The sequence below is a fragment of the Dendrobates tinctorius genome, unplaced genomic scaffold, assembly GCF_039654945.1.
Source record: "Dendrobates tinctorius isolate UK_male_01 unplaced genomic scaffold, ASM3965494v1 ptg000388l, whole genome shotgun sequence".
NCBI classification, from domain to species: Eukaryota; Metazoa; Chordata; class Amphibia; order Anura; family Dendrobatidae; genus Dendrobates; species Dendrobates tinctorius.
This window is the reverse complement of record NW_027362054.1, coordinates 2517343-2589431: the sequence shown is the minus strand read 5'-3', so window position 1 is coordinate 2589431 and position 72089 is coordinate 2517343.

Sequence of the window (72089 nt, the reverse complement as noted above, 5' to 3'; positions counted from 1 at the left end):
GATCATCAACAGTCAATGACATATCGTACAGTCCCAGCAAGTACACAACATGGTGCAAATGACAGTCTCGCCATTCCACTGGCTCGCTGGGAATTAGAATATCTGCTACTTCAAGGCTTCCAGGGCCAACTATTCCAACCAGTAGCACCCCGCTTTGGGTGGACACCTACAGATAGGTGGTGTTGGCAAGCTTAGGAAACTGACAGTCCATTGAGGTAAAAAGATTGTCCCAACTTGGGTTCTCCAAGCATCTCCATGAGTTCAGTGTATTCCTCCAGTTGGAGCCAATGTGCCTTGGCTGCTGTCCTCTATAGTCTCTTTGTAGAAGTAGTGATGTCCTTTTTATACCCATAGCTGTCCTTCAGGCCATTATATAGGTTTGGGAGGAGGTCATCTCTCATTGTTGGAGTGTTCACTTGACATGCACTTTTTTTCCTTCAATATTTGCAGAACAAAAAGCTGCATGGACTGATACAATAGGTAGTCAGCAGGCATTCACCAAATTAACAAGCATTGATTGTACAATTAACCTGCACATTTTTCCCTCAAAGATAGCAGAACAATAAGCTGTAGGGGATGATACAATAGATAATCAGCAGCCATTCAACAAATCAACAAACATCAATTCAACCTACAAGAGTCAACGTTCAGGCTCATATGAACAGTAGCTCATGTCCCTGGGCCTACTGAATAATACATCTGGCATAATTAAGAATAAACGTGGTGTCATCACCGGCTCTTTTTTACATTTTTTTGTGTATGTGTGCTGTCCGTTTACTTAATGTATATCTCATGGACCCATTATAATCAATGTGCCTTTTACATGTCCTTTTTTCATGCCCAAAAACCCCTCAGCAAGACATGTGCTACTTTGAGACATGATGCGGACCAAAGCAGTCCATTTAAGTGAATTGGTCCATGAAAAAAATGGATAATACTCTGATGCCATCCATGTGTTTTCTGAATGTTGTCTGTTTTTTTACTGTGTAGTGTATAGAAGAAACTTTGATTTTTTGGGGGGCTGATGAAAGGAATGCCATATTAACTATAAAAACTGACAAATGAAGAGTCATCAGAAGAAAACCTTAAGAGCATTGTCACCAAAAAATTCCTGTGGATGGATGAGGTTTAAATAGAACTGTTTTAGCCACAATGATCAACGGTATGTGTGAAGAAAAAAAGGGCACATAATTTCAGGAAAAGAACAAATTGCCAGCCATTGAGCATGGGAGTGGATAAATCATGCTGTGGGGTTTTGTTTCAGCCAATGTCATGGGGAATATTTCACGGGAAAAGGGAAGAATGGATTCAATGAAATTTCAACAAATTCTTGGAGCAAACATAACACCATCTGTAAAAAAGCTGAAGTTGAAAAGATGGGTTCTACAAATGGATAATAATCCTAAACACATGTCATAATCCACAATACACTACCTCTTCAAGCTGAAGGTTTTACAATGGCCCTCACAGTCCCCTGATCTGAACATCATTGAAAAATCTGTGGCTAGACCTCAAAATAGCATTGTATGCAAGACGACCCAGGAATCTCACGAAACTGCAAGAATTTTCCAAGCAAGAATGGATGAAAATCCTTCAAACATGAATTGAAAGACTCTTGGTGGGCTAGAAAAAGTGTTTAAAAGCAGTGATAATAGGAAAAGGGGGTGCTACTAGGTACTAACCATGCAGAGCGCCCAATTAAGAGACCACCAAATCAAAACCCTGTCATGGGCAGCCCATTCTCCAGACCTGAACCACATTGAAAACCTCTGGAATGTAATCAAGACGATGATGGCTAGTCACAAGCCATCAAACAAAGAAGAACTGCTTACATTTTTGCACACCAGAAGCAGTGTGAAAGACTGGTGGGCAAGCATGCCAAGACGCATGAAAGCTGTGATTAAAAGTCATGGTTATTCCACAAAATATTGATTTCTGAACTCTTCCTGAGTTAAAACATTAGTATTGTTGTTTCTAAATTATTATGAACTTGTTTTCTTTGCTTTATTTGAGGTCTGAAAGCACTGTTTTTTTAAATTTTGACAATTTCTCCTTTTCAGAAGAAAAAGAACAACATACATTGATTGCTTGGAAATTCGGATACATGTTGTCAAAAGAACAATTTATATTTTACTCAAAAATATACCTATAAAGAGAAAAATCAGACAAACTGAACATTTGAAAGTGGTCTCTTAATTTTTTCCAGAGCTGTATATATCCATATATACTGTATATATTAGAAAAAAAAAGTTTTTTGGCATAGCCAGCTCACCACATTGAAGAAACCAGGAATATGTCCTGCTTGTGGTTACAGTTCGCATGGAAGACAGATTGGGATAAATCCAAATGGCTTTTGTTTCTCCAGCGATCAGTCCAATGGTAGAGTAAAATATAACTTTTATTTATCCATTAAAAGTTCCAGGCTTCTTCAATCACAATTTTGCATACAGTCAGTCCCTTTTGGAACTTTTTAATGGATAAATAAAAGTAATATTTTACTCTACCATTGGACTGATCGCTGGAGAAGCAAAAGCCTTTTCATATATATATATATATACTGTATATATATATATATATATATATATATATATATATATATACTTAAAATACTAAGGAAATGTGTCATCTTTAACTTTAGGCCTTTTAGAGATCATTTCATCTTCAGCTTGCTTACAGTAACTGTTCACAATAACAGTAATTTTGGCTACGGGTGTCCAAGCTTTTACATGCCACTGTATATCTATCTATCTATCTATCTATCTATCTATCTATCTATCTATCTATCCATATTGTATACTTATGTAGTTACACAGGTGAAATATGGAGCACATCACATTACTTTTTCTAGAATTAACGTTAGTTTTGTTGAATAGACAACATAAATTTAACATTTGCATTTAAATGAGTATTCCTATCGCAGACATTTAATGTACATAGGATATGCCATAAATATATTGTAGATGTGGGTCCCATCAACCTGTGTCAAGAATTAGATGAGATCCTGGGTCATAATACTGTCAGTGCACAGGTGGTTGACTTTTCAGATCATTTGTATGGATAATCTTACAACCTATCCACTGACAGCAGCGTACTACGGGGCCCAGTCATTGAAATAGATGTAGGTCCCTATGACGGGGCCCTCATATAGCACACAATCATCATAAACATGCAAGAAGTGAATAACCGTTTAAATGATTGATATCTCATAATAATAACAATAATAATTATAAAATGGATTTGATAAATATTCGAATAAGTTATATGTACATATATATTATGTAGTGCCATGGTAGCACCGTACGCAGTGAAGAGGCAGTGACCCACAAAATTCAAACACAAAAGTCTCTTTAATGTGTTTCCTCACAGCATTAAAGTCCAATCCACACAAGTGCATATAACTTCAGTGGATATAATTAGTATCCATTTCTCCATTTGCAGCATATCTATTATATGGCATCCTTCGTTTTACAGACACTAAACACACCAGTCTTCCTCTGACTAGTCCCGTGGGTGTCTATGTGCCGTATCCAAGACTCTATTCACACAGCATTACATGTTACAGGCACTACACAAGCTTGTCCTCCTCTGACTAGTTCCCGTGGGTGTCTGTGTGCCATATCCAAGACTCTATTCACACAGCATTACATGTTGCAGGCACTACACAAGCTAGTCCTCCTCTAACTAGTTCCCGTGGGTATCCTGCACCGCTGTATCCCAGTCTCTGTTCACACAGCATTTCATGTTGCAGACTCTACATATGCCAGTGTTCCTCTGACTAATTCCCGTGGGTGTCCTGCACCACTGCATCACAGTCTCCTTACTCATACAGCCATATACAGTCCAGGATATCCTCCATATCACAGCCGGGCACAATATCCACCTGTTTTTCAATCGTTACACACACCAGTCCTCTTTCGGGCACAGGAAATCCATCTCTGGTTCACCTCCAGGCACAGGACTGTCCACATCCGAGACCATGCAAAACACAAGCCGCGGAGACACCATCACATGTTTCTCAACGCAAGCAATGACTAGCCAGGTCTTTCCCCAGGAAGGAACAACCACGGGAAGGGCAGTCTCCAATGAAGGAAACCACCTATGCCATTGGAGACTGCCCTTCCCGTGGTTGTTCCTTCCCGGGGAAAGACCTGGCTAGTCATTGCTTGCATTGAGAAACATGTGATGGTGTCTCCGCGGCTTGTGTTTTGCATATTTTTACATATTTTCCATAAGGGATGGGGGCTTTGCTCTAGAATCACTGCGTTGAGAAACATGTGATGGTGTCTCTGCAGTGTTGGATGTTGATCTCCATATCTCCATGAGTTCATTCATCCTCATTTTTCACAGTCTTCTACTAGGCATTGCGCCTACTGGCCAGTTTCCTACTCCACACTGATGAGGGGCAATACCCCGAAACAGCTGTCTGTGGATGGATATCATGTTTTGGCATAGGTGGTTTCCGTCATTGGAGACTGCCCTTCCCGTGGTTGTTCCTTCCTGGGGAAAGACCTGGCTAGTCATTGCTTGCGTTGAGAAACATGTGATGGTGTCTCCGTGGCCTCTGTTTTGCATATTTTTACATATTTCCCATAAGGGATGGGGGCTTTGCTCTAGAATCACTGCGTTGAGAAACATGTGATGGTGTCTCTGCAGTGTTGGATGTTGATCTCCATGAGTTCTTTCATCCTCATTTTTCACAGTCTTCTACTAGGCATTGCTCCTACTTGCCAGTTTCCTACTCCACACTGATGAGGGGCAATACCCCGAAACAGCTGTCTGTGGATGGATACCATGTTTTGGCATAGGTGGTTTCCTTCTTTGGAGACTGCCCTTCCCGTGGTTGTTCCTTCCCAGGGAAAAGACCTGGCTAGTCATTGCTTGCATTGAGAAACATGTGATGGTGTCTCCGCGGCTTGTGTTTTGCATATTTTTACATATTTCCCATAAGGGATGGAAGCTTTGCTCTAGAATCACTGCGTTGAGAAACATGTGATGTGTCTCCGCAGTGTTGGATGTTAATCTCCATGAGTTCATTCATCCTCATTTTTCACAGTCTTCTACAAGGCATTGCTCCTACTGGCTAGTTTCCTACTCCACACTGATGAGGGGCAATACCCCTAAACAGCTGTCTGTGGATGAATACCGTGTTTTGGCATAGGTGGTTTCCTTCATTGGAGACTGCCCTTCCCGTGGTTGTTCCTTCTCGGGGAAAGACCTGGCTAGTCATTGCTTGCGTTGAGAAACATGTGATGATGTCTCCGTGGCTTGTGTTTAGCATATTTTTACATATTTCCCATAAGGGATGGGGGCTTTGCTCTAGAATCACTGCGTTGAGAAACATGTCATGGTGTCTCCGCAGTGTTGGATGTTGATCTCCATGAGTTCATTCATCCTCATTTTTCACATCCGAGACCAGTCACCATGGACGACTTGCATCTCTGTGTACACTGCAGGTGCCAGGCTAGTCAGCTGCTCTGGCTGCTGGCTCTGCTAGCCTGCGTTGCTTCACACACACAGCCAGCGCTCTGCAGGCCTCTGCTGTGCACATCAGCACACACCAGACACTGATTCTGCACCTGACACACCCATACCCCTCACTACAAGGATTTTAACTCAGAACCTGTGGCCTTCAGCCACATGGAAAACCCGGACTGGAAATTAAACGGACTGAACCACTGTCATACTGCAGTCATTTTCAAAACACCCATTCCAGAGTAGGTTTCTCTCTACGTCTGTCTTGGACAATAGCATGTCCAAGACTACACAAGTTTTCTTTATTATTAAACTGCATTACAGTCAGCACTATGCCCATGGCTGCCATGCACACCTATGGACTTCATATGTCTCCATGCGCAAAATAGGGAGAATATATAGTGACCCCTACCTGTGACATCAGTCACTGCTTCACCATTGCAATCCCAGCTACGCCTGTGGCCCCAATGCATTTCCCATAGGCTCAAGACGCCTCCATTCGTATCCTGGGGAGAACATACAGCGCCCCCTAGCTGTAGCAGGGTTCACTGCCTCACTATATATATATATATATATATATACACATAGTATATATACAGGTGCATCACACAAAATTAGAATATCATCAAAAAGTTAATTTATTTCAGTTCTTCAATACAAAAAGTGGAACTCATATATTATATAGAGTCATTACAAACAGAGTCATCTATTCCAAGTGTTTATTTCTGTTACTGTTGATGATTATGGCTTAGAGCCAATGAAAACCCAAAAGTCATTATCTCAGTAAATTAGAATACTTTAAAACACCAGCTGGAAAAAATGATTTTAAAATCCGAAATCTTTGACATCAATTACTGCGTCAATGTGGCGTGGCATGGAGGCGATCAGCCTGTGCACTGCTGAGGTGTTATGGAAACCCAGGTTGCTTAGATAGCAGCATTCAGGTCGTCTGCATTGTTGGATCTGGTGACTCTCATGTTCCTCTTGACAATACCCCATAGAATCTGCGAGTTTGCTGGCCAATGAAGCACAGTGATTCTGTTGTTTTTGTACCAGGTATTGGTACTTTTTGCAGCGTGGACAGGTGCCAAGTCCTTCCAGAGGGAAGCATGAAGTGCTCTAAAATTTTCTGGTAGATGGCTGCGCTGATTTTGGTCTTGATAAAACACAGTGGAACTACACCAGCAGATGACATAGCTCCTCAAACCATCACCGAAACTTCATACTAGGCCTCAAGCAGCTTGGATTGTGTGCTTCGCCACTCTTCCTCCAGATTCTGGGACCTTAATTTACAATGTCTAGTGTGAAGTTTCCACAATCAATGATGGTTTTGGGAGCCAATGCATCCGCTGGTGTAGGTCCATTGTGTTTTATCAAGACCAAAGTCAGCGCAGCCATCTACCAGGAAATTTTAGAGCACTTCATGCTTCCCTGTGCCGACAAGCTTTTTGGAGATGGAAATTTAATTCTCCTGCAGGACTTGGCTCCTGCCCACACTGCCAAAAGTACCAATTCCTGGTTTACAAATAACAGTATCACTGTACTTGATTGGCCAGCAAACTCCTCTGACCTTAACCCCATAGAGAATCTATGGGGTATTGTCAAGAGGAAGAGGTGAGACACCAGACCCAACAATGCAGATGAGCTAAAGGTTGCTATCATAGCAACCTGAGCTTCCATAACACCTCAGCAGTGCCACACACTGATCACTTCCATGCCACACCACATTGTTGCAGTAATTGATGCCAAAGGAGCCCCAACCAAGTATTGAGTGCATTTACTGAACATACATTTCTGTAGGACAACATTTCGGATTTTAAAATCATTTTTCAGCAGGTGTTATAAAGTATTCTAATTTACTGAGATAATGACTTTTGAGTTTTCATTGGCTGTAAGCCATAATCAGCAACATTAACAGAAATAAACAATTTAAATAGATCACTCTGCAATGTCTCTATATAATATACTAGCTGAAGAGCCCGGCGTTGCCTGGGCATAGTAACCAACTGTGGTTAGTTATAGCAAATTATAATGATTATATTGCACATAAAAACATTTCACATCATATATTCAACACTACAGATTTGCAACACAAATTAACTAAACGATTACCCAAGTATTGATAGTATTTTATTTTTAACTCATTCAAGATTTTTGGTTTTTCCTTTCAGTGCAAACATGAACAGATTTTTGGCAGTTCCAACTCTTGAACAGACCACATAAAGTTGACCATGAGAAAAGCATGGAAATTGCAAATCGATCCCTACTACTTTCAAGGACTGTCCCTGAGCATTGTTAATGGACATTGCAAATAGCAGTTGAACTGGAAATTGGAGGCGTTTAAAATCAAAAAACAAATCAGATGGAATGAGTGGAATTCTTGGAATGAAAATGTCCTCTCCTTTGGCACATCCTGTTTCTGAGCTGTGTACCTAATCCTCTCCTGTGTGATACTTTCTGCTGAGCTGTGTACCTAATCCTCTTCTGTGTGATACTTTCTGCTGAGCTGTGTATCTAATCCTATCATGTGTTACTGACTGCTCAGCCGTGTATCTAATCCTATCCTGTGTGATACTGACTGCTGAGCAGTGTATCTAATCCTATCCTGTGTGATACATCTGCTGAGCCATGTATCTAACCCTATCCTGTGTGATACTGACTGCTGAATCGTGTACATAATCCTATCATGTGTGTTACTGACTGCTCAGCCGTGTATCTAATCCTATCCTGTGTGATACTGACTGCTGAGCTGTGTATCTAATCCTATCCTGTGTGATACTGACTGCGGAGCATTGTATCTAATCCTATTCTGTGTGATACTGTCTGCTGAGCCGTGTATCTAATACTATTTTGTGTGATACTGTGTGCTGAGCTGTGTATCTAATCCGATCCTGTGTGATAGTGTCTGCTGAGCCATGTATCTATTCCTATCCTGTGTGATACTGACTGCTGAGCCGTGTATCTTATCCTATCCTGTATGATACCGACTGCTGAGCCATGTATCTAATCCTATCCTTTGTGATACTGACTGCTGAGCCATGTGTCTAGTCCTCTCCTGTGTGATACTGACTGCTGAGCTGTGTATCTAATCCTATCCTGTGTGATACTGACTATGGAGCTGTGTATCTAATCCTATCCCGTGTGATACTGACTGCTGAGCAGTGTATCTAATCCTATCATGTGTGTTACTGATTGCTCAGCCGTGTATCTAATCCTATCCTGTGTGATACTGACTGCTGAGCCATGTATCTAATCCTATCCTGTGTGATACTGACTGCTGAGCCATGTATCTAATCCTATTCTGTGTGATACTATCTACTGAGCCGAGTATCTAATACTATTCTGTGTGATACTGTGTGCTGAGCTGTGTATCTAATCCTATCCTGTGCGATACTGACTTCTGAGCTGTGTATCTAATCCTATCCTGTGTGATACTGACTGCTGAGCTGTGTATCTAATCCTATCCTGTGTGATACTGACTGCTGAGCCGTGTATCTAATCCTATCCTGTGTGATACTGGGCTCCCCCTGCAATCTGTGTCAGAGGATGGTCTGTGTTGGCAGGGTAATAAATTGTGTTATTTCCAGCTTTACAGAAGGATGATAACACCATAGAAATGATAAGAATAGTAGGCCAAATTGTTTGGTGAATTGGAACGCGCAGGGTTAAAATTTCGCCTCACAACATAGCCTATGACACTCTCGGGGTCCAGATGTGTGACTGTGCAAAATTTTGTGGCTGTAGCTGCAACGGTGCAGATGCCAATCCCGGTCATACACACATACATATATACAAACATACACACACACACACACACACACACACATTGAGCTTTATATATTAGATGAGTTTCACCTTTTGTATTGAAGAACTGAAATAAATTAACTTTTTGATGATATTCTAATTTTGCGAGATGCAACTGTATATGAATATATGTTTTGTTTAGAACCAACTATATAAAAGGCAATGTTGAGGTGTCTACCTACATTATTTATTGAAGAGGCTATCCACTTTATATTAGACAATGTATTGGGGACTTGATTTTGTGAATCATTATTACAGCTCTCTTGTCCACAAAATAGCTTCTGATGGAGGAGCATGTTAGACCAAACCTGTCCATCTTCTTCCTAAAATTGGAAAACTGCACCAGCGCTTTTACAAAAATTGTTTACTCCAGCACTGGGAATAAATTGGCATACACAGTTGTGGCCAAAAGTATTGACACCCCTGCAATTCTGTCAGATAATACCCAGTTTCTTCCTGAAAATGATTGCAAATACAAATTCTTTGGTATTATTATCTTCATTTAATTTGTCTTAAATGAAAAAACACAAAAGAGAATGAAGCAAAAAGCAAAACATTGATCATTTCACACAAAACTCCAAAAATGGGCCAGACAAAAGTATTGGCGCCCTCAGCCTAATACTTGGTTGCACAACCTTTAGCCAAAATAACTGCGACCAACCGCTTCCAGTAACCATCAATGAGTTTCTTACAATGCTCTGCTGGAATTTTAGACCATTCTTCTTTGGCAAACTGCTCCAGGTCCCTGATATTTGAAGGGTGCCTTCTCCAAACTGCCATTTTTAGATCTCTCCACAGGTGTTCTATGGGATTCAGGTCTTGACTCATTTCTGGCCACCTTAGAAGTCTCCAGTGCTTTCTCTCAAACCATTTTCTAGTTCTTTTTGAAGTGTGTTTTGGGTCATTGTCCTGCTGGAAGACCCATGACCTCTGAGGGAGACCCAGCTTTCTCACACTGGGCCCTACATTATGCTGCAAAATTTGTTGGTAGCCTTCAGACTTCATAATGCCATGCACACGGTCAAGCAGTCCAGTGCCAGAGGCAGAAAAGCAACCTCAAAACATCAGGGAACCTCCGCCATGTTTGACTGTAGGGACCGTGTTCTTTTCTTTGAATGCCTCTTTTTTTTTCTCCTGTAAACTCTATGTTGATGCCTTTGCCCAAAAAGCTCTACGTTTGTCTCATCTGACCAGAGAACATTCTTCCAAAACGTTTTAGACTTTTTCAGGTAAGTTTTGGCAAACTCCAGCCTGGCTTTTTTATGTCTCGGGGTAAGAAGTGGGGTCTTCCTGGGTCTCCTACCATACAGTACCTTTTCATTCAGACGCCGACGGATAGTACGGGTTGACACTGTTGTACCCTCGGACTGCAGGGCAGCTTGAACTTGTTTGGATGTTAGTCGAGATTCTTTATCCAACATCCGCACAATCTTGCATTGAAATCTCTTGTCAATTATTCTTTTCCGTCCACATCTAGGGAGGTTAGCCACAGTGCCATGGGCTTTAAACTTCTTGATGACACTGCGCACGGTAGACATAGGAACATTCAGGTCTTTGGAGATGGACTTGTAGCCTTGAGATTGCTCATGCTTCCTCACAATTTGGTTTCTCAAGTCCTCAGACAGTTCTTTGGTCTTCTTTCTTTTCTCCATGCTCAATGTGGTACACACAAGGACACAGGACAGAGGTTGAGTCAACTTTAATCCATGTCAACTGGCTGCAAGTGTGATTTAGTTATTGCCAACACCTGTTAGGTGCCACAGGTAAGTTACAGGTGCTGTTAATTACACAAATTAGAGAAGCATCACATGATTTTTCGAACAGTGCCAATACTTTTGTCCACCCTCTTTTTTATGTTTGGTGTGGAATTTGTCAGGGTCCTGACAGCGCCGGCGTACAGCCTCCGCTAAGCAGGGACTCACCCGCACCGTAGGGACCCCTGGGAACAAGAACAGCTGGAAAATAAAGATCCACGGGACCTGAATGTAGAAGTTTAGAAAGCAGGCACAGGACCTACGGTCATGTGAACGGTCATGTGACTGCAAGGGGGCGGGGCTTAGCGTCCTGCTTTCAGAGGAGGAAGAAAACTCAGAGTCAGACAAAGCAGAGGTCAAGCACAATACAGGCAAGCGAGGTACAGGAGGGATAAACAGACGGAAGGTCAGACAAAGCCAAAGGTCATACACAAGATATCAATACAGTACCAGGGATGAGACAGAACGGACAGTCAGGGCCAAGCAGAGATCAAAAACCAAACGGACATAGAAGGTACCAAGCAGAATCCAAAGCGATATCCAGAGAACAGACCGAGTCATACACAGAGAATCAAGCAACCAGAACACAGCACTAACACACTCAGGGGTCACCACTCAATGCCAAGGGCGAAAGTATAACTGACGGGGGATGGGAGCTTCCTGAGGCTATAAGAAGCCTCCCCAGAACCAATGAGAGGCCACCATAATAGGTCCCAGGTGTGCAGGTGAGAGTCTGCACTGAGATCAGAACATTAACCCCAGAAGTGCCGGTCACCCAGCACTGGTATCATGACAGAATTATATCCAATTTGGCTTTAGGACAATTATTTTTGTGTTTTTTCATTTAAGACAAATTAAATAAAGATAATAATACCAAAGAATTTGTGTTTGCAATCATTTTCAGGAAGAAACTGAGTATTATCTGACAAAATAGCAGGGGTGTCAATACTTTTGGCCACAACTGTATGGTCATTCTATGGAAGAGCTGAAGTGCAGGTGGTTGAAGTGCAAGTTATTAACATTTCTACAACAGAACTAACAACACTGGATCTACAACATCATGATTCATGAACAAGCAAGGCTTCATTCATCTCAATTGGCTGCTAGGCAGCTATTATCTGTCATCTGATTGCTTCCCAGCTCTGTGATTGACTACATTTCTACCAGAAGTCTAATAGAAATCCTTCACAAAGAAGAAGTTTTGAACTTTCACAATAAGTGAATACACAACTTGTAGTTACCATCAATTTCCTTACCTTGTGAAACATTGTAAAATAGGCTTCACCCGCAGGTCTGCGGTCTATAGTAATTATACACCACAATCTGTGTGTTATAGCTACTGGCACCATAATTAAAAAACAAGTATAATTTCCATTCACATACAAAAGTGCCCCAAATAAAAATACTATTAAAATAATCTAATAAATTGCAGCATGCCAAACTTTCTATAAGCAAATGATGATTTTTTTGTTCAGCGTAGAAACTTTTCCAGTTTGCTTGAACACATACATTTTGTATTACGTTAAAGAAAAATATCAGATCTATGTTTATAAACTGGTTTCATAAGAACCTGTCATAGACCACAGAAAAACATAAAAGTGTAAAAACAGCAGTTATTAAAAAGACAAGGGGGTGGTGGGTTATCCTACTTCTTCTCCTTTAGTTTCCATATTAACTAAATACAATGGAACAAGCACTTGTTCCATAGAGGAGCACTAGATAAGCTGAACGCCAGGGAAAAATTCAAATGCAAAAAGATAACATTTTGATTTACAGCTATCCCAACATTTTTCCAATTCCTATCAGCCCTGCCATATGATAATAATTTGCAAGTTATTGTTATTAAGTTTTCTTCTGCTTACTAATGTAAAAATAAGCTTATATATTTAACTCATGGGAAAAGTGAAACAATAGGGGAAATTATGAAGACATATTTTGTATGCCAGTCTTCATCTGATAGTCCTGCTGGAGTAAGATGTGCCAATTATATTAATACATTTGGCACATTTTTGGATTATCCATATGATGGAAAATGAAAACTTTTGGAACTCTCATAGATTTGGAGCTCAAATGTATGCAAATTGTATGGTATACATTATTGTCATGGTGTGTTTTGAGTAGGTGGTGTAGGAGTTAACTCTGAGAGCCTCTCTGTGGAACTGGGGAGGGTTTTTATAGCTTCAGGAGAGAGCCGTCCCCTGTCGCTTATACTCCTATCTGAGTGTGCCCTACCCTGCTCTGTCTGTGCGTCACGCCAATCATTGTCCGTCTGCCTGGTAATCTGACCCTGCTCTGTTACGGTTTACGTCTCTGATTTGCTGACCTGCTTTGCCTGTGCTGTGTATGACCTTCGGCTTTGTCTGACCTCCTATCTGTATATCCCTCCTGTACCGCGCTTGCCCGTACTGTGTATGACCTCCGTTTTGCCTGACTCTGAGTTTTCTGTATAGTGTCCTGCCATCTCTGAAAGCAGGATGCTAAGCCCCGCCCCCTTGCAGTCACATGTCCGTAGGTCCTGTGACTGCTTGCCAAACTTCAGCGTCCACAGGTCCTGTGCATCTGTACTTTCCGGCTGTACCTGTCCCCGGGCCCCCTACAGAGCGGGTGAGTCCCTGCTCAGCGGAGGCTGTACACCGGCGCTGTCAAGATCCTGACAATTATAATACATTTGTCGCATGGCTATAGGCTTCGGCTTCTGGTGCAAAGAACAGCAAGGCAAAAAAATAGTTTTGCGACTTTGTATCATTAGGTTTCTGGCATAAAGGGAATAATAAATTATCCCCAATGTGTTGTGGCTTGCACAGGGTGTGAGGAGGTGGTGCATCATATAAATCTTCACCTTAATGTTCTTTTAATTATCCTTGGATAGAATCCCTCTATAATACATTGTCAGTTTGAAAATTAGACTTTTTTTTCTGTTGGATTCCTTTGGAATCTGTGATAACAACTTTCTGTTTCCATATAAAGTAGAAGACATAAATGGCTTGAATGGGGGCCACTTACGTGAATTGACAAAGTGTGGGGAAAAGCAAGTATTGTGGACTGTACACAGTACATTTTTACATTTAGAACAGCTTTGCAGAGCACAGCAGTCAAGATGAGTTTGTCACTGCATAAGCAGTGACCAAGATGACAAAGCTCACTTCATCACACCAAGCACTTTGTCATCTCGGTAATTGCCTAGGAATAGTGCAACAGCCAATGAAAAACCCCTCTTGATTGCTCAGTATAAGAACTTGCGGCACCAGTGGCAACGATCAATATGTCAAAGCAGCCCTCAGCCACTTTACTCATCCATCTTGCTGGAAACACCAGGCGGGCACTCACTGCACCCATGAGCTGCCCCAAGTAGAGGTGGCAGCGGGGATAGAGTGAGAGAGAATTTAGCAACCTGGGTTGCTGCTCCTGTGGGTCCTTTTGATTCCACCACTATCCAATTGTTTCTATGTGCTCTGTACTTTGGCACCATGAAATAACAGCCTACAGTATCTGGAGATGCAATATTGCCATGTAAATGAATCATTCAGAAATTTCCATGTTATTAGGTTTGTAATTTATACAATCCTTCAGATTGCTCTTTGAAGCAAATATAAAGGGAAGGTTGACTTTTTAGCTTTTAGTCCTTTTCTGCCTGAAAAAAAAATAAATGTAAAATTAAAAATGACCTGCAATATTCTCTTAATGGATTAGGCATCTGTAGATGTATATTAAGTGGTGTGCAGTCAGAAATGGATGTAACCTGTCTACAAATATCTCAAGGGCTATCACATTGTAGAAGGATCATCTTTATTCTCATTTGCACAAGGAAAGACTAGAAGCAATGGGATGAAGCTGAATGGGAGGAGACACAGATTAGATATTGGAAAAAACTTTTTGACAGTGAGGGTGATCAATTAGTGAAATAGGCTGCCACGAGAGGTGGTGAGTTCTCCTTCCATGGAAGTCTTCAAACAGAGGTTGGACAGTCGTCTGTCTGGGATGATTTAGTGAATCCTGCTTTGAGGCGGGGGTTTGGCCCAGATGACTCAGCAGGTCCTAATTCCAACTCTACTGTTCTATGATTCTATGATTCTAACCTGTACAATTTGGACCTTATTGCTTTACTTTGATGATTTTTGTAAATACTTGCGAAGTGGGAAATATTCTCTTATACTGTTAGCTGCCTCTTCTCTTACTGCTCCCCCTTCTGGCAGAATGAAGTTGAGTCCTCTTCCCTTCTAGCAGCATGAGGTTGAGTCCCCTTCCCTTTTGGCAGTATGAGGTTAAGTCCCCTTCTGGCAGCATGAGGTTGAGTCCTCTTTCCTTTTGGCAGTATGAGGTTAAGTCCCCTTCCCTTCTGGCAGAAAGAGGTTGTGTCCCCTTTCCTTCTGGCAGCATGAGGTTGAGTGTCCTTCTCTTCTGGCAACATGAGATTGAGTCCCCTTCCTGTTATGATTGGGTCACCGAGGAGGAAAGCAAGACCAAGCTAAGCCACAGAGAACCAGAGAGGTTGGTAACTAAGCGGATTGCAGACCCCTGATCCTATCCACACAACTAGCAGTAGCCGTGGAGCGTACCTACGATGATCCTAGATGCCTCAACACAGCCGGAGAGCTAAATAAACCTAAAGCAAGAAAGGGGAAATCTAAACTGCCCCAGAGCAGACCCCAAAGGAATAGATAGCCCCCAAACATATATTTTCAGTGAGACAAGATGAAAACACAAATGCAGGTAGGAAAATAGACTGAGCAAATGATGAGGCCCACACTAACTAGACAGGACAGGAAAGGAAAGACACTGTCTGCAATCACGCAAAAAACCCTGCAAAAAATGTCCAACACGTCTGATAGAAAAATACTGAAGTCACACAACTTCGCCCACTATATCGGCACTCTGGTATATTCTGAAAGCAGAGCAAAGATTTGCCAATCTAATAAGGGACAAAAACAAACTGGCACAAGCAGTAACATATGGATGGAGATTCAGCACAGCCCCAGCCGGAGCTGGCTGACCACACAAAACTGAAATAGACAAAACCAGATCAAATGTGAACAATAGCAAAAGAACACTTAGCTGAGCATGCAGGGACTGAGCTGGAAACTAAGACCTCAGGAGGCAGGAAAAAATCACCAGCAGGGATAGAGGGAATCGGCTGTCTTAAATCCAGTCGGAAACTCCAGATCTCCAATCGTCCTCCTCATTATCAGGTGGCAAGCCTCTGTTAATCAGATCAGCTCCATTACCCTCACTAGTAATCAGAGGTAGGCCAGCAAGCGAATTCACAACACCTTCCCTTTTGGCAGTATGAGGTTAAGTCCCCTTCCCTTCTGGCAGAATGAGGTTGTGTCCCCTATCCTTCTGGCAGCATGAGGTTGAGTGTCCTTCCCCTCTGGCAGCATGAGGTTGAGTCCCCTTCCCTTTTGGCAGTATGAGGTTAAGTCCCCTTCCCTTCTGGCAGAAAGAGGTTGTGTCCCCTTTCCTTCTGGCAGCATGAGGTTGAGTGTCTTTTCCTTCTGGTAGCATGAGGTTGAGTCCCCTTCCCTTTTGGCAGTATGAGGTTAAGTCCCCTTCCCTTCAGGCAGAATGAGGTTGTGTCCCTTTTCCTTCTGGCAGCATGAAGCTAAGTCTCTTTCCCTTTTGGCAGCATGAGGTTGAGTCCGCTTTCCTTCCGGCAGCATGAGGTTGAGTCCCCTTTCCTTTCTGGCAGCATGAGGTTAAGTTTCCTTCTGTTCTGGCAGCATGAGGTTGAGTCCCCTTCCTTTCAGGCAGTATGCGGCAGAGTCTCCTTCCCTTCTGGCAGCGTGAGGTTGAGTCCCTTCCCTTTTGGCAGTGTTAGGTTGAGTCCCCTTTCCTTCTGGCAGCATGAAGTTGAGACTCCTTCCATTCTGGCAGCATGAGGTGGATTCCCTTGTTCTTTTAGTAGCACGAGGTTGAGTCCCCTTCACTTTTGGCAATATGAGGTTATGTCCCATTTCCTTCTGGCAGCATGAGGTTAAGTCCCCTTCCATTTTGGCAGTATGAGGATGAGTCCCCTTTCCTTCTGGCAGCATGAGGTTGAGTCCCCTTCCCTTTTGGCAGTACGAGGTTGAGTCCCCTTTTCTTCTTGCAGCATGAGGTTTAGTGTCTTTCCTTCCTGGCAGCATGAGGATGAGGCAGGGTGATTATGACATGATCCTTCCTCCACCTTTGCATTGCATGACTTTCACAAACACTGAAGGAGATATGCTGCGCAGCATCTTCCTTTCTCTATTCTTCCCTGTGTCCCGAGTTACAGCATTACTAAAGATACATCTTTACTGACAAAGGTTGCAGTAGTGGCCATTTTCCTCAAATAAAATATAACGATTCAAATAGTCACATGTAGTTAATGCAAAAGTATTAGAATGACAGGTACGCATTACACTATTTCAAAGGGCCTTTGAAAATGGATTATGATACAATAATTGTATTCACAGAAAATAAATAAACACATTGGAAATAAATATATCTGACTCTTCACTCAAGTACAATTCTCTCAGTTGTTTGATGTCTATTATTCAGCCCAGAACAACAAAGCTCTTGATAAGCATTAATGACAAATCCAGGGTTTGTATACTCTTCATAGCAAGACTTCAAAAAGACAGGTGGTGGAAAGGAATAGTGGAGAAGTGGAAGAGAGAGAATAAATGTCTTAACCTGTGACAAAAGCAGATTATGTTTTCATGGAATATAGACTATGTAATTGGTACAACGATTATAAGCTGTCATTGCAGCTGACTAGATTAACTGCAGCTATGGGATGCTATATACGCAAGAAACCAGTGCTCAAAAGTTTACACACCCCGGCAGAATTTTTGCTTTCTTGGCCTTTTTCCAGAGAATATGAATGATAACACCAAAACTTTATCTCCACTCATGGTTAGTGGTTGGGTGAAGCCATTTATTGTCAAACTACTGTGTTTTCTCTTGGTCAAAGTTGAAGGAAAGATGAATGCAACATGTTATCAGCAAATACTTGAGGCAAATTTGCAATTATCAGCCCGGAAGCTGTGCATGGGATGTACTTGGACGTTCCAATATGACAATGATCCAAAACACAAGGCCAAGTCGATCTGTCATTGGCTACAGCAGAACAAAGTGAAGGTTCTGGAGTGGCCATCTCAGTCTCCTGATCTCAATATCATTGAGCCACTCTGGGGAGATCTCAAGCACACAGTTCATGCTAAACAGCCCAGGAATTTACAGGAACTGGAGGTTTTTTTTGCCAGGAAGAGTAGGCAGCTTTGCCATCTGAGAAAATAAAGAACCTCATCCACAATTACCACAAAAGACTTAAAGCTGTCATTGATGTTAGAGTGGGCAATAAACAGCATTAAGAAATGGGGTATGTGAACTTTTGATCAGGGTCATTTGGATGTTTTGGGTTGTCATCATGATTTAAAAAGAGAAAACACAGTAGTTTGACAATAAATGGCTTCACCCAACCACTAACCATGAGTGGAAAAAAAGTCAGGACAGCACGGTGACTCAGTGGTTAGCATTATTGCTTTACAGCTGGGTCCTGGATTCAAATCCTACCAAGGACAACATCTGCAAGGAGTTTGTGTGTTCTCCCTGTGTTTGTGTGGGTTTTCTCCAGGTAGCTCTGTTTCCTCCCACAATCCAAAGACATACTGATAGGGAATTTCCCAATGTGGACAGTGATCATAACATTTGTGAAGTGCTGCAGAACATGATAGTGGAATATGATGGTTTGAAATAAGCAAAGCATAATTAATAGATGTAAGTGATATATTACTGTACTGTATTACTTCTTACACCATACACAGTGGTATTTGATGGCACAAACCTGTTACACCCAATGACTGTGTCGAAAAGTGCTACTGTGTGCTATGATGTCTTGGTGCTACATTGTCCCTGATAGATGAAATCATTGAGCCCTTTGGTGCCATAGCTACCTATCTATGCAAAATAATTGCATAATAAAACATTATATATAAACTATATGATAGTATCACACAGGTGAAGACTAGAAGAAATAATGGGAGCACATAGTGTATGTCTTTTTATATTTCATGACTTTCAAATATAAAAGTATATAAAGTGTAAAGCCATAATAAGTCCTCACTCCTCACGACTGTACCCAGTCTATGTTTATTTATGATTGAGGATAATGTTGCTAGTTTTCTAGGTTTCTTTTCAACATGAGTGGAGAGTAGTCCTGAGCAAAGGACAGATGCATCACTTGGGCTGTCATGCTTCTGCAGTTTAAACAGGTGGCACATGAGCAGGGCTTTGCGTTTAAATGGATGATCCAATGGCCTGAAGCAGAAACTAGAAGTGCTAAAAGACTGATTGCAACGAATGCTTTTGAAGATGAATTTCAGCCAGTCGAATATGAGGCAAATCGCCCACAGCACCTACAGTGGCCACAGCTTCCAAATGATACATCTGACAGCTTCAGCATGGATGCAGACTACAAGCTGAAACATATCTGAGTGACGGCTATGAAGTCACATAGCAATGGGGACAGGTATAATTGATAAAAGGGGTATTGCTAAGGGCAATACTACTGAAGTTCAACTTAAAGTGCAATCAAAAAGTCAAATTGTCAAACTAAAACAGAGAAAAATGTAAATGTCCAATGACTGTAGCAGAAATAATGCAGATGATCAGACATCACAACATGTCAGTGTAAGGCTGGGGGCTATTAAGCTGGGTGGCTACATTTACATCTATTAGCTCTAATAGACATAACCAACTAGAAACAGTGATAATACTGTGAGGCTGCAAGTAAGACGCTGGAAGCGGTTTATGACTCCTGCTTATTCTCCACAGGTACGTGCTTTGGATGCCTTTCTTCCTTAGCAGCTACGAATGGCTACAGCATGTAATTCTTAATGAGTTTAATGCTTTATTTTCTATGCTACTTCAGCTGGGACTAACTGGTGCCCCTTACCTAGATACAAACAATTTTAGTTTGAAACAAAGCACTCTCTAGAAAATGATATTCTAATGTGTACCCTACACTATATTAGGTGAATTACTTATATACTTCTGTCCTGACGAAGGCAGGACCGAAACGCGCGTCGGGGCTGACGCTCATTTCTACGGGTGGTAGACTGCTTCCTTTTAGGTAGAAGACCTCTCCAATAAATACTGTTAATAAGTTGCTATATAAATACTATGATGTTTGTGCACTTGCATGCTCAATGAGGTCGGCACCTATTTGTGTGCAGGGAGTTAATGTTAATGATTTACCCTGTGTCTGTATTTTGGTCAAAAGAAACATATTTATTATAATAATACATTGTAGTCAGTAGGGTATTATGTATGATTTTCCCACTGCCATTTACCTGGGGGTGATGCGCCTCCATTTCTTACAGAGCATTGTGTGACAGTATTGGTATACTTTGTTTTCCCCCTCACCTGTTCTTTTTACATTTTAATGATAAAGTTTATATTGATATTAGCCTTGACCAATGTATCATCTTTTTCTTTTGCTGCTTACTGTGTATAGTACGCCAATTCCCTGACACAGTCGTATTTCCAGAGGCAACTTTGATGATTTGTTGAAACAGCTTCACATGAAAGCCAGAGGTTTCCTCATCCGGTTGTGTTGGTGCGCCATCAAATCACATTCATCCACTGCGCTGTCTGCACCATATTTCTATGTGCATACACAAGTAAGGGGCGAGTGATGGGAAATGGGAATGGGAATGGTATGGAGGTAATTTTCCGCACATAAAAGTCTCAGTTCATTACCGCAAGTAGTTATATCTTAAAGCACCACCACTTATTTTTCAGAGCTGGAGTAATGCTAATAATCTCTTTGCACTCAGTCTCATTCTTACCAGTTGCTGTCTTTAGCACTTCCTGGCACCCCTTTGGTCCCCTTCACTCAGAAGTAGTGGTCACTAGCTCTCAATGTAAGTCTATGAGAGCCAGTACGAAGCTAGAACGAGGCTCTCATAGACTTACAATGAGTAGTGACTTCCGACTCGCTCAGCAAACACTGGAGTGATCCGGCAGGTCACAATCTGCTGAAGACCGACAGGAGCGACACTGATCGTAGAAGAAAATAGCACCTGGTAAGTATAAGGGTACCGTCACACTGGGCGACCCACCAGTGATCCCGACAACGATATGACCTAGTAGGGATTGCTGGTGCGTCGCTATGTGGTCGCTGGTGAGATGTGCGGTACCACCAGCGGAACACCGTCACAGCAGACACACACACACTGTATATGCCGTATGCACCACACGCACACACACTCTGTATATGCCATACGCACCACACACACACACTGTATATGCCATGCAGGGTAGACAGGTCAAAGAACAGAGCACAGACGGGAGAAGTCAGCACATGGGGAAAGAGAAAGTGGATAGGTGGGCGAGCACATGGGGGGAAGATTCTCAACGCTGCAAAGCCTGCTCCCATCGTGACATTACCGCCCTCCCAATGCGATAGTATCGAGCCTCCATCTAGTATAATATAATTTCTATAGCATCTCAAAATCAGTGCCAAAATAATATTTCCTTAAAATTGCTAAAACCATACCTACCGTATATATTGACATCACCACTGTCGCCAGGGATGTGCTGCAGCAGTCATGTGTCAGCACTACACATGATCGATGCAACACAATATACAGTGACTATACATCGACATTTCGGCAGCATGGGATCTAAAAGGTGGGTAGGTTTATGTTTCTTATTTTAGCCCATAAGCAGATTTTTTAGCTAAATGTATACATTGCAAGAAAAAGGTATTTACTAGAGATGAGTTGATTGATTCCTAGGCCCCTCATCCAGTGGCCATGCCAGTAGTTTGTGACCAATTGGACAGAAGACCTTTGAACTGCCTCCCCGGTGCCTCTTCTAGTTTGCAGGCCCCATGCTATATCATTGTTGCAGAGTACTGCAAACATAATGTCGGACTAGCCTACTGTTCAAAAGAGGTGCCAAGGATTCTGGCAGGTAGGAGGTGGTTCGTAAGGCTCCTACCCTGCAGTCAAGAACTACTTACATGGTCGCTGGACCGGGGACCCGCAAATCTATTTGCTCATATGTAGTAATTAATTATTTCAGATAGACAATATCCCAGAGGTAATTTTATGCTTTTGTTTGAAGTAGATGAAAAATAAAATAACTACGTAGGTACAGCTGTGTAAGGGAAGGGTACAGATAGCTACTGACCTATGAGATCACTGTGTTCAAAGTGTTCCTTAGTCAATCTTCATTTTCTTAATTATTTGCAGTTCTTCCTTTGAGGCCTGCAATATACTGATGTATTAATCAGTCAGCAAAAATATAAAATGGAATGTAACTATCATATTCTAATTTATAATATGATGTTTCGATATTGCTTTTCCATTATCAAAGTGGAAATCACTTACTCACCAACTGCTTGATGACAGGATATGGCGAACTCTTTCAGTCTTTATGTTGTCTTTACAAACCTTTATTCCACTAAGTATTTCAGGATTTCCTTGTCTATGTATATGTTCTGTGCAATGTAGTACAGTGGCATGTAAAAGTCTGTGCACCCCTGGTCAAAATGACTGATATTGTGAACAGCTAAGCAAGTTGAAGGTGAAATGATCTCTCAAAATATATACAGCTCTGGCAAAAATTAAGAGACCACTGCACAGTTTTATAAAAATCAGCTTCTCTACATGTCTGACAGCCATTCCAGTGTCAGTTGAATTCCAACCACAGTACACCTCATTCTACTTAATGTGCTTCTGATTAGGTGATCACCTGAACCAAATCTTATTTAATGAATGAAAGTATAAAAAACCCTGCTGTGGTGTTCACAATCCTCTTGCAAAAGGACAAGCTGGATGGCAAAACAAGTGCTAGTAATATCCCAAAAGTAATAGGAATGAAAAACTTTTAACCATACAAAAGGAGTTGAAAAGAAAAGTCTTGAGTGAGGAAAACAAGGGCTCAATTCTGGCTTTACTAGGAGGGATACAGTGAGCGTCTTGTTGCCTCCATCCTTAAGATTTCTAAGACGACAGACCATTACAACATGGTCAAGCAGCAGACATTGGGGACAGCAAAGCTACAGACCTACAGATGGTGAAAATGACTCTCCACTCACCGGGATGACGTTATCTTATTTGAATGTCACTCAGCAACCGCAGGATGATGACATCAGGTGACCTATAAAAGGAATGGCAAATGGCAGCTGGGGTGAAGTGCACAGCAAGAACAGTTCATAACAGGCTCCTTGAGGCAGGGCTCAAGTCATGTAAAGGTAGAAAAAAGCCTTTCATCAGAGCCAGGCTGAAGTATTCCAAAGACCATAAGGATTGGACCATAGAGGACTGGAGTAAGGTAATCTATGATTAGTCTAATTTTCAGCTTACCCCAACACCTGGTCCTCTGAGGTTAGATGAAGACCTGAAGAGGTGTAGAAGCCACAGTGTCTTGCACCCACTCTGACACTGTGAAATTTGGGGGAGGATCGGTGATGATCTGGGGATGCTTCAGCAAGGCTGGAATTGGGCAGGTTAATCTTTGAAAAGGACGTATGAATTAAGCTCCATACAAGGTTATCCTGGAAAAACACATGATTCCTTCTGCTCAGTCAATGTTCCCCAACTCTGAAGACTGGTTTTTCTAGCAGTACAATGAGCCATGCCACACAGCTAGGTCAATCAATGTGTGGATGAAGGACCACCACATCAAATCCATGTCATGGCCAGCCCAATCTCCAGACCTGAACCCCATTGAAATCCTCTGTAATGTAATCAAGAGGAAGATGGATAGTCAAAAGCCATCAAACAAAGAACTGCTTAAATATTTGTAACAGGAGTGGCATAAGGTCACCCAAAAGCAGTGTGAAAGACTGGTGGAAAGCGTGCCAAGACGCATGAAAACTGTGATTATAAATCATGATTATTCCACAAAATATTGATTTATGAACTCCTCCTGAGTTAAAACATTAGTATTGTTGTTTCTAAATGATTATGAACTTGTTTTCTTAGCATAATTTTAAGTCTGGAAGCACTGCATTTTTTGGTTATTTTGACCATTTCTCATGTGTCAAAATAACTTGCTTGGAATTTCGAAGACATTTTGTCAGTAGTTTAAAGAATAAAAGAGCAATTTACATTTTACTCAAAAATATACTTATAAAGAGAAAAATCAGACAAACTGAAAATTTTGCAGTGGTCTCTTAATTTTTGCCAGAGCTGTATATATTGTTATTTGTTACATTTTAAAAATTACAAAAAGGAAAATGGGCCAATGATAAAGTTTGGGCACCCTTAGAGATTTGTTTGCTCAGATAACTTTGACCAAGGTTTCAGACCTTAATTAGCCTGTTAGGATTATGACTTGTTCATTGTCATCATTAGGAAAGGCCAGGTGATGCAAATTTCCCAGCTGTATAAAAATCCAGCTTCCTCTAAAGCCCCCGTTACACATAGAGATATCGCTAGCAATGTCACTGTAACGTCACCGATTTTGTGACGTAGCAGCGATATTGCCCAGCGATATCGCTATGTGTGACACTTACCTCCGACCGGCTCCCCCGCTGCTCATCGCTGGTCGCGCGAGAACGTCCTGGATCATTTCTCATCGGGCGCTTCCTGCTGGGCTTCCTGTGGTGCCGACCAGCGACGCGTGGACGCAGGCGGGAGGACGTCAGGATCGCCTTGTCTGACAGATAAGTAACAACCCCCGACCGCTGCTATGTCGCTGGTGAGATCTGCCTGTGTGGCAGCTCACTAGCGACCACTTAGCGATGCACCAGCGATCCATATCGTTGTCGGGATCGCTGGTGCATCGCTAAGTGTAACGGTACCCTAACAATGTGCCAAAAAATAGCAGCCATGGGTTCTTCAAACAGCTGCCTATCACTCTGAAAATTAAAATGATGGAGGCCTACAAAGCAGGAGAAGGTTATAAGAAGATAGGAAAGAATTTTCAAGTTGCTCTTTCCTCAAGTTGTAATTAAGAAATGGCAGTTAACAGGAGCAGTGGAGGTCAAGATAAGGTCAAACTATATACAGTTTGAGTCAACACATACTGTATTTTTCGGACTATAAGACGCACTCTTTTCCCACGAATTTTGTGGAAAATGGGGGTGTGTCTCATAGTTAGAATATACGTACAAATACTGTGGCAGCAGCAGGAGTCGAGCGATTCTGCGACGGTTCTGGTCCAATGCTGCCGGGCAATGATCACTCTCCCTTCCCACGCTAATGCGGCTGGTGCAGCAAGTGCGGCAGGTACGGCAGTGGTGCTCTGTGGTGCGGGGGGGTCCGCCAGCAATTTGTGATAGCCCAGAGGCCCCGAACATCCATTGCTGCAATGCTGTGGCCTCCGGTAAAATGGCCACCGCGGGCGGCGCATGCACAGATTGAGATCTCGGCAATGCGATGTCGTCCCGAGATCTCTTTGCCGAGATCTCATTGTGCTGTGGCATTCAGGAAATTGGCCACTGGGGGCGGTGCATGCTCAGATTGATATCTCACTGCTGAGATCTCAATCTGAGCATGTGCCACCCCCGGCGGCCATTTTCCTGGAGGCCACAGCATTGCAGCAATGGATATGCAAGGCTTCCAAGCTTTCACAACATGCCTGCAGAGCCCCGAGCACCACCACCGAACAAGCCGCACCAGCCTGGGATGCGATTTCCCCAGAGGTCACTGCACCAGCCGCACCAGCCTGGGATGGGAGTCATATAGATGGACCACCGAACATCTCCTGTCATCCTGCTCCAACAGTGCTGCAGATTTCCCCCGGGTAAGCTGAATTTGGACTGTAAGACGGACCCCCATTTGACACATTATTTTTTTTCCCTATTTTCCTTCTGAAAATTTGGAGTGCGTCTTATGGTCCGATGAATCTTATAGTCCGAAAAATATGGTAGCCTCCTGTATAAACTGTGAGCCCTCGTAAAGCTCTTACATACAGTCTGAGCCCCCACAAAGCCTCCTACATATAGTATGAGCTGCAATATTGCCCCTATATACAGTATGAGCCTACACAAAGCCCCTATATACAGTATAAGCCCACATATAGCCTCCTATACTTAGTTTGAACCCCATATAGCCCCCAATATACAGTATAAGCCCCCACATAGCCTACTACATACAGTAGGAGCCCTCAAATAGCCATCCAAAATAGTATGTGCCTGCACATAGCCTCCTTTATACAGTATGAGCCCACACATAGCCTCCTATATACAGTATGAGCCCACATATGGTCTCCTATATACAGTATAAGCCCACACATAGCCTCCTATATATTGTACGAGCCCACACAGCCTCCTATATACAGTATGGGCCCCATATAGCCCATATATACAGTTTGAGCCTGCACATAGCCCCTATATACAGTATGAGCCCACACATAGCCTCCTATATATAGTATGAGCCCCCAATAGGCAATTTGAAACCCCATATAGTCTCCTGTTTAATTGTATACAGTGTGAGCACACATATAGTCTCCAATATACATTAGGAGTCCACACATAGCCTCCTGTACACAGTGTGAGCCCAAAGTAGCTTCCTATATATAGTATGAGCAAGCACATAGGCTCCTGTATACAGTCTGAGCCCCCATATAGCCTCCTATACACAGTACGTCCTCACATCCCATACACATAAAAATAGGAAAAAGAAGACATACTCACCTCACTCCCATTCCCCTGCTGCTCTGCTCTGTTCCCCTTGGCCCCACTTTTACTGGCCAGTGCATACATGCTAGCACAATGAGGTCATCATGCCTGACTGTGTGAGGAGACAGTATAAGAAGGGGTGGCGGGAAGTGTAAACAGACAGTATGAGGAGAGGGGAATGTGTGAGAAGACTGTATGGGTGTGGGGGAATGTGTGAGGGGAATATATGGGAGGATGGGGGGAATATTTGAGGTGACTATATGGGGAGGAGTGAGGGGAAATGTGTGAAGAGACAGTATGGGGAGGAGAAATGTGTTAGGGGAAAGGATAGGGCAGAAATATGTGAAGGGTTAGTAGGGGATTTGAAAGGACAGTATGGCAAGAGGGGGAATGTGTGAGGAGACAGTATGGGAAGAAATGTGAGAGGAGACAATGTGGGGGAATGAGTGAAGTGACACTAAGGGGGCGGAAATATATGTGGGGTCAGTAGACGGGAGTGTGAGAGGACAATATGGGGAGAAATGTATGAGAGCACATTAAGGAGGAGAAAAGTGTGAGTGGGCACAGTATAAAGACTGGGTAATATGGGGGTTAGTTTAGAGTGGGGGCAGTCTACTGTCCAGTATCGAGGGAAAAGTGGATGAGAGCTCAGGGAGTGTGAGGGACAGAATGGAGGAATAAATGTGTGAGAGGACAGTATGGGTGAAGAAATGTGTGAGGGGGCACAATGTAGAGACTGGGTAGTGTGGGTGGGCAGTATAGAGAAAGGGCAGTTTAGGGGTGACTGTGTAGGGAGACATTTATCACTCACTATTAATCAAATTAAACATGATTGTATACCTTAGTAAAGGAAACCTGTACAGTAATAATTCCAGTTTGGAAACCAAAGCCTTGTCTATTTGCTTTATAAGAAAGAAAGGAAAGAAGGACAATTTCCCAGTCATTTGTTGATATGTATCCTTCATAACAGACTAAATGATGGCCAAGAAGACTGTAAAAGCACACAACTCACCTGGTTGAATTTTTCACAAATGTATATGATCAATCAATTAGCATATCTATATACTGTATATAAAGCTGAGTTTAGGTATGTGTGTATGTATCAAGCCACGCCCACTCCACATAGTGCTGCCCACTGGCTGCTGGAGAGCGGGGTTGCAGAGGGAAAGTGAGGGACGCGGGTGGAAAGCTGACCTGCAAGGGAGAGAGCGGGACACGGATGGAGAGTGGGGCTGCAGAGGGATAGAACAGGACGGCGCATGGAGAGCAGGGCTGTGGAGGGAGAGAGCAGGGATGTGGAGGGAGAGTGGGACACGGATGGAGAGAGGGGCTGCAGAGAGATAGAGCGGGACAGCGCATGGAGAGCGAGGCTGTAGAGGGAGAGAGCAAGGCTGTAGAGGGAGAGAGCAGGGCTGTAGAGGGAGAGCAGGACATGGATGAAGAGCGGGGCTGCAGAGGGATAGAACGGGACTGCACATGGAGAGCGGAACTGCAGATGACGATAGAAGGTCAATGGGTGTAGAGCAGGGCTGCGGAAGGAGACAGCATGATGGCGGGTGGAGAGCGGGGCTGTTAAGGGAGAGAGTGGGAAGTGTGTGAAGAGCTGGACTGCTGAGGGAGAGAGTGGGATGGCCAGTGGAGATGGTGGCTGCGGAAGGAGAGAGCAGGACGGCAAGTGGAGAGCGGGACAGCGAGTGGAGAGCGGGGCTGCGGAGGGAGATAGCAGGACGGCCAGTAGAGAGCGGAGCTGCAGAGGGATAGAGCGGGAAGGCCAGTAGAAACAGGGGTTGCTGAGGGAGAGAGCGGGGCTGTGGAGGGAGAATGCGGGATGGCGATTGGAGAGTGGGACTGCGGAAGGAGAGCGCGTGACGGTGGAGAGCTGGGCTGCGGAGGGAGACAGCGGGGCTGTGGAGCGAAAGCGGGGCTGCTGAGGGACAGAGTGGGATGGCCAGAGGCTGCAGAGGGAGAGAGCGGGACGGTGGATGGAGAGCGGGGCTGCTGAAGGAGAATGCGGGGCGGCGAGTGCAGAGCGGGGCTGAGGATGGAGAGAGCGGGACAGCAGTTAGTTACTAAACCCGGGCAACGCCGGGCTCTTCAGCTAGTTAATATATATTTATCATAATTAAACATGGCGATTCAGGTTATATTAATATGATCATTTTCACATTTTCATATATTTCTCTTACCAATTATAAAAGGGTTATAACAAGTAAACCACAACACTTTTTTTCTGTTATTTTTCAAAATTCCAAAAAATAAAAAAAAAATTTCAACCCAGCCTTTTTGTATTACTAATTTGTAATAATCACGAAATGTTTTTATGCAATGTTTTTGCTCAGTCAGTCACACATTATTGTAAGATTGTACTGTATGTGAACGTAGTTTCTGTGATGATCGATCCCAGCTGTATACTAACAGCCAATAACATTATGTAATGTTTATCACAAGGGAATTTGCTCAATTGAAAATGTTTGTTTAACTGATTAAAAGCAATTACAATTTTCACAAATTTAAGTATGCTGTAATTTTTAGAGATATGACAATCATACAATGATACAGTGTGAAATAAATCAAAGCTGGGCAATTATGTTTTTCTTTTAATCCTTTTGTCAAGGGGGGCAGCATGGTGGCTCAGTAGCCTTACAGCGCTGGAGTCCTGGGTTTAAATCCCTTGAAGGACAACATCTACAAGGAGTTTGTATGTTCTCCCCGTATTTGTGTGAGATTCCTCTGGGTTCTCCGGTTTTCTCCCACACTGAAAAGACAGACTAATAGTGAATTTGCATTGTGAATCCCAACGGGGATAATGCCAATAATGTTTGTAAAGCACCCTTTAATGGCACTATATAAAAAAGTAAATTAATTAAATAAAAATAAATAAATCTCTGAGCATTTGATGATGTTTCAGAGGAAATGAATAGATTGCCCGTCTTGATGTTTCACTCATTCATTCCAGTAGAGCACCATCTCTGACATGTGGAACACTGTAATGCAGGAGCTGTGCAAGCGCGAGCGCCGACACCGACGGGAGTTCAGCTTATGTGACAGCTGACACCTGGCTCTAACAGGCCGGAGCAGTCCCCACACCGCCCCTGGCTGTTTAAACCCCTAGTGCTGTGATCGATATCTATCTGAACATTTAGGAGTCTGGGAAAGAGAGCAGGCTCCCTCTCCCATCCGATCAGTGCCCCCGCGACGTCATTACAAGGGCACGATCGTTGCTATGGTGACCCAAGGTCATCGCGACGACATCCGTGTCACCAAGCTACGGAAAGCCTGTTAGACCATGCTCAGAGTATGGTCTAAGAGACTTTTGACAGATATAAAGATATTAATTATTAAGATATAAAGTATTATACCAGCGATCAGAGTGCTAAAAGTTAAGGTCCCATTGAGAGACTAAGTAAAAAAGTAAAAATAAGTTTTAAAAAATTGTAAAAATGTTTAAAGAAATAATCACAAAATAGTAATAAAAAAGATATAAATATATACCCATAAATTCACATTTTTCTGTAACCCCCCCAAATCTAACTGTCCCACTAGTTAACCCCTTCAATGAACACCGTAAAGATGAAAAAATAAAAAACAAGGCAGAAAAAAATATGCATTTTCATGATACTGCCGAACAAAAAATACAATTATAGAGCTCTGCCAAATACAGACTGGTATCAATACCATATGAATGATCTCATAAATAGTCAGGTACAAGACCATGGCTAGAAGATGAATCATAGGATATATACATATATTTAAAGTGCAAGTGCAAAAGGGGGTAAACAAAAAGCAGTATATTGTCTCCATTATTGTACACCGCAATCATTTAAAGATGAATGGAAGAAGAGCCATCTCAGTGCTATAGTAAACGATATAAGTCAAGACAGTCTAGGCATGATATAAAGGTATAAATTCATTTGAATGGCTTAGGCTAGGTTCACATTAGCGTTTGAGTCCGCAGCGTATCATCCGCATGCGCAAATGTATGTCAAAACGCACGCTAATGCAGAGTTTTTTATCCGCATTATCTTACGCATGACGCAAAAAAAACGCTGCGTTTGCATGCGTTTGCGTTATTTATGCACATGCGTTCGATAGGACAATGCTTTTCCAGGAGAATTTCCTTGACATAAGCCATATCCAATGGGTGTGTCTCATGGATATTCTCTATATAGACCCTTGTACAGATGAAATCCTCATCTTTTGCTGCTGTAGACTGCTGCAAGATGGATCTTTGCATGGAGAGCTTATATCGTAATCTGGATTTGGATTTGAACTTGGCTTATGCCTTTGCTGTTGCTTGTTATGAAGAAAGAAAAAGAGAAAGAAGGAGAAGACGTCGTCGTCGCTACTGGCACCACACCATTGTTGAAGTCTGAGAGAGCTGTGGAGCCTACCACTCGTCGCACACCAAGCTGCGTGCCAACCCTGAGGAGTTTTTCGACTACACGAGGATGTCGGAACAGAGCTTTGATGACTTGCTGCAATGTGTGCAAGGATCCATCACCAGGCACGACACACAGCTACGGCGAGCAATTCCTGCTGAAGAACTCTATTGGTGGCCCTAAGGTACATAATTTTGAAAAAGAAACACCTGTCATTAATATGATTGTTCTAAAAGCCATGTATTGACTTTTTTCCCATTTTTTTCTAAAAGACATGTACTGATTTTTTTTCTAAAAGCTATGTACTGATTTTTTTTTCCCATTTTCTGTTCCGCAGATTCCTGGCTGCTGGAAAGACATTATCATCTCTCCATTTCCAATTCCGGATTGTTCCAGACACCTGCTGTGCTCTGAAATGTCCCAACGTTTGTATGGTAATGATTTTATTTTCCACAGCAACGACCTTTTCCCAACACTGAAGGACCACCAATGCCAGTAGTTGTGGTTGGAGATGAAGCATTCAGAATGTGTGCCAACCTCCTAAAACCGTACTCAAGTCAGGACTTAAATCACACATAAAAGATTTACAATTACCGACTGACAAGGGCACGAAGAACTGTGGAGTGTGCCTTTGGATTGCTGGTCTCTAAATGGTGCATTTTGGGAACAGCCATTAATCTAAAAATTGATACTATTGATGAGGTTGTGAAATGTTTGTTGTTCTGCACAACTATATCCTGGCTAAAGAGCGACCAAACGTAGAACTAGAGGAATCTGTTACTACCACATTGCGTGATTACCAAGATCACCCTCTGAGGACTTCAGTGGAAGTTGCTGAAATGAGGGATACATTTGCTGCCTACTTTGTTTGTGATAATGGACATCTGGCATGGGAAGATGAAATGGTTTAAGCCGCTAAAATATATCTGTAATGTTAAAATTTACCTGTAATGTTAAAATTTAACTGTAATGCTAAATTTACCTGTAATTTTAAAATGTTCCTGTAATGTTTGCTGACTGAAATAATAAAAAACCTCTAGTGAAACACCTGTTCCAAGTTCCCCCAACAATACAATACACATAAGTGTGTGTATGCGGCGACAGCGCATACAGAGATAAAGAACACACTGTGAATGTGCAAACAAAAGCAAAATTTTATTTAACAATAAAAAATTAGCTTTGGGGAATAAAAGTTTAGATTTGCGGAATGTCGGAGGGTGAAATATGATGGACATGAGCAGGGCCGGACTGGGACTAAAATTCAGCCCTGGCATTTGAAGTTACACAGGCCCACTAGTCACATGGTGACTATATAATTTCTTTGTACACTTGTAGGTTACAAGAATTGAGAGATTAACATGACTATATAATATGTAGTCACAGCTGTGCCCAGTATTTCAGCTCAGTCCTATTTTTTGCTTTTAGGTACAGTACTCCTCCCAAAGCTCTGTCCCCTTTTGTACGCACGGTGACAGAATTCCTGGCAGAACTGCTATCCATTGGGCAACCAGACCCCCTGGTCACAGCCGCCCCTATCATACCTCCCAACTTTTGAAGAAATTTTAGGCCAATTTTAGGCCATGCCCTGGCCACATCCATTTCACAACTAGTCACACCCATGTCCACGCCCAACCGCACCCATTTAGCACTGATCATACTGACTGGTACTGAGGGCACAGTGGCTGGCATTATGGGCATACTGACTGGCACTAAGGAAGAGAGAAAACAGAGAGAGAGAAAAAAGAAAACAGTGAGGAAGAAAGGAGAGCGAGAGAGAAAGAAAGAACAGAGAGAGAAAGAAAGGGGGGAAAGAAAGAAAGAACAGAGAGAGACAGATAAAGAACAGAGAGAGAAAGAAAGAAGTAAAGAAAAGAAAGAACAGAGAAAGAAAGAGAGGAAAGAAAAAGAAAGAAAGAGGGGAAAGAAAGAACAGAGAGAGAGAGAGAAAGAAAAAGGAAAGATTAGAGAGAGAAAGAAAGAACAGAGAGAGAGAAAATGAGGGAAAGACAGAACAGAGAATGAAAAAGAAATAACAGAGAAAGAAAGAAAAACAGAGAAAGAAATAAAGAAAGATTCTATAAAGATACTATAGCAGCCCGGCTCCCATTGTAGTGCCCACCTGAGCCTCCCGGTGCAGGACATATCATGATCCGCTCACATGGCCGGCATCCCCGATTCCAAGGCAATCCTGCTATCTGCGCTGTCGGAGGAGGACATGGCGATGGAACTCAAGCATTCCTAGTTCCGTCACAATCTCCTCATGAAATTATCTCATTTCCGGTCAGCTTCCAGCATATCACTTCCGGTGGACCGTCATGTGTGAGTTTTAAAATGCTCCTCGGGGCTCCGCCATGTACTCCTGTGTCCGTGGGAAAAGCCTGCTTTGTATGCTTCGTACACACTTGGCTCCGCTCCGTACATCCCGTACACATATGGCTCCACTCCGTACACATGCGGCTCCTCTCCGTACACCTCGTACACATGCGGCTCTGCTCCATACACCTCATACACACACAGCTCTGCTACATCTATCCTGTAAACCCCTTCTGACCCCACACATATCAGGCACATTGCTGCCCCCCAGTGAGCTTCAGCTCAGGTCCTCAGGCAGATTGCGGCCCCCCAGCCAGCCTCAGCTCAGGGCCTCAGGCAGATTGTGGCCCCCCTGCCAGCCTCAGCTCAGGACCTCAGGCAGATTGCGGCCCCCCAGCCAGCTTCAGCTCCGGGCCTTAGGCAGATTGCGGCCCCCCAGCCAGCCTCAGCTCAGGGCCTCAGGCAGATTGCAGCCCCCCCAGCCAGCCTCAGCTCAGCCTCAGGGCCTCAGGCAGATGGCGCCCGCCGCCCGACCTCCCCACCCCCAGGCCCTCTTTATAACTAAACTCTCTCCCGCCCCGGCCAACTTACTTGAGTCTGGACCTGTCCTGAAGCCTGCCCTGAACCAGTGTGTGGGGGTAGGAGACTCGCAGCAGCAGCCGCTCCTGGATTCCTGCTGCTGCTATGGACGCTGTCGCCGATGATAGGACGCGACACAGTGAGACGTGAGTAGGCACTGCCTGCCCTGCAGGCAACCATTGATGGCACGGCGTGCTCTCTCCGGCTCCACCCTCAAAGAACGCACCGCTGCGTGCAGTTTCACGTCGCCACGCGTTCTTAACCCCTAGGGTGCCAGTGCCACCCCGAAATCTGCAGCGCAAGCCACGCACCTTTGAAACCGCCGCCGTGCCCGCAAATTTAAAGGGCCGTCGGCGGGTAAAAGAGGCCGGTGGCTGCCGCATTAGCCTGCGGCCCACAACGGGCTAATAAATAGTGGCCCACTGGGAAAATGCCCGGTTGGGCAGATTACCAATCCGGGCCTGGACATGAGGGGTGTGGGGCTGGGATAATTGGTTTCCACGTGTGGATGATGAAGGGGTTCCAGGGGAAGGGTCTACAAAATGTGTGGAGTCTGGGAGGTCAAGGATGGAAATAGACACATTAGAAGTGGAATCATGGGACGGGAGAGACAAATTAGAAAACAAAGACATATTGGAAGGTGAGAGTGGAGGTGGTCGTTTTGGGGGTACGTTTGCAGGTCCTAGTCTTCTTCTTGGTTTGCTGTGCTGAACTGGTATTGGCCTTCTGTTTGTTTCTTTTTTCTTTGGGAGGGTGGGAGTGGTGGCTTGAGGATAGTGTGCAGCAGGACTCGGCATGATGGTGGAGGTAGACTGGTGTTCAGCAGGACTCGGCATGGTGGTGGCTTGAGGCAGGTGTGCAGCAGGGCTCGGCATGGTGGTGAACCTAGTTAGTGGTGGAACATCCAGAAATGCCATGTGTGGCTGCTGGAAGTACCTAGTCTGCTGCATAACCTGGCTGTAAGCACATTGACAGCTGGAGATCAGGCGTAAGGTTTTCTGACATGCCCCGCTCTATAGCATTAAAAAATATTGTGCCGGTCTCTGAAGGTCGGCTTCCAGGCAGTCAAGGCGTCAGTTGACTTCCTGGAAAATGATTTCACACTTACCAGCCTTTAGGCCATTCTGGAAGACTGAGCCTATGTGAACAAACTCAGGCATGAGTGGACTGTTCTAGGCCTTCTGACCCTGGCGAGTAGAGCAAAAAAAAACCAGTGGCAGAGGACTGGGACAGGGGAAAACCTGAAGGACCAGCTGCCTTTTCTCCAGCCTGTGAAGCTTGCCCACTTGCTGCATTGCTGGTGGATGACTGGAACTATTCGGTGGCTGTTCGATGAGTGGCCGCTCCAACAGAGGACAATCCAGGTTCAGCGGTGCTGCTCCAGGTTCTGTTTGAAAAAGAAGTTAAAAACATTACTACAAAAAAATAAATATTTTTAAAGCGCCAACATATCCTGTGGAAAAGAAAAATGTAGATGTTATACCATGGAATACAACACAAAAATATATACGTTCGATGATCAACCGCAGGCCTCAGGAAGGAGATGGTACTTGTATTTGGAAATCTTTTGAGCAGCACCACTTCAAACCCGACTCTCCTCTCTCATGTCCTTATTGAAGCGATCCTTCATCGAACGCCACTGGACTTTGACTCTCTTCACTGTGAAGGGTTAAAAAAAAGAAACTGTAAAACAAAGGTCCATAGGTTCACTGCCACATCAGACCACATTGCAATACTTGCAAAAATCCTTTCTGACTTGTAGCGTGGCATGGTCCCAATCATCCAACAGTGATCTGGCTACTTCATCCCATAGCCGTCGAATGACCACAGTGACCAAGTACCGCTGATCCAGGGTGTCCCACAACGGAACTTGCTCCTGCACCAATGTTATTAGGAGGTCCTTGTTAATGGTGGCTTCACGATGTGGAACCTAGAAGTCAAAGAAACACATTAATATAGTTGTAAAGATAAAACAAAACAAAAACAGTCAAGAATACTTAGCCGGCGTCTTTCCACCTGAACTTGGGCCAGATTCTGCTCCTGCTCTGCCGCACTGGAACTGTTCTGTAAAGAAAATACATGATTTTACCACATGTGTCATATTGACAGTCAATACTTACCAATCAGTAGCAAATGTACTCACTTCATCAGTCTCCTGTCTGCTCTGGGAGGTATGCTCTTCACTGGAGGACATCTTTGATGAGGAATGCTGCAAGATAGACAGAAGTGAGTACATACTGCAGTGGGAGAAACAGACAGTCATTTTCATAACTTCTATACTCACATCCTGAGTGAAATCCGGAGTCTTCAGATCAGCAAAGCAGTCTTCAGAGCAGCAAAGCAGTAACAATCACTTCCAGAGGCTTGAGCGTACTGTACTTCCAGTGCCCTCCCCCTCTTTTTATAAAGCTTTGTTTTGGGGTGGAGTAAACCATTTCCTGGACCTGCTTATTCTGAAGTACAGTTGTGGCCAAAAGTATTGACACCCCTGGAATTTTGTCAGATAATACTCAGTTTCTTCCTGAAAATGATTACAAACACAAATTCTTTGTTATTATTATATTCATTTAATTTGTCTTAAATTAAAAAACACAAAAAGAATTGTCCTAAAGCCAAATTGGATATAATTCCACACCAAACATAAAAAAGAGGGTGGACAAAAGTATTGGCACTGTTCGAAAAATCATGTGATGCTTCTCTAATTTGTGTAATTAACAGCACCTGTAACTTACCTGTGGCACCTAACAGGTGTTGGCAATAACTAAATCACACTTGCAGCCAGTTGACATGGATTAAAGTTGACTCAACCTCTGTCCTGTGTCCTTGTGTGTACCACATTGAGCATGGAGAAAAGAAAGAAGACCAAAGAACTGTCTGAGGACTTGAGAAACCAAGTTGTGAGGAAGCATGAGCAATCTCGAGGCTACAAGTCCATCTCCAAAGACCTGAATGTTCCTGTGTCTACCATGTGCAGTGTCATCAAGAAGTTTAAAGCCCATGGCACTGTGGCTAACATCCCTAGATGTGGACGGAAAAAAAAAATTGACAAGAGATTTCAACGCAAGATTATGCGGATGTTGGATAAAGAACCTCGACTAACATCCAAACAAGTTCAAGCTGCCCTGCAGTCCGAGGGTACAACAGTGTCAACCCGTACTATCCGTCGGCGTCTGAATGAAAAGGGACTGTATGGTAGGAGACCCAGGAAGACCCCACTTCTTACCCCGAGACATAAAAAAGCCAGGCTGGAGTTTGCCAAAACTTACCTGGAAAAGCCTAAAACATTTTGGAAGAATGTTCTCTGGTCAGATGAGACAAAAGTAGAGCTTTTTGGGTAAAGGCATCAACATAGAGTTTACAGGAGAAAAAAAGAGGCATTCAAAGAAAAAAACATGGTCCCTACAGTCAAACATGGCGGAGGTTCCCTGATGTTTTGGGGTTGCTTTGCTGCCACTGGCACTGGACTGCTTGACCGTGTGCATGGCATTATGAAGTCTGAAGACTACCAACAAATTTTGCAGCATAATGTAGGGCCCAGTGTGAGAAAGCTGGGTCTCCCTCAGAGGTCATGGGTCTTCCAGCAGGACAATGACCCAAAACACACTTCAAAAAGCACTAGAAAATGGTTTGAGAGAAAGCACTGGAGACTTCTAAGGTGGCCAGCAATGAGTCCAGACCTGAATCCCATAGAACACCTGTGGAGAGATCTAAAAATGGCAGTTTGGAGAAGGCACCCTTCTAATATCAGGGACCTGGAGCAGTTTGCCAAAGAAGAATGGTCTAAAATTCCAGCAGAGCATTGTAAGAAACTCATTGATGGTTACCAGAAGCGGTTGGTCGCAGTTATTTTGGCTAAAGGTTGTGCAACCAAGTATTAGGCTGAGGATGCCAATACTTTGTCTGGCCCATTTTTGGAGTTTTGTGTGAAATGAACAATGTTTTGCTTTTTGCTTCATTCTCTTTTGTGTTTTTTTCATTTAAGACAAATTAAATGAAGATAATAATACCAAAGAATTTGTGATTGCAATCATTTTCAGGAAGAAACTGAGTATTATCTGATAAAATTGCAGGGGTGTCAATACTTTTGGTCACAACTGTATGCATGCGTATCGAACGCAAACGTGTGCATGTCCTTGAGTATCAATGCGTTACAATAGACAGTAATGCATTTTTTTGACGCACTCATCCACGTGCGCATGCCTGACGGATTTTGGACGCCTCAAAAAATGCAACATGTTGCGTTCGCCGGACCCTGTCGCAGACTGCGAAATGACACATGCGAACCCATGCAAACTCATGTCCCTGCGTAACCATGTTAAATACATGCACACATGATGCATGCGGATCTATGTGGATCAAAAGCTGCATGCAAATGTGAAACCAGCCTTACCCCGTGATGGTGAGGGAGAAAGGACACCTGCTGCTTAAGCCCTGACGCGAGTTTCGCTGTTGCTTTAAAAACAGAAAACATGCGTGAGGCTATGCTGTTCTGGCACCTAAGGGGCTCTTCAAGTGTATCATGACACCCGCATACCATAACAATAAAATCTGCACTATAAAATGTAACATCTTTCCTTCTGAACTTTCCAGTGTGTCTGAAAAGTAATTTCCGATTACATATAGGATATTGGCACACTCAGGAGAAATTGAACAAACTGAGAGGTGCATTTTTTTCTTTTTTTAGCCCTTATAAAAATTAAAAATTTTGGGCTAAAACAACATTTTTGTGGTAAAAATGAAATTATTGTCTTCACTGCCTAAAGGTATAAAATTCTGTGAGGCACATGTGGGGTCAACATGCTCTCTGCACCCCTACATGAATTCATTGAGGGGGTAGTTTGTAAAATAAGGTCACTTATGGGGATCTCTGCTGGTCCATCACCTTAGGGGCTCTACCAATGTAACATTGCACCCAGTGGCGTAACTACAAAGTTATGGGCCCCGGTGCAAACTTTCAAATGGCAAAAATACCATGCCAAAATACATGCACATCTCCGCTCCGTACACCTCGTACACGTGCGGTTCTGCTCCGCATACCTCATACCCACGTGGCTCCATACACCTCGTACACACACGGCTCCCCTCCGTACACCTCGTACACATACAGCTGCACTCCGTACACCTCGTACACACATAGCTCTGCTCTGTACACCTTGTACACACACGGCTCTGCTCCGTACACCTCATACACACACAGCTCTGCTACATCCACACTGTAAACCCCTCCTGACCCCACACATTAACTTACCCCATCCAGCACCATGACAACCAGCACAGCAGAGTCATCCTGCATACACTGAGGCCCCTGATCATGTGACCCCTGACTCCACCCCTCCTGTGACCTTATCACAGGTCCTGTGCACACAGAACAGCCATAGTGTGCTCCTGAATGTGTGCCTTCCCCCTGCACTCTGTAGTCACGGAGCTCCATGATTGGTTACTAAGAGATGTCGGCATCAGGTCTCATCCTCCATCACGTGAGACACTGGGGGGTGGAGTGTAGAGCTCAGGGGGAGGAATAACCTAGTCCATGCTGGAGGAGGGGATGCAGGATGTGATGGAAACCCAGGTCCCACATGAAGCTGGCTGCTTCGTTGCTGGACTGGGCGGGCCCCTAATCACTCTGGGGCCCCATCACAGCTGCGACCCCTGTGACCTGAGTAGTTATGCCCTTATGATTGCGCCCTTAAATCAATCCAGCAAAATCTGAACTCCAATATGGTGCTTTGTCCCTTCTGAGCTTTGCACTGTGCCTCAAAAGTAATTTTTGACCACATATTGTGTATCGTGTGCTCATTAAAAATGGTACAACAAATTGTGTGTGGCAATTTCTCCCATTACACTTGTCTAAATGCAAAATTTGGGGCTGAAACATTTTTGTGTGAAAAATTAGATTTTTTATTTTCACGGCTCTACTTTATAGCATTCTGTGAAGCACCTGGGGGTTCAAAGTGTTCACCACACATTTAAATAAATTCCTTAATGGGTATAGTTTCCAAAATATGGTCACATGTGGGGGGTTTCTACTGTTTAGGCACATCAGGGTATCTGCAAACGCTACAAGGTGTCCGATATCTATTCCAGACAATTTTTAGCTTCAAAATTCAAATGGCGCTCCTTTCCTTCCGAGCCCTACCATGCACCCAAACAGTAGTTTTATACCACATATGGGGTTTTGGCGTACACAGGAGAATTTGCACGACAAATTGCTTGGTGCATTTGTCCTGTTACACTTGTGAAAATGCAAAATTTACGGCTAAAGTAAGATTTTTATGGGAAAAAGTGACATTTTCAGTTTTTTCCTTCCACATTGCTTTTGTTACTGTGAAGCACTTCTTGGATGTTGTTTTGAGCAGTTTGAGTGCAATTTCTAGCATGGTGTAAGGCCCCTGTCACACATAGCGACACACCAGCGATCCCGACAATGATATGACCTTGTCAGGATCACTGTTGTGTCGCTACATGATCGCTGGTGAGTTACCAGATAACAAGCGCGCACGTCGCTTAGTTACCCGCTGTGTACCTTAGATACCAGCATGCTGGTGCTGGGAGCTGGTATCCAAGGTAAACAGCGGGTTTCTAAGTGCCGCGCGGTGCTTAGAAACCCGCTGTTTACCTTGGATACCAGCTCCCAGCGCCAGCATGCTGGTATCTAAGGTACACAGCGGGTAATTAAGTGACACATGCCCTTAGTTACCCGTGGTTTACCTTGGATACAGCTCCAGCTCGCTGATCGATGGTCTCCCGCCTGCCACACGCAGCGATGCGTGCTGGCCAGCAGGAGACCAACGATCAAAAAAATGTCCAGGGCTTTCGATCAGCGATACCCGGTAGGGGGGGCGGTTGCTGATGCGTGCCACACACAGCGATATCGCTGGTGAGATCGCTGTTGCGTCACAAAACTTGTAACTCAGCAGCGATCTCGCTGTGTGTGACGGGTGCTTAACTTTTTTTTTTATTTTTTGGCATATAGGCCCCTGAAAGTCACTTCAAATGTGATGTGGTTCTTAAAAAATGGTTTTATAAATCTTGTTGTAAAAATAAGAAATTGCTGATCAAGTTTTAACCCTTCTAAATTCCTAACAAAAAAACAAATTACGGTATGTTTCAAAAATTGTACTGATGTAAATTAAGACATATGGAAATATTATTTATTAAGTATTTTGTGCGTCATAACTCTCTGATTTAAGGGCATAAAAACTAGAAGTTTGAAAATTGCTAAATTTTCAAAATTTTCACCAAATTTCTGATACAGTCAGGAAAAAAAGTATTTAGTCAGCCACCAATTGTGCAAGTCCTCCCACTTAAAAAGATGAGAGATCTGTAATTGACATCATAGATAGAACACAACTATGAGAGTCAAAATGAGAAAACAAATCCAGAAAATCACCTTGTCTGATTTGGCAAGATTTATTTTGCAAATTATGGTGGAAAATAAGTATTTGGTCATCTAAAAGCATGCAAGATTTTTGGCTCTCACAGACCTGTAACTTCTTCTTTAAGAGCCTCCTCTGTCCTCCACTCATTACCTGTAGTAATGAATCATAGAATCATAGAATCGTAGAGTTGGAAGGGACTTCCTGGGCCATCTGGTCCAACCCCCTGCTCAAAGCAGGATTCGCTAAATCATCCCAGTCAGATGTCTGTCCAGCCTCTGTTTGAAGACTTCCATTGAAGGAGAACTCACCACTTCTCGTGGCAGCTTGTTCCACTCATTGATCACTCTAACTGTCAAAAAGTTTTTTCTAGTATCTAATCTGTGTCTCCTCCCATTCAGATTCATCCCATTGCTTCTAGTCTTTCCTTGTGCAAATGAGAATAAAGTTGATCCTTCTACAATGTGACAGCCCTTTAGATATTTGTAGACAGCTATTAAGTCTCCTCTCAGTCTTCTCTTTTGCAAACTAAACAATCCCAAATCCTGCAACCTTTCCTCATAAGACAGGGTTTGCAGACCGGTCACCATTCTGGTTGCTCTTTTCTGAACTTGCTCCAGTTTGTTGATGTCTTTTTTAAAATGTGGTGCCCAAAACTGGACACAATATTCCAGATGAGGTCTGACCAAAGAGGAGTAGAGGGAAATAATGACTTCACGTGATCTAGACTGTGTGCTTCTGTTAATACATCTTAGAATTGCCTTTGCCTTTTTTGCTGCTGCATCACACTGTTGACTCATATTCAGTCTGTGATCTATTAGTATACCCAAGTCTTTTTCACATGTGCTGTTGCTTAGGCCTATTCCTCCCATTCTGTATATGCTTTTTTCATTTTTATTGCCCAGATGTAGTACTTTGCATTTTTCCCTGTTAAAAACCATTCTGTTAGTTGCTGCCCACTTCTCCAGTTTATATATATCTTTTTGAATCCTCTCTCTCTCTTCTCTAGTATTAGCTATCCCTCCTAGCTTTGTGTCATCAGCAAATATAATCAGTTTACCCTCAATTCCTTCATCTAAATCGTTGATAAAGATGTTGAACAATACAGGGCCCAGGACAGAGCCCTGTGGTACCCCACTTGAGACATTCTTCCAACTGGATGTGCAGCCATTTACGACCACTCTTTGGGTCCGATCACTAAGCCAGTTATGAATCCACCTAACAGTTGCCTTGTCCATTCCATACTTAGTCATTTTTTCAATAAGGATTGTATGAGATACTTTGTCAAATGCTTTGCTGAAGTCAAGATATACTATATCTACAGCATTTCCTTGATCCACCCAATCAGTGATTCCGTCATAGAAGGAAATTAAGTTAGTCTGACATGACTTATTAGTTATAAACCCATGCTGACTCTGTTTAATCACTTCATTCTTATCCAGGTACTGACATACATGTTTAATAATTTGTTCAAAGATCTTTCCTGGTATAGAAGTCAGACTCACCGGCCTATAGTTGCCTGGGTCCACCTTCCAACTTGTTTGAACTTGTTATCAGTATAAAAGACACTTGTCCACAACCTTAAACAGTCACACTCCAAAATCCACTATGGTAAAGACGAAAGAGCTGTCGAAGGACAGCAGAAACAAAATTATAGCCCTGCACCAGGCTGGGATGATGGAATCTGCAATAGGCAAGCAGCTTGGTGTGATGAAATCAACTGTGGAAGCAATAATAAGAAAATGGAAGACATACAAGACCACTGATAATCTCCTTCGATCTGGGGCTTCACGCAAGATCTCACCTTGTGGGGTCAAAATGATCCCAAGCACCGTGAGATAAAATCCCAGATCCACACGTGGGGAACCAGTGAATGACCCGAATAGAGCTGGGACCACCATAACAAAGGCTACCATCAATAACACACTACGCTGCCAGGGATTCAGATCCTGCAGTGCCAGACGTGTCCTCCTGCTTAAGCCAGTACGTGTCCGAGACCATCTGAAATTTGCTAGAGAGCATTTGGATTATCCAGAAGAGTATTGGGAAAATGTCATATGGTCTGATGAAACCAAAGTAGAACTGTTTGGCAGAGACAAAACTTGTCGTGTTTGGAGGAGACAGAATACGGAGTTCCATCCAAAGAACACCATACCTACTGTGAAGCATGGGGTGGCAACATCATGCTTTGGGGCTGTTTGTCTGCAAAGGGACCAGGATGACTGATTGGTATACATGAAATAATTAATGGGGTCATGTATCTTGAGATTTTGAGTGCAAACCTCCTTCCATCAGCAAGGGCATTGAAGATGAAATGTGGATGGGTCTTTCAGCATGATAATGATCCCAAGCACACTACCAGGGCAATGAAGGAGTGGCTTCGTAAGAAGCAAATGAAGGTCCTGGAGTGGCCTAGCCAGTCTCCAGATCTCTACCCCATAGAAAACCTTTGGAGGGATTTGAAAGTCTGTGCTGCCTAGCGACAGGCCCAAAACATCACTGCTCTAGAGGACATCTGCACGAATGAGCCAACAAACCACCAACAGTGTGTGCCAACCTTGTGAAGACTTACAGAAAACGTTTGACCTCTGTCATTGCCAACAAAAGGTATATAACAAAATATTGAGATGAACTTTTGTTAATGACCAAATACTTATTTTCCACCATAATTTGCAAAATAAATCTTGCCAAATCAGACAAGGTGATTTTCTGGATTTGTTTTCTCATTTTGACTCTCATTGTTGTGGTCAACCCATGATGTCAATTACAGGCCTCTCTCATCTTTTTAAGTAGGAGAACTTGCACAATTGGTGGCTGACTAAATACTTTTTTCCTCCCCTGTATTTTCACAAATAAATGTAAGTCACATCAAACAAATTTTATTACTGTCATGAAGTACAATATGTCACGAAAGAACATTCTCAGAATCAGTGGGATACATTGAAACGTTCCTGAGTTATCGCCTCATAAACTGGTAACTGGTCAGAATTGAAAAATTTGGCCTAGTCAGGAAGGTGAAAACAGGCTGGAGGTGAAGGGGTTTCGCTACATGATGTGGATGCATTTTCTATAAATCGAACACATTTATGGTACCACGTGTATTAGTGGCAGAGGATGGCATATCTATCTGTTATTGCACTACTACTAATCTGTTTGTTTTCATTAGGTATAACTTCTGTTATTTGATAAAAAGGTTCAACTTAAACTGGCCATAAACATTAAATCACAATTCATTTTGTGAGATTAATATTATTTATTTTTAAAGCATCATTAATTCCAGGGTGTAAGAACAGATGATTGAAGGGGCAGATTTGAGGAAAAGTTAGGAAGGGAGACCCTAGAATATTTAGGTTAATGAGGCAAGATGATGGGCCAGTCTTAAGAAATGTGTTTTAAAGCACATTTAATACTGTGGATACTGGGAATTAACTGGATTGTCTTGAGTAGTGCATTCCAGAGAACTGGGGCAGGACAAGAGAAGTATTGGAGATGGGCGTGTTATCTTCATATAATAGATCAGTAGTAGAATGGAGAGCATATGCAGGGTGGCAGACAGAGATAAGAGATGAAATGTAGTGCAGTGTAGAACTGTGGACAGCTTTGAGTGAGAGTGATAAGTTATTGTATTTTGTAGAATATGGCAATCAGTGCAATTGCTGGCACAGGATGAAGTTATCGGTGTAGCAGCTGGAAATAAATATGACCCTGACTGCTGCATTCACGAGTTTATTAAAAAGGAGTGCAATTAATAGCGAGTTGTAGTAGTCCGGACAAGAATGAATAAGACCAATGGTAAGTGTTTTTGAAGTCTAAAGTATCCTCCCTTTCTGCTTGAGTAAAGGTAGGTAAAAATGGGAGAATAGTTAAATTTAAATTTGCTTGATTATAATGAAGAATTTCTCTAAATACTGCATTTATGAAGTCCATTATAACAAACATTGCATTATTAAAATAATAATTGCTATGTATGATGATGAACATTATAAATACATTTACATTATTGAAAATAAAAATTTGTACTTAAATAAAGAAAAATGTAAAATACCAACCATTTACTAGAATTTGCTATCAAGTAAAATAAACCATTGTGGATGTAACATGCTTACTATATCTTTCTTATTTATGTACGATGCTTAGAGTATTCCTCACTGAATTCATTTTACTCTCGTTACATAAGCATGATGGGCGTAGCCAGCATTGTATGTATAATAAAGTGTCTGCCTGTTCTATGGGTGTGATACTGGGGAAACCTCCCCTATGTGATTCCCCCTCTGTGGAAACAGTAATTAAACTGTATTTCATGTGTTTGGGCCAAGGGCAGAGCTGGGGCCGGCTACCTCCCTCTGTTTGTTTTGGCTTTAGCAGAGAACAATGACTCATTTGAATATTGTTGATCTGCAGCGTAAATGTTCCATAATCGCTCGGCCCCAGGTCCCACTGGGGCTCTTCTGCAGCTTGTTGCAAATATATGTAGTTGGTGTCATAGAGGGAAATGGAAGCTGTTTTTAAGTGCTGTGTAAACAGTGCGCTCACTTTATCAGATATTTCCAGATCAGAGTTCTGTATATGCCACTGGTTACATCATTAGCTTGGGAATTGTGATATTTTGTTGGATTTCACCTGCACAGCATGAGAATCAACTACTTCTTAAGTATGATTTTCCCATATGGAAAGTGAAATGCTATCATATATTCTAATGATAACAATACATACGAGATGTAATCAACATATTCCCACTTAGAACAGAATGTGTCATTTTTTCATAATTATATTATGCTGCATGATACTTGATGGGGCTGAAGGTTCAGGTTCCACTGTCACTAGTGCCCATTCCATTGGGTTTGCAGGCTTAGACTGTTGCATCATGCGTGCCCAATAAATATACCAATATTAGACAATCATATCTCTAAAGATTTGACAAATACAGTACTAAAAGAAGATCTAAATTTTAATAGACAGTAGCAGAGCCCATGAGAGGAGTCGAAGATAACCCCATTTGGGGAAGTTAAGGTTGATAGTTGTGCAAAACTGGTTTTGCTAAATTGCATATGCAATGTTTTATACAGTAATGTTAAATTTTAGAAATGCTCATATTTTGATTTGTGTGATGTTGGGCAAGTGGTATTAATACAGTGCAGTGATGACAATGCGAAGTCGGGAAGTACAGCCCTGGATGCCATACCTAAATAAGGCAGATGTGCCTAGGCTGTAAACTGTAAAGGCTAAAGAGATAGGTGGGGCAAATGATAATATAAGTGGGCACTCCGCAGTACTGAGAAAGAGAAGAGATCCTGACCTGAAAATAAATTAGAAAGTTTGAGAAGAAGCCTATATTTGTTTTCCAAATGTTTTATTTGAGTTTCAATAAATGGGGAGGAAAGATGGGGAAAAAAAAGGGGGGAGGGAAAAATGTAAAGGGAAAGAAGGAAAAAGGAAGGACAATAAAGTCTAAATATAAAGAAGACATAAAATGAAACAAGTTAATGCAGAAGCATATTATGCAGTGAATTATTACAAAGGTAGGTATTTAAGCATGTAATATATTAATATATATGTTCCAAAGACCCAAACACAAGGGGCCTTAGGCAGGTGCACACTGGGTGAAGACTTAAGAGAATAACTCCAGCCATCTAGACCATTTCCTAGAGTATTTAGCAAATTGATCATGCACATTCGCAAATTTCAATTCAAAAGAATGATGAAGGCTGTTTGTCTATAATTTCATTAATTTGTGGGGGTTTCGGGTTTTTCAAAAAAACTCACATTTGAAAGGTAACTCACCAAAACCCTGACTGATGCACTGGCAGGATGCAGCAGAGCCCCATTGATAAAGGCTGGGGCAGCACAGGTGCATTCCACTGATGAGAACATCCAGTAACTGATCATGGTCTGGCTGCCTAGTGGAAAAAATGCACACAAATAAGGCTTGCATAAGACATAAGTCACACAGATAAGTACGATGCAAAGTGTCCGAGCAGCCTATTAATGACGCCCATAGTATTAGCAGGCGGGCCGCTCAGCACCGTACATATGCATCACACAGAAAAAACCAAGCTAACATGAAAGGCTCTAGCTGCATCCTGCAAAAATGATAAAAAGTGCAAAAAGATAAATAGATATGGGGTATTAGTTACTATTTTTGCCAAAGTAGATAAGCTCACAACCCAACGTCAAGGGTCCCCAGATATTATGAGTCGCTAACACTAAATCTGAACAGCGCACATAAGGAAAAAAATTCAAAAATTCAAAAAAACTCACATTTGAAAGATAACTCACCAAAAAACCCTGACTGATGCACTGGCAGGATGCAGCAGAGCCCCATTGATAAAGGCTGGGACAGGACAGGTGCATTCCACTGATGAGAACAGCCAGTAACCCATCATGGTCTGGCTGCCTAGTGGAAAAAATGGACACAAATAAGGCTTGCATAAGACATAAGTCACACAGATAAGTGCGATGCAAAGTGTCCGAGCAGCCTATTAATGACACCCATAGTATTAGCAGGCGGGCCGCTCAGCACCGTACATATGCATCACACAGAAAAAGCCAAGCCAACATGAAAGGCTCTAGCTGCATCCTGCAAAAATGATAAAAAGTGCAAAAAAAAAATAGATAAATAGATACCCCACACAGAGGACGTGGGTTAGGAGAGAACCCTGCCTAGAAGTTCTAAGCGGAAGGCCGGGGCCCGGTCCCCAAGGTTGTATGGATGCTAATGGTCCTGCAGCAGACTCCAGTGGAGTAGTGGGCTGTAAATGCACTACTCCCATCTAAGACTTGGGGGCACAACAGCAACATTGATAGTGAGCCGGGATTCAGGAGTAAGGAGTCCCCGAAGCAGGCTACAGCTGTCTGCCATACAAGTAGAGTTCTTGGGAACATCTGTCAGGAGGAACTCCAGTGTAACTCAGTACTAGGAGATCTTCACATTTAAAGGCGCTATAGAGGAGACGTTCAGAAAGGTACATGTTGGCGGAGTGTTGGAAGGGAGCATTCCATCTGGCCTGGAGGTTGATTGAGCCCCTGACCCGGAGGACACAGCACGGAGGCAGGCACCTGTGTGTACTACAGACTGTGAGTAAAGCTTTGGAACTACAAGCCTTGGTGTCCTCCATTCATTCCTGCGCCAACATCCCTAGTACCGCTACATCTGGGTACCAGCTTCTACACTGCCTGCGCCTCTCAGCTACCCCTACATCTACACTGCCCTGGGACTACAGCTCCACCTGTGGGGAGCTTCACCATCTTGGCTGCAACACACCACCAGTCCCAGAGGATCTGCATGCAGCGTCGGCCTAACATCTCACTTGCCGAACACCAGAGGTGGCGTCACAAACTATTCAGAAACTCTATTCACCCCTTTTTGCCATGGAGCCCCAGGGCCACGGACCGATCACAGCTTCCGTGACAACTCCCGATTACCCCGCTAGCCCTGGTCGGGCGCTCCACACGCAGCGCAAAAAAACGCAAGTGTGAAAGTAGCCTGATTCCCAAAGAACTTGTATTTTGAGCAAAATACTTTTGTAATCATAATTTGTCCTGTGACCTACTAAATTTTTATCCTGCTTTTTACTGAAATCTTAGAGAAAATTTTAGCCATAAAGTTTTATATTGAGATATATATTTTTTACATTTTCTTTATTTTTATCTGTTTTATTAATGTAACATTAATTGTAAACTGCAGAATATCTTAGCTCTATATAAATAAAAATTATTATTAGTAATTATTATTATCTCTAGCACTATCTATAGCCCTATCACTAACCCTAACCCTAAACCTACCCTTCATTTTAGCCCGAAGGCCTGGGTCACACTTGCAAGTAAAATGCGAGAAACTTGCGCATCAGTACCTGGCACTGCCGCTGGCACTCGGGACCGGAGCGCTCAACTGCATAGAAATACATGCAGCCGCACACTTCGGACCCGAGTGCCGGTGGCAGTGCCGGGTATTCATGTGAGAGACTCGTGCGAGTTTCTCGCATTGCACTCGCAAGTCTGACCTCGGCCTTTCCCTAAGTCTCATAGTAGTCCTAAACCTTAACTTAAGGCCCCTTTACATTTAACGATGCACCACCGATCCGACCACGATATGACCTGGTCAGGATCGCTGGTGCATCGCTAAATGGTCGCTAGTGAGCTGCCAAACAGGCAGACTCACCAGCGATGTAGCAACGCAGCAGCGGTCGTTACTTACCTTTCACACGCAGCGATGCTGACATCCACGCGTCGCTCGTCTGCGTCAGCAGGAAGCCCAGCAGGAAGCGCCCGACGAGAAATGGACCTGGCTGATCTCGCGCGATCAGTGACAGACAGCGGGGGAGCCGGTCGGAGGTAAGTATCACACATAGCGATATCGCTAGCAATATCGCTGCTGCGTCACAAAATCGGTGACGCTTTAGCAATATTGCTAGCGATATCGCTATGTGTAAAACCCCCCCTTTAGACTTCTCCATTTTACTGTTGTAATATATCTTTCTCTGACAGACAAGTTTTTGAACTTTTTACTCTCTTCTGAATGCCTGTTTCACTGGTACCAGCATAAGACACATTTAGTTCCAGCTACAGAAAGTGATGTGCACCACAGTACTGCAGTATATCTAAGGGATTAAACTGTGAATCCAGTTCATATTGAGGGAATGTAAAGATAATGCATGAAAAGTGTGTTTGTTCAGGCAGAGGAAGTGCAGAGGGTGTCTGACACAATAAAGTTTACTATTAAATGTGCTATCTATTTATTTAAGCCTGGGATAAGATTTCCACTCTCAGATTTGACGTTTGGACAAGAACAATCATGTGATTTGTAAACTGTGGAATAAGTAAGAGGAGGAACATGCCCTAGGAAAGAATTTAAAGCAGATTTCTGTCCAAGAAATTGCTTTTTATTAGATTAGATCAAGTCTAATAGCAATATGTTGGATTTACCTTATACATTTACCTTCCTTTTTAGTATGTCACCTAGAATGACATTTTGTAATACAGGAAGGATGTTCTCTCTGATAATCGCAGTGAATCAACATCGGGAAGTTTTCAGTTGTATAGAAGTTCAAAAAACTTGTCTGTCAGTGAAAGATATATTACAACAGAAAAACAGAAATGCAGTTTTTGATGAAAAGGTCGTATAAGGATTTCACAGTAGTCCTGGAAATATCTATTTTGTAGTAGACTTGAAAAGTATAGCGGGGGGGGCAGTGTTGAACAAAAATGTGCTTCTGATAGGGCAGGTGTAAAAAAAAAAAAAAGATAATTAAATGACTTGAGTAACCTCACAAATTTATGAATTTACCTGTCAAAGATGCAATTCATAAATTACTAAATCTCATAAAGTTGTGTTTCTCGTTTACCCCCTAATCGGATATACTGTATGTCAGATATTAGTCAGTGGTCTGCAATTTAATAACAAACTATATTCATGAACTATAGTCTGCATCTGTGAATACCTTGGGATTAGGGATGAGGGAACTTGCTCGTGATACTCAGATATCATTCAAATATCTGGGCGCTTGAATGTGCTCGGCACTTGACGAGCATTGGCTGGTGCTCCGATCTGAAGCTCAAATCCCCGCATTGCAAGTTTGGCACCTGATACATAACCAATAAGCACACGGGGATTGCCTGCCAGTCACTGTAATGCCGTAGCTATCTTGGTAGTGGCATTACTGTGATTGGATGGCCACATTACCTCATCAGAGGTTATAAAAAAAAAAAGGTGCAGCTGCGTTCTACTCACTGACGCCATTGCACAGCTTAGGGACAGTTCTGATTGGAGGGAGATAGTAGTTATCCAGGCCTGTGTGCGCACAGTTTAACTAATCAGAATCCTCTAGTGTTGATGCTGTTGTTGATGCTGATGATGCTGTATCACGATACTAACAGTCCTTCTAAAGGGCCAGTCACACTAAGAGATATCGCTAGCAATATCGCTATAACTAGTGACGTTATAGCGATATTGCTAGCGATATCTCTGTGTGTGATACTTACCTACGACCCGCTCCCCTGCTGGTTATCGCTGATCGCGCGAGAACGTTCAGGACTGTTTCTCGTCGTCAGCTTCCTGCGGCGCTTCCTGCTGTGAAGACAAGCGCGTCGCTCGTGGAGCCGGGCGGGAGGACGCAGGATCGCCTGGTGTGACAGGTAAGTAGCGACCCCCATCCCCAGCGATGTCGCTAGTGAGATCTGCCTGTGTTGCAGCTCACTAGCGACCACTTAGCGATGTACCAGCGATCCTGACCGCGTCATATCGCTGGTCGTGATCGCTGGTACATCGCTAAGTGTGACAGTACCTTAAGGGCTAATCTTTTGCTTTGTTATTTGTGTCAGATACATTCTGCATTTAGCCTAGGGACAGTTGCAGGAGCAGGGAATGTGGCAAAAAAACAGCTTCTAGGCAGGCTTAAGGCTATACAGTCCGTTGCTAAATATATAGCTGCTGCACGTGACAAGATTCTTTTTTTGGTGGGTGAAAAAATTGACTATGTTGTCATCCATAGAATATTATGTGCTTTCAATTACATTAAGGTGGTTTATAACACTCCACAAAAGCGTTTAAATGCTTTTCTGCATTTAATTTGTCATCCATAGAGTATTACGGGCTTTGTGTTACATTTCGGAGGCATATAACACTCAGAAAACGCATTACAAAGTATATCTGGATTCAATTGGTCATCTATAGAGTATTATGTGCTTTGTGTTAAATGTTGGTGGTATATAACACTCCAAAAAAGCATTCAACATTTTTCTGGATTCAGTTGGTCATACATAGAGTATTATATGCTTTGTGTTACATTTCGATGGTATAAAAATCATCCAAAAAGTTCAAATTTTTTTCTGGATTGAAATAGGAATCCATACATTGTAATATGCTTAGGGGGCAACAAGGCAGCAAAGATGGCAGAATCCCACGAGACTCCCAAGAGAGCGACCAGAGGAATATCAGAACCAGACCAAGCTGGCACAACAGCACAGGTGGCAGGAGACTGTGGTCTGGAACCGGCCACTTTCCCAGAACCACCAAGGCTTGAACCCAGGCCACATTCTTCACTGCTGGGGTTCTTACGCACTGCAGATGAGAGAACCAAGATCCAGCAAATGGTGAGTGGACTGTGGGGCCTAGGCTGGACAGAAGAGAGAAGTAGGTGAGTCAAGATCAGGGCTGGTAACATGCTAGGAGGTCCGCTAGCCACAAGATACTGAGAGTTGGCATCCCAGGGTAAGAATTTGAATTAAGTATAAACCTAGCACTCAACCTAGAAGCGTGGAAAAACAAATTTATTGTAGCAAACGAAAAACGTTTTGGTCTGTTGTGACCTTCTTCAGTTACATGTTGCATTCAGTATGCAAGGTACGAGAATATCTCTGATGCAAGACCTGATGTGCTTTATAATATAACGGATATCTGTGTTGGAAGCTGAGCATATAGAGCTGCAAAATATCTTAGATGTGCATGAAGATCGGGCACTTGTGCCACCGGACGCAGTATCCACTTGCAGTAGTGCCCGATCTTCATATAAATATAAATAAACTTTTTCTTCCTGTGTCATTATATTTTTAAATACAGCGTTAGTAATGAGGATGTGTGATTAACACCTCTCCATTACTAACCCCTGAGCTGACATTACACAACTGACAACAACCCCAAAAACTATTACTCCAATTACCACCGCATCAGTGCAATCTGGAAGAGCCGAAGCTGAGCGCCAGAATAGCTGAGTCTAATGGGTGCGCTTTTTCTGGGGTGGCTGACGGCTGGTCTTATTAGGCTGGGAAAGAACCATTCTCCATGGCACTTTCCAGCCTATTAATATCAGCCCCCACCTGTCTGCTTTGCCTTAACTCATTCTTAAAATTAGGGGGGACCCCACATCATTTTTTGTAGGTGGTCCCCCATTTTTAATAACTAGCAAAGGCCAAGCAGACAGCAGGGGTATAATATTAATAGGTTGGTAAGGTCCATGAATATTGATCTCTTCCCAGCATAATAAGACCAGCTCACAGCTGTCTGCATTCCCTTGGCTGGTTATTAAAAATAGAGAGGACCCCTTGTCTTTTTTCATTGATTTATTTATTAACAAGTACAGTAAACTACACATGTAAGGAACTGCTGTACTCCTCCACTTGGACCTCCGCCTCCTGGTTCAAGATTATTATTTTTTATATCTTTTTATTCTATGTTATTTTAAGTAATTTGCCTATCCACATTTGTTTGAAGGGCAATTGTCCTGCCCTTATCCCCATTTTGCTTCCTTTTGCAGTCCTTCAGCCTTTACTATGACCATTTTACAGCACCAAAATTTGGGTCACCATTGGCTTGTACGGGATTCGGGATCAAATTCGGGTCAAGTTTTAGTATCCGAACCAAACTTTGGACTAAACTTCGGACGAACCCGTCGAGCCAGTCAGCTCATCCCTAGAAATGATACATGGTTTTCTAAAAATTTTAAAAAGATAAATTTGAAAATTCTGACATGCATTTGTATTAAGCCCATCTAAATCAACACTTTGTAGACCCACCTTTCACTGTACTTACTGTTGCAAGTCTTTTGGGGTATGTCTTTACCAGCTTTATACATCTAGCGGCTGAAAGTTTTTATATTCTTTGCAAACTAGCTCTAGCTCAGTGAGATTAGATGGAGGCCATTTGTAACCTGAAATTTTCACTCTCACCCCCTCACATGGTTAATAGGTCAAATATATGGGTCCAGGTTTGTTAGGAATGATTAGATGAGATGGGCGAAACTAGTCATTCCTGATTTCCAATCCAGGAGATACAGCTGGTTTAACCCCTTCACCCCCAAGGGTGGTTTGCACGTTCATGACCGGGCCAATTTTTACAATTCTGACCACTGTACCTTTATGAGGTCATAACTCTCGAACGCTTCCATGGATCCCGGTGATTCTGACATTGTTTTCTCGTGACATATTGTACTTCATGTTAGTGGTAAAATTTCATTCAAATAACTTGCGTTTATTTGTGAGAAAAACGGAAATTTGGCGAAAATTTTGAAAATTTCGCAATTTTCCAACTTTGAATTTTTATGCCCTTAAATCACAGAGATAAGGCACACAAAAAACTTGATAACTAACATTTCCCACATGTTTACTTTACATCAGCACAATTTGGAACCAAAATTTTTTTTTGTTAGGAAGTTATAAGGGTTAAAAGTTGACCAGCGATTTCTCATTTTTACAACACCATTTTATTTTTAGGACCACATCATATTTGAAGCCACTTTGAGGGGTCTATATGATAGAAAATACCCAAAAGTGACACCATTCTAAAAACTGCACCCCTTAAGGTGCTCAAAACCACATTCAAGAAGTTTATTAACCCTTTAGGTGCGTCACAGGAATTTTTTTGAATATTTAAAAAAAAATGAACATCTAACTTTTTTTCATAAAAAAAATACTTCAGGTTCAATTTTTTTTATTTTACCAAGGGTAACAGGAGAAATTGAACTGCAAAAGTTATTGTGCAATTTGTCCTGAGTACGCAGATACCTGATATGTGGGGGGGAACGACTGTTTCGGCGCATGGCAGAGCTCAGAATGGAAGGAGCGCCGTTTGACTTTTTCAATGCAAAATTGGCTGGAATTCAGATTGGACGCCATGTCACGTTTGGAGAGTCCCTGATGTATCTAAACAGTGGAAACCCCCTACAAGTGACCCCATTTTGGAAACTAGACCCCCCAAGGAACTTATCTAGATATGTGGTGAGAACTTTGAACCCACAAGGGCTTTACAGAAGTTTATAACGTACAGCGGTACAATTAAAAAATCATATTTTTTCCACAAAAATGATCTTTTCACCCCAATTTTTATTTTCCCAAGGGTAACAGGACCCTAAAAGTTATTGTGCAATTTGTCCTGAGTACGCTGATACCCCACATGTGGGGGTAAACCACTATTTGGGCGCATGGCAGAGCTCGGAAGGGAAGCAGCGCCATTTGACGTTTTTGGCTGGAATTGAGATCGGACACCATGTCGCGTTTGGAAAACCCCTGATGTACCAAAACAGTGGAAACCCCCCACAAATGACACCATTTTGGAAACTAGACCCCCTAAGGAACTTATCTAGATGTGTGGTGAGAACTTTGAACCCCCATGGGCTTCACAGAAGTTTATAACATAAAGCCATACAATTAAAAAATCATATTTTTTCAACAAAAATGATCTTTTCACCCTCAATTCTTATTTTTCCAAGGGTAACAGGACCCTAAAAGTTATTGTGCAATTTGTCCTGAGTACGCTGATACCCCACATGTGGGGGTAAACCACTATTTGGGCGCATGGCAGAGCTCGGAAGGGAAGCAGCGCCATTTGACGTTTTTGGCTGGAATTGAGATCGGACACCATGTCGCGTTTGGAAAACCCCTGATGTACCAAAACAGTGGAAACCCCCCACAAATGACACCATTTTGGAAACTAGACACCCTAAGGAACTTATCTAGATGTGTGGTGAGAACTTTGAACCCCCATGGGCTTCACAGAAGTTTATAACATAAAGCCATACAATTAAAAAATCATAATTTTTCCACAAAAATGATCTTTTCACCCTCAATTCTTATTTTTCCAAGGGTAACAGGACCCTAAAAGTTATTGTGCAATTTGTCCTGAGTACGCTGATACCCCACATGTGGGGGTAAACCACTATTTGGGGGCATGGCAGAGCTCGGAAGGGAAGCAGCGCCATTTGACGTTTTTGGCAGGAATTGAGATCGGACACCATGTCGCGTTTGGAAAACTCCTGATGTACCAAAACAGTGGAACCCCCCACAAATGACACCATTTTGGAAACTAGACCCCCTAAGGAACTTATCTAGATGTGTGGTGAGCACTTTGACCCCCCCAGTGCTTCACAGAAGTTTACAACGCCCGGGCGTGAAAATAAAAAATTCGTATTTTTTCCACAAACATGATCTTTTAGTCACCATTTTTTTATTTTCCCAAGGGTACCAGGAGAAATTGGACCCCAAAAGTTGTTGTCCAATTTGTCCTGAGTATGCTGATACCCCATATGTGGGAGAAAACTACTGTATGGGCACACGTCGGGGCTCGGAAGGGAAGTAGTGACGTTTTGGAATGCAGACTTTGATGGAATGGTCTGCGGGTGTGATATTGCCTTTGGAGAGCCCCTAATGTACCTAAACAGTGGAAACCCCCCACAAATGACACCATTTTGAAACTAGACCCCCCAAGGAACTTATCTAGATGTGTGGTGAGCACTTTGACCCCCCCAGTGCTTCACAGAAGTTTACAACGCCCGGGCGTGAAAATAAAAAATTCGTATTTTTCCACAAACATGATCTTTTAGTCACCATTTTTTTATTTTCCCAAGGGTACCAGGAGAAATTGGACCCCAAAAGTTGTTTTCCAATTTGTCCTGAGTACGCTGCTACCCCATATGTGGGAGAAAACTACTGTATGGGCACACGTCAGGGCTCGGAAGGGAAGTAGTGACGTTTTGGAATGCAGACTTTGATGGAATGGTCTGCGGGTGTCATGTTGCCTTTGGAGAGCCCCTAATGTACCTAAACAGTGGAAACCCCCCACAAATGACACCATTTTGAAAACTAGACCCCCCAAGGAACTTATCTAGATGTGTGGTGAGCACTTTGATCCCCCCAGTGCTTCACAGAAGTTTACAACGCCCGGGCGTGAAAATAAAAAATTCGTATTTTTTCCACAAACATGATCTTTTAGTCACCATTTTTTTTATTTTCCCAAGGGTACCAGGAGAAATTGGACCCCAAAAGTTGTTGTCCAATTTGTCCTGAGTACGCTGACACCCCATATGTGGGAGAAAACTACTGTATGGACACACGTCGGGGCTCGGAAGGGAAGCAGTGACGTTTTGGAACGCAGACTTTGATGGAATGGTCTGCGGGTGTCATGTGCGTTTGGAGAGCCCCTGATGTAACTAAACTATTGAAACTCCCCACAAGTGACCCCATTTTGGACACTAGACCCCCCACGGAACTTATCTAGATGTGTGGTGAGCACTTTGAACCCCCAAGTGCTTCACAGAAGTTTATAACACTCGGACGTGAAAATAAAAAAATCATTTTTTTTCCACAAAAATGATATTTTTGCCCCCAATTTTTTATTTTCCTAAGGGTAACAGGAGAAATTGGACCCCAAAAATTGTTTTGCAATTTGTCCTGAGTAGGCTGATACCCTACATGAGGGGGTAAAACACTGTTTGGGCGCATAGCAGAGCTTGGAAGGGAAGGAGCACCATTTGACTTTTTCAACTCAGAATTGGCTGGAATTGAGATCAGACGCCATGTTGCATTTGGAGAGCCCCTGATGTGCCCAAACAGTGGAAACCCCCAATTCTAACTCCAACCCGAACCCCAACACGCCCCTAACCCTAGCCCTAACCCTAGCCCTAACCCTAGCCCTAACCCTAGCCCTAGCCCTAACCCTAGCCCTAACCCTAACCCTAACCCTAGCCCTAACCCTAACCCTAGCCCTAACCCTAACCCTAACCTAACCCTACCCCAACACACCCCTAGCCCTAACCCTAATGGAAAAATGGAAATAAATACATTTTTTTTATTTTATTATTTTTCCCTAACTAAAGGGGTGATAACGGGGGGTTTGATTTACTATTTATGGCGGTTTTTATGTTTGGCGGCTGTCGCACGCTAAAAGACGCTTTTTATTGTAAAAATAGTTTTTGCATCACCACATATTGAGAGCTATAATTTTTCCGTATTTTGACCCACCGAGTCATGTGAGGTCTTATTTTTTGCGGGACGAGTTGACGTTTTTATTGGTACCATTTTCGGGCACGTGAAATTTTTTGATCGCTTTTTATTCCGATTTTTGGAACGCAGAATGAACAAAAACCAGCGTTTCATGAATTTCTTTTGGGGGGGTGCGTTTACACCGTTCCGCCTGCGGTAAAATTGATAAAGCGCTTTTATTCTTCGGGTCAGTACGGTTACAGCGATACCTCATTTAGGTCGTTTTTTTTATGTTTTTGTCGGTTTTATGCAATGAAAACTATTTTAAATAAAAAATAATTATTTTTGCATCGCTTTATTCTGCGAGTTATAACTTTTTTATTTTTTTGCTGATGATGCTGTGTGGCGGCTTGTTTTTTGCGGGACAAGATGACGTTTTCAGCGGTACCATGGATATTTATATGCGTCTTTTTGATCTCGCGTTATTGCACTTTTTGTTTGGCGGTATGATAATAAATCATTATTTTTTGCTTCGTTTTTTATTTTTATTTTTTAAGGGGTTCGCTAAAGGGGTTAACTAATGGGACAGTTTTATAGGGCAGGTCGTTACGGACGCGGCGATACCTAATATGTGTACATTTATTGTTTTTTTTTTTTATTATTTTAAAAAAATGAATTTATTGGGGAATATTTTTTTTTTTTTTACTAATTTATTTGGCGATTTTTTTTAATTTATTTTTACACTTTTTTTTTAATTTTTTTTTACTTTATTACATAGTCCCAGGTGGGACATCACTGTCCTGTGACAGATCGCTGATCTGTCACATCACAGATCACTGTGACAGATCAGCAATCTGTCACAGGCAGTGCACAAGGCTTCCTCATGCCTGCGCTTTGCAGGCACTGAGGAAGCCAGCTTCCCCAGGCCCCCGAAGGCCCCCGTCGCCATCTTGGATTCGGGGGCCTGGAGGATAGGAGCCCCCCGCAGCAGCACTGCACATTGCGCTGCCGTGGGGGGCTCAGGGAAGCACGGAGGGAGCCCCCTCCCTGCCGATGCTTCCCTTTAACTCCCGGTACACCGCGATCGCGTTTGATCGCGGTGTGCAAGGGGTTAATGTGTAGGGGGCGGTCCGTGACCGCCCCTGACACATTGTGCCGGGTGTCAGCTGTGATAATCAGCTGACACCCGGCCGCGATCAGCGGCGCTCACCACGTGGGCGCCGCTGATCGCGGTAGACGTACTATCCCGTCCCCGGTCATACGGGCCCGGGTACCGTGGACGGGATAGTACGTCTCATGTCAGGAAGGGGTTAAAAGGAGTCTGTGACCACATTTGACCTATCTAAACTATTAATATGGGCATACAGGTTATAGCCTGCTGAAAAACGTCCTACCTGTCTCATATCAGATGCCCTGTTGTTGAGAAATCATCTTTTATCACTTTATGTAAATTTCCTCTTCAAGGCTATGAGGAAAATGTTGCCTGAAAGCTAATACCTCCAGAGCCTGTTTTACTTAAATTGGGAGTTATCAGTTTAACATGTAACTTAATAGTGATGGGCGAGCACTAAAATGCCCAGGTGCTTGTTACTCGAATCGAGCAAATCATAATGCTCAGGTTCTTGTTTTAAGTAACGAGCATAATAGATGTCAATAGGAAATTTGAGCATTTTTCCAGCAGACCCTACCAGGAGGCTTGGGAGGCCGGAATATATCTGAAATGGAAATACCTCTGAAATGGAATGGTACCAGCATGGGGAAGACCCCTGGATGCCTCTCTGACTCCAAGGTCGCTTCTGGGAACAATGCTGTCAGAGAATTACACCACTTTTACGGTCTGACAATAAAATATACAGAACCAAGGTAAAATGGATTTTACAGGAAAAAGGTTGGAAAGCATTCTTTCCTGTATAGTGACTTGTATATTAGGCAAAACAAAAAAAAGAATAATCCCGGTCATCTATCACCATATTTCCTGCTTGTTTTTAACAATAAATAAATAATTTTAAAAAATAGCGTGGTTCCCTCCTATTTTTAATAAAACAACTTAGGCAAAACAGACTGCTGCAGGCTAATATTATCAGGCTGGAAAGGGCCATGGTTATTGGCCCCTTCCCAGCCTATAAATACTAACTTGCAGCCTACCAAGAACTAGGACATCACATTAAATGCACCAATTCTGGTGCAGTGTTTCAGCTCTTCCCAATTGCCATGGTGTGGGGCAATGGGGGTAATGGGATGGGGGTTGATGACAGCTGTGATTTGTTAAAAATAACAGCTGGCAACAACTCCTGGGATAAGTAATGGAGAGGTGTCTGGCAGAGTAAGAAAAAGGAAAAAAACACACACAAAAATCCTTTATTCACAAAAACACTCTCTGACAAATGCCCTTGCTCTTCTATTTATTAAAAAAACAGACAAATACCATGCAGACCCAAAGTAGTACAACGATCCAATGATATCCCACATCATCTGAACAGTAACAATGCTCCATTGGCTTTTGCAGCCACCACTGCTGGGTACACTGCTCCGCGTTTAAGCTTCTTCCTTAGGGGGTCTGCATTGGAAGAAGCTTAAATGAGAAATGCGCGTCCGGGCCCGGACTACACCCACAGGTTATGACTTTACCTATTTAACCCACTAAGTCTTATATGCCTTTGTACCATGACTTTGCTATGCACATTAGCTTTATGTTCACTTTAGAAGCACTAAGCACTTTAATGTTCAGCACTCTGTGACTTTAGGCTTAGGCCAAGTCTATTTATTTACTTTGCATTTGAATGGATTTAGGTGTAATAATATTATTTAAACAACATATGTGGTAATTCCTGTTGGCAGAGATATGTTTTTGTTTGGCAATGCTTTTTTTATAAAATATATTCTCTAATATATCCTAGCATATAAGTACCCCAGTAAATATGTATGCATATATTTAAAGATAGGTGATAACATGTCTTCGGGAGCAGTTTCCCGCATTATTTTCCCCATTTTTAAACTGATTTTAAAACTAATTTTTCAATAAAGTTGAATTTACCTTGAGTGGCTAAAGCTTCCGTTATATATAGGTTTTAGAATTGTTTGGAAGTGCCGACACTTTATGGGCCTTTAATAGGTTAGATAGATTAGATAGATAGATACAGAGACAGAGAAATAGCTACAGTTGTGGCCAAAAGTATTGACACCCCTGCAATTCTGTCAGATAATACTCAGTTTCTTCCTGAAAATGATTGCAGACACAAATTCTTTGGTATTATTATCTTCATTTAATTTGTCTTAAATGAAAAAACACAAAAATAATTGTCTTAAAGCCAAATTGGATATAATTCCACACCAAACATAAAAAAGAGGGTGGAAAAAAGTATTGGCACTGTTTGAAAAATCATGTAATGTTTCTCTAATTTGTGTAATTAACAGCACCTGTATCTTACCTGTGGCACCTAACAGGTGTTGGCAATAGCTAAATCACCTTTTCAGCCAGTTGACATGGATTAAAGTTGACTCAACCTTAGTCCTGTGTCCTTGTGTGTACCACATTGAGCATGGAGAAAAGAAAGAAGACCAAAGAACTGTCTGAGGACTTGAGAAACCAAATTGTGAGGAAGCATGAGCAATCTCAAGGCTACAAGTCCATCTCCAAAGACCTGAATGTTCCTGTGTCTACCGTGCGCAGTGTCATCAAGAAGTTTAAAGCCCATGGCACTGTGGCTAACCTCCCTAGATGTGGACGGAAAAGAAAAATTGACAAGAGATTTCAACGCAAGATTGTGCAGATGTTGGATAAAGAACCTCGACTAACATCCAAACAAGTTCAAGCTGCCCTGCAGTCCGTGGGTACAACAGTGTCAACCCGTACTATCCGTCAGCGTCTGAATGAAAAGGGACTGTATGGTAGGAGACCCAGGAAGACCCCACTTCTTACCCCGAGACATAAAAAAGCCTGGCTGGAGTTTGCCAAAACTTACCTGAAAAAGCCTAAAACGTTTTGGAAGAATGTTCTCTGGTCAGATGAGACAAAAGTAGAGCTTTTTGGGCAAAGGCATCAACATAGAGTTTACAGGAGAAAAAAAGAGGCATTCAAAGAAAAGAACACGGTCCCTACAGTCAAACATGGCGGAGGTTCCCTGATGTTTTGGGGTTGCTTTGCTGCCTCTGGCACTGGATTGTTTGACCGTGTGCATGGCATTATGAAGTCTGAAGACTACCAACAAATTTTGCAGCATAATGTAGGGCCCAGTGTGAGAAAGCTGGGTCTCCCTCCGAGGTCAAGGGTCTTCCAGCAGGACAATGACCCAAAACACACTTCAAAAAGCACTAGAAAATGGTTTGAGAGAAAGCACTGGAGACTTCTAAGGTGGCCAGCAATGAGTCCAGACCTGAATCCCATAGAACACCTGTGGAGAGATCTAAAAATGGCAGTTTGGAGAAGGCACCCTTCAAATATCAGGGACCTGGAGCAGTTTGCCAAAGAAGAATGGTCTAAAATTCCAGCAGAGCATTGTAAGAAACTCAATGATGGTTACTGGAAGCGGTTGGTCGCAGTTATTTTGGCTAAAGGTTGTGCAACCAAGTATTAGGCTGAGGGTGCTAATACTTTTGTCTGGCCCATTTTTGGAGTTTTGCGTGAAATGATAAATGTTTTGCTTTTTGCTTCATTCTCGTTTGTGTTTTTTTCATTTAAGACAAATTAAATGAAGATAATAATACCAAAGAATTTGTGTTTGCAATTATTTTCAGGAAGAAACTGAGTATTATCTGTCAGAATTGCAGGGGTGTCAATACTTTTGGCCACAACTGTAGCATATTTTTGTCATTTTTTTGGGAATAAATATGTATATTTTTTTAAAAAAATGGTGTGGGGTCCTCTTTATTTTTAATAACCAGCTAAGGGAAAGCAGACAGCTGCAAGCTTATATTAATAGGTTGGGAATGACCATGGTTATTGGTCCCTTCCCAGCCTAAAAATACCAACCCTCAGCTACCCCAGAATTGGGGCATCATATTTGATGCACCAGTTCTGACACTTAGCCTCAGCTCCTCCCAGTTGCCCTAGAGCGGTGGCAATCAGGGTAATTGCATTTGGGGTTGATGTCAGCAGCTGCTGCTGACACCAAGCCCAGGGGTTAGTAATGGAGAGGCATCAGTCAGTCTACTAACTCAGTAGGTAAAAATAAAGAAAATACACACACTTGCACAGACAAGAAGAAAAGAAATGGAGCACTCCATGGACCCATAGAAGCGCATAAACAGCACAAAACGTCCATTGTCTGCCAGGCTTATTCACCTGTTAACTTCCCTTTCTCCTGCACACCGCACCATGCACTTTCTTGAGATGTTGATATCATCTAATATGGATTAAAGGAATTCAACAAGAAAGACCGGGTGAGTGCTCCATTTCTTTACTTCTTGTCTGTGCAATATACCATTACTCTATACCATTACCCAGAATAGGTTTTTAATACTAAAAGTGTGAAGTATCACTTGAAGTGAAAGAAGCATGGTTATCAGCTGATATATTTGGTGCCTAATCTTCTAAGTGGACTTCTATATTTCATACTGCTATGAAAATACAATAAAACCACACATTTAAATACATATCTTGTAAAATTTTTCAGGGGAAGAGGCATATGATAGTTCCTGTCACACCCTTATATACTCTGCCTATCAGTTGGTGCCAAAAGATGGGTGGGAGCATCAGCGAATATTCATTTTATCTTCTGATTTCAGAGGTCAGTGTACCGTGCATCAAGTCCCTGGGTCTTTAATAGACCCGATGACGTGATGGGGCCGGCCAATCACAGTATATCTAGTAGCCAACATTTCTACTGAATTACTGTGCATGGTAGATAATCGTCATATGTTGATTGGCTGTCTAACAGACGCAAAACTTGTGGGACAGGGACTTAAGCATTGCGTTTGAGCACCCCCGATATTGGGCCAAGTAACAAGAGTGCTCAAGCACCCTAATGCTTGATCAAGTAATGAGCAGTGTCGAGCATGCTCGCTCATCATTAGTAACTAACACAGAGCAGGAGAACTGAAATATATTTTTTTGCAAACATATTTTTTGTTTCTCTCTAGCTCTGCTGTATTGCAATAATATGGCAACCCTGTCTGCCAGCGAGATAGAAGCTGGAGCTGAGAGGAACCTCCAGATGTGTCAGTTATAATCACACACAGCTCTGCAGTGAGATCAGGAGAGCAGAGAGCGGCCATCACACATCATACTGGTTACCATTACATATCACACTGGTAACTCCCCTTCATGTAAAATAATATCTGGAGGCAGAGTTATCTTCCAGGCACCATCTTCCCCAGAGGGTTGAAGAGGTCATTTATATAAAGGGATAAAGGATGATTTATCTACTACAAGGCATCTGAAATGAGGCATCTGATATGAGGCAGACAGGGATCACTCTCCTCAGCAGTCTATAACCTGTATGCCCATACTAATAGTTTAGAAAGGTCAAATGTGGCGGCAGATTCCCTTTGAAAGGGCAGCTGAGCTGTTCATTCCTTGTCTGGGGATAAAGGTACAAACACCTCTGGTATTTGGGTCTGCGTATGCAAGGTGGAGAGCCTGTGATAGTTGATTAGACTCTGCAAGAGGCTGAGTATTGGACTTTGAATATTGAGCAGCTGAACAGCTCTGTTTCTCATACTGCTGTATGGACACTTTGTTTTCTTATTATGTTGTTTACTGCTCATTGCTTAGCTTACCAGCCATTGTTAAAGTCCATAATCAATGGCTGCTCTCTTATGCAATGAGCACACTGCTCAGGCCAGCAGCAAAAAGATGCCTATGATCCAAACAGTCTCTCAATCAGGAGTGCTCTGTCCCCTAGCAAGCAGGAAGTCAGTAGGCAGAGGAGCGGGGTGCTCCTGAAGATCAATTTACTTAATAAATTAAGTAATATTGCTGCTCAAATTTTACAGCCCTGGTTACTTCACTGTTCACAAAGAAAAACCTCTAGATGCTTTAGTCTGCTTCACAATATTTGGATGTGTATCATAAGGTGTATTTTTAAGGGATCAGTGTCCTTGAGAAGCAGTGTGCAAACATTAATAAACTTTTTTAAAAACAGAGTTTTGTGATGAAAATGCATTTTAAACAGTGTTTACCTTACTTAACCTTTCCTCTTAGTATTTTCTTAGAGGAAGTGCGAGCTGCTCACCACTTGCAATTCGATAAGCTGGAAAGTATTACCATTCATAGATTAAGGAGGCAAATTCTGGAATGTAAACCCAGGCTCCATTTATCACAACCACACATGCATTTCAACACTTGCTCTGTAATAAAAGCTTGTCATCAGCAGCCTGTGAAATATTTGGGGTCTAAGCATGAAAATGAAATGTGGAATTGGCTGCAGGGTAATTTTTGGGTTACAGCTGAAAGTCCAGCGGCAATATTTGTACATGGTAATGTTTCTTAAGTGTTTTATGTGATATTGTCAATCCTTTGTCACTAGCAGAGAATGCATTATTCAACATGTGGATCATTTTCAGCTATCAAAAAATTTGGTGAATTGTTTAAAATATTATATACAATTTAATTTTATTATCACCTACAAAAAAAATATTGGATTATCATTAGTGTTGAGCATTCCGATACCGCAAGTATCGGGTATCGGCCGATACTTGCTGTATCGGAATTCCGATACCGACTTCCGATATTTTTTCAATATCGGAATTCGGCATCGGAATCGGAAGTTCAGTTGATTGACGGCCTGACGTCATCATGATGCGCGGTGTGTGCGCATCATGATGCGCCGTCATTTCGGGCCTTCCGGGGGTCTCTGCCGGCCTGCCGGGGGGCTGTGCCGGCCTGCCGGGGGGCTGTGTGGACTGCCCGGGGTCTCTGCCGGCCTGCCGGGGGGCTGTGCCGGCCTGCCGGGGGGCTGTGCACCCTGTGGGGGTCTGTACCGGCCTGCCGGGGGGCTGTGCCGGCCTGCCGGGGGGCTGTGCTGATGTCCGGGGGTCTGTGCAAGCATCGTCCGATGGGACTACAAGTCCCATCGGGCGATGCCTGCTACCATGACAGTGATTGACACATTAGCCAATGATGGGACAGTAGTAGTCCCATCATCCGGCTAATGTGTTAAATGTTAAAAAAAAAAAAAAAAAAAAAAAAATACTACATACATACTACATGCTACATACATACTACATATATACTACATACATACTACATACATACTACATACATACTACATGCATGCTACATACATACTACATATATACTACATACATACTACATACATACTGCATGCTACATACATACTACATACATACTACATACATACTACATGCATGCTACATATATACTACATGCTACATACATACCACATACATACTACATGCATGCTACATATATACTACATGCATGCTACATACATACTACATATATACTACATGCATGCTACATACATACTACATGCTACATGCATGCTACATACATACTACATACATGCTACATATATACTACATACATACTACATATATACTACATGCATGCTACATATATACTACATACATACTACATATATACTACATGCATGCTACATATATACTACATACATACTACATATATACTACATACATGCTACATATATACTACATACATACTACATATATACTACATACATGCTACATACATACTACATACATACTACATATATACTACATGCATGCTACATATATACTACATGCTACATACATACCACATACATACTACATACATGCTACATATATACTACATGCATGCTACATACATACTACATATATACTACATGCATGCTACATACATACTACATGCTACATGCATGCTACATACATACTACATACATACTACATGCTACATACATACCACATATATACTACATACATACAATACATTCATACAATACATACATAGACATACAGTACATATAACATAGAGTAACATACTTACCAATACTTGTCACATTGTTCCCCGAAGCCATTGTCTTTCCGGAATAAATATTAACATAACAAACCACAAAAATACTCACCCACGATCCGAAGCAGTCCACGAGTGTGTCCCACGACGATCTTGGGTAGAGAACTGCAGCATCAGATGATGCTGCCGTTCTCTACGGGCTGCAGGAATCCAATGACGGAAGGTAGGTATCCTTCCGCACTGTATTCCTCCGCCACTTAAAAAAAAAAAAGTCCCTAGTCTCACTTTATGCCATTGCTGTGTGGGAAATTCCCACACAGCAATGGCATAAAGTGAGACTAGGGACTTTTTTTTTTTTTAAGTGGCGGAGGAATACAGTGCGGAAGGATACCTACCTTCCGTCATTGGATTCCTGCAGCCCGTAGAGAACGGCAGCATCAGCTGATGCTGCAGTTCTCTACCCAAGATCGTCGTGGGACACACTCGTGGACTGCTTCGGATCGTGGGTGAGTATTTTTGTGGTTTGTTATGTTAATATTTATTCCGTAGACGACAATGGCTTCGGGGAACAATGTGACAAGTATTGGTAAGTATGTTACTCTATGTTATATGTACTGTATGTCTATGTATGTATTGTATGAATGTATTGTATGTATGTAGTATATATGTGGTATGTATGTAGCATGTAGTATGTATGTAGCATGCATGTAGCATGTAGTATGTATGTAGCATGCATGTAGTATATATGTAGTATGTATGTAGCATGCATGTAGTATATATGTAGCATGCATGTAGTATGTATGTGGTATGTATGTAGTATATATGTAGTATGTATGTAGTATATATGTAGCATGTATGTAGTATGTATGTAGCATGCATGTAGCATGTAGTATGTATGTAGCATGCATGTAGTATATATGTAGTATGTATGTAGCATGCATGTAGTATATATGTAGTATGTATGTAGTATATATGTAGCATGTATGTAGTATATATGTAGCATGCATGTAGCATGTAGTATGTATGTAGCATGCATGTAGTATATATGTAGTATGTATGTAGCATGCATGTAGTATATATGTAGCATGCATGTAGTATATATGTAGTATGTATGTAGTATATATGTAGCATGTATGTAGTATGTATGTAGCATGCATGTAGCATGTAGTATGTATGTAGCATGCATGTAGCATGTAGTATGTATGTAGCATGCATGTAGTATATATGTAGTATGTATGTAGCATGCATGTAGTATATATGTAGTATGTATCATGTAGTATGTATGTAGCATGCATGTAGTATATATGTAGCATGCATGTAGTATATATGTAGTATGTATGTTGCATGTAGTATGAATGTAGCATGTATGTAGTATGTAGTATGAATGTAGCATGTATGTAGTATGAATGTAGCATGTAATTTTTTTTTTTTTTTTTTTTTACATTTAACACATTAGCCGGATGATGGGACTACTACTGTCCCATCATTGGCTAATGTGTCAATCACTGTCATGGTAGCAGGCATCGCCAGATGGGACTTGTAGTCCCATCGGACGATGCCTGCACAGACCCCCGGAGCCTGCACAGACCACCGGCAGGCCGGCACAGCCCCCCGGCAGGCCGGCACAGCCCCCCGGCAGGCCGGCACAGCCCCCCGGAGCCTGCACAGACCACCGGCAGGCCGGCACAGACCACCGGAGCCTGCACAGACCCCCCGGCAGGCCGGCACAGCCCCCCGGCAGGCCGGCACAGCCCCCCGGCAGGCCGGCACAGCCCCCCGGAGCCTGCACAGACCACCGGCAGGCCGGCACAGACCACCGGAGCCTGCACAGACCCCCTGGCAGGCCGGCACAGCCCCCCGAAAGGCCCGTACAGACCCCAGAGAGGCTGTACAAGGGCAGGAAAGGGTTTTTCTTATTCCGATACCGGAAGTCCCATAGACTTGAATGGGACTTCCGGTATCGGAATCGGCGATACCGATACTTTTTTTAAAGATCGGCCGATACCATCCGATACGATACTTTGAAGTATCGGATGGTATCGCTCAACTCTAATTATCATGTTTTGGCCCAAATCTTCAATATTACCTGCACCTGATTTATCAGATATCTTTACACACATTTAAAAGCATCTAAATCCTAATAAAAATTCTGCATCTAAATAAATCCGCATCAAGTCCACCAACATTTAATATTCAATTTTTGTCCATGTTGTGGAACATGCAAGTAAGTGCAGAGACACACTAGCGATTAAAAAAAGGTCCGATTTTGATGCCGGAGAGTCGGACGAGTGTAATGTAATTATCATGCGAGTGTCATGCGTTTTTTGTGCAAGTACAATCAAATTTTTCACACATAGCATCCGATTTACATCAGATTGCAGTGCAGTTGCTATCAGACTGCAATGCGACTTTAACATGAGCTTTTACATAGAACACTTCTCTGTCATTTACACATCGTTTCAAAACGAAATATTATTCAAAACACACACACATATATATAATATATATATATTATATACTATATACAGTATATAATATATATACAGTATATATCTATAATATCTATATATATATATATATATATAAAACTGAAAGTATGTATGTGTGTATCACCAACCAATCACGAAGCATCTTTCATTTCACCAGAGCTGTTCAAAAGAAGCTGAGCTGTGATTGGTTGCTATGAGCAACAGTTTTCCTTGCAACCAATCACTAAACATCTCTCATTTCACCAGAGCTGGTTAAAAGAAGCTGAGCTGTGATTGGTTGCTATGAGAAAGTTTTCCCACTTGACAACACCTCAGCAGACACTTACATGGTGGGAGAAGTCTAGCATCCCTGGGAACATAAGCTCCCAGCCATTGTCTGCCCCCCCAAAAAGGAACAGAGAGCACATGACAGAAATGAATCCCCTCCCCTGTGCCCATATACCATCACACATCCTCCATCCTATAGGCACATCTTCCCTCTTAAAGGGATCATTGGTATGGAAGTCAGAGCAAATCCATCCAGCGCTTTGGTTTTAACCCCAGTCCTGTTAGGACTGGCGGAACGCACCAAATTATAAAATAGTAGGTGCGTTCGCAGCCCGGGGTCCACTGTGCAGAGGTGGTACACTGCTGCTAGGTAATGGCGGAAGAATAGAGCAGCGTAAAAACAGTCACACGTGGGTTGTGTCACCCAATGTGAACAGGACCGGACTCTGTTAATTCACAGAGCCGCACAGCCGCTGAACGTGGATGCCAGAGCCTGTTTAACTCACAGAGCCCGGCCAAAGAGCGCACAGTAAGCGGACACAGAACTCTACCCCAAGGTCACGGGGTTAGAGTCCTTCTAGGCCCACTGAGCGCGCGGCGACGCTGCCACGAGCGCTGCTATAGACGCTGACTATGGAGTGTGGAGCACAAGGCACTGAGGCGTGCCGAGTCACTGATGATGGCTAATGCCTGACTCAAACTCTGACCTACCTACACCTAAGCCTGGGCACTAGCAGGCTAGGCTGCACAATACATGCGTACCAAAGGTAGGGGTTTCATAATGAGTCAGTCACCAGAGACATTCATACGTGCATACACCACTCACTCCTAATAGTCTGAAAATACAGGCTATCCTAGCGCATGGCCGAACGGCCATGCGAACCTTTTATAGCCGCAAGTGTCCGGGACCTTCCTGGTTTCTCGGATGGGCCAATCCGAACACGCGCAGGACCTGAGCACTTGACCCTTGATCTCCAATGGGAGATCGCTCCACGGGCATGCTCAGTGGCCCGACATGGGGACTTAGTCCCTGGAAAATATCGCTGCTGAGCAGCATGCATTGCCATAGCTGTGCTAGAGGTGGCAGCAGCAAGCAAACCCACGGAGCTGGTCTGAGCAGAGCGTCGGGACTGACGAGTTTGCTGAGCAACCTCCTCTGCGGCTGGAGAGGAATGGGAGACCACCGGAAGTAAGGCCTCGAGATTCCCGCTGTGCAACGACAGGAACCCGACACCTATAATTACCCCCCCTCCTAGGGCCCCCTCCTCTCTTACCATCATTCTGCAATGAGAAGAGGAGTGTGGATGTTTTCCACCGGCTCCCAGGTCCGCGCCTCTGGACCATGACCCTTCCAATCCACCAAGTAAAATTTTTTGCCCCGCATCATCTTGCATCTCACGATGGCATTGACCTCAAACTCATCTGACGACAGGTCTGATGTCCCGGCAGATGGCTCAGAAAACCGGGACATGTGCACCGGCTTAAGGAGAGACACATGAAACGTGTCCAAGATAGCCAAGTGTGGTGAAAGAGCCAAGCGGTAGACCACAGGGTTGAGCTGCTCGAGGACCTTCAAAAGGGCCAATATAGCATGGTGCAAACTTAGCGGATTCCACCCGCAGCCTGATGTTTCGAGCAGAGAGCCACACTAAGTCGCCAGGGGTGAAGGTCAGAGCCGGGCGCCGACGAATGTCAGCGGAGGACCTCGTTCTCTCCTTGGAGGCCCGGATAGCATCCTGCATGCGATCCCAAATGTCACGTGCCTCCACCGCCCAGTCTGCCACCCTAGAGTCGGTGGACGACACGGGCATGGGCACGGGGACGCGCGGATGCTGGCCGTAATTTAAGAGGAATGGGGTCTGACCGGTGGAGTCTGCCACAGCGTTGTTCAAGGCAAACTCCGCCCACGGCAGCAAGGGTGCCCAATCATCCTGCCTGGCCGAGACAAAATGTCACAGATATGTCACCAGGGTCTGGTTGGCTCTCTCAACCAACCCGTTCGTCTCGGGATGATAGGCTGAGGGGAGATTTAGCTCTATGCTGAGCAGAGAACAGAGCTCTCTCTAGAACCGAGACGCAAACTGAGGACCCCGGTCGCTGACAATCTTATCCGGCATGCCATGCAGGCCGAAAACATGTTTAATAAACATGCCGAAGGTAGCCAAGAGAGTGGTACCAGATGCATCATCTTGGAAAAATGATCGGTGACCACCCAAATGACGATGCTGCCACTGGACTTGGGCAGACCCACCACAAAGTCCATACTGACCATCTCCCAGGGCCTGTCAGCAACCGTCAGAGGATAGAGTAACCCAGCGGGCCGCTGCGAAGAGGGACAATTCTGGGCACAAGAAACGCATGCCCGTATATAGTCCCTGACGTCACGGGCCATATGCAGCCACCAGTACATCCTCGCCAGAAGCTCAGAGGTCCGTTTGGTCCTAAAATGTCCACC